We start from the raw sequence: 71,920 nt of genomic DNA on the forward strand, positions 1-71,920 counted from the left end.
GGGCTGCAGTGTAACTGTATTAGTTCTTTATCTTTCTGTTTCAAATGTAATTGACCAAATGTATGATCTGTAGAAATCTGCACTCAGGGCTCTCTCCCATGCTGAGAAGGAACCCAGTGATCATTCTAAGCGCATTCCAATCAAGTATGCTTTGTTGCATCTCTCTCCAAAGCCTTTGTTTTCTCATTTAAGAAAGCAGTTTACTCACAACAACAGAAACACAGGAAAGCACCCGCTGTTGGATGTATTTCAAAGTAAAGGGTATCCCACTGAAAAGGCATGCTTCTGAGCCCTATTCGCCCATATCTCATGAAAGTGGCAGGACAAGCACTGGTTCTGTCCAGATGTTTGTGTTGGGTGGGCTGAAATTGGGCCAAGAATGGGTTCCTGTCAGGAATCCACTGCCAAGCCATGTACGGATTTCAAGGTCAAAGCCAACACTTTGAATTGCATTCAGAAGCTAATAAGTAGCCAATACAGGGCCCCTTTGACCCACCAACAGATGGGCAATTGCGATCAAGTCCAACTAAAGCTGCTGAATGGTCTTCAAGGAAATGCCGATGTACAACACATTGAAGACTCCAGGCAAGTGTGATAAGGTCATATGTTACTGTGGCAGGTTCTTCTCACTCCATGTAAGGCTGTATCAAAAGTGCTAGCCAGACCTGGTCAAAGGTAGAAGGAAAGAGAAGAAGAGGATGACCAGCAGCAAGGTGGATGGACTCAATTAGAGTGGCAATGTGGGTGTCATTGAGATACATGAAGGGCCAGGTTGAGGACAGACCATCTGGGATAAGGTCTAGCTATCATGTCATTAAAAGTTGATAACCACATCACAGCCTAGATCAATCAATCCCTAGGACCTCTCTCGATACAGGCCAACAAAGTTCTGACTTAGGACCTGTAATGGTTGCCTATTCTAAAACACCATCAGACTCATGAGCAGGATCACAAAGATATCTGATTTATTAAAGAATAGTATGCAGGATCACAGAGAAAGCTGAGAATGATAAAAGCACGCCAAATGCAAACTAAAAACCCTCAGTGCAAATGAGATCCCTCCCCCCATAGAATCTTCCCAAGCTCACAATCCCAGGTGCTCCTAATGGTTTCTGATGGTCTGCGGGAAAAGTCCTTGAAGAGAGAACATAACCCAAACACATTCCATTGTAATGAACACAGATACAGAGCTTGGCACAAGGTTTCACAGCAGCTCCCTCCCAAACAGAAACGCGCGTCAGCACCATGGCATGTGAAACGTTACGATGTACAGTGCACATTGAAACAGTGAACATGACAGTACTCAACTACTATTATCTTATGCTACCCAACTAGGTAACTTATATAAGTGACAACAAATATTGTCACATTATAAACAAGTTATTAATAGGCCATTTTTCAGATTAATGCCCTATAGGAAATGCATTACAAATGAAGCAAAATACAAAATAAAATCCAAAGCATCACAGCACCATCCAGGGAATGTCTATCAGATGTTATCTCTAACCATGAAGACTGAGAGTCTTCTCCATTTAGAAAGACAGAAGAAGATTTTTAACTGGTGCCTCTGATGGGTTATTCCATAAATAATTATCTGGAGGTAACCATTCTGGAGTATCAGACCTTCATTGAGGATGATGGCTTCATCCACACCAGACAAAATAAGGAATTAGAATGTCCCCACTGGCTAGTGAAAAAGGGCTCAATTCTTTTAGCACATTACAAACTTTAGAACCTCAAGAAAAAAAATTGAGACTAAAAGGCAGTCAAATTTCCCTGAACTGTTCCCTCCCTGACCCTTGAACTCGAACTATGCCCCTGAGTCATGCAAACTGTTTTCTCCAACTACACACCTCTGTTGCAACAGTCATTCCCAATTCCCCTTCTCATTATGCCAATCATAGTTATTTACTCTTATTTGGACAAAAATTATAGGATTTCCACCACCACCACCCCATTAGTTTTCAACCAGTGTGGCAAAAAAATGGGATATTCAAGAACTGGAGATCTGACATCTGAGATCCTGCTCCTTCGCTGCGGTTCTGCTCTTCTGTGAGTTCTCAGATCCAACTCTGTGCCAGAGAGAGAACTGTAGGAAGGAACCACATCAACAGATGAAAAATGCTGCTGCTGCAAATGCAGCTCTTTCTCCTCCTGTCCCAAATTCCCTGTGCCACCATGCTGATGAAATGTCCAGCGAAGGTGATAATAGAATTAAAAAAGGAGTTTAATTTCTACAAGCCTGGAGACTACCTGATTAGTGGAATAACATCCGTATTATTGTCTGCATTTTACCCATATGCTTTCTCCAAGCCTCCAACCCAAAGTTTGACAAGGTATTTGCTGGCAAGTAAAGGATTCTGGGGATTGATTTTAGCCATTCCAATGTCTTTCTATAAGGAATGACTTCCTTTTTCCAATTCCTAATCTTGGGAAAGGGAAATCATTATTGCTTCCCCCAATTTGCTTTAGGAAAAAGGCTCCTGGGGCACATGATGATTTTTAACAGCTGATCAGGCAAAGGTCAAGTTCATCCGCAAGGGTCAGCATCAACACTGGGCAGCCTTGTCAGGACTCTCCCAAGATGACTCTTGTGTGGGTAGGGTTCTGCCTGTCCTCACAATGATTCCTTTGGTCCTGTGGAGAGTCACCAAATACCCTCTCAGCAGAAGGTGACCTCTTGAGCCTCCTCCCCACCCTCTCCTCCTCTTCCCTACATTGCACTCTAACTTTCCTTCCTCCCTATCCCATTTTCTTTCCAAACAATCCCTTTTTACCTATTTTGTAGCCTTTTGTGGCTTCCATTTTACCTTTGTTTTAAATAAAAGGATACCTTTTGAAAACCAAATTCAAGGAGGATAGAGACCTTAAGACACAGGCTAATGGTTTCGCTTCAGAGGATCACATTATAGATTTCTGAATATAGGGCAATAACTACAAAGCTGCAGCAAAACAATATCTGGGTGTAAATATGGCTTGTTGAGGAGAGGACCATCTCCAGGCAGGAAATACATCCATGTACACTTGGTAAAACTCCCTTTTAGCCTTCCAGAGGTCTGTTAAGACCCAGCTCTTCCCCCAAGCATTGGGCTACAATGCGGGGGGGGGCGTTGTTGAGCTGTGAGAATGTTTGGTCTGGCGACTCAGGGAAAGGGTATGTTTTTAACACGGTTTTATGGATGGTTCTGAGCTGCCTAGAGTCATTGTATGGGATAGGTGGCCATAGAAGTCCTGTAAATAAAGAAGTAAATAAAATAATTCAATGTATGGTTTTGCAAATTGAAACAATTGAAACAGTTATAGTACTAAGAAACCTCTCCACTTTCTTTTACTAGTTTTGCTAATTGTCTTAGTGATGCTATAGGAGTTATTTTCCTAGTTTTCCCCCCAAGTCAAAATGTGGAGAACATAATAGTTAGCATCAGCTCTGGTGTTTTTGGTAGGATACCTTTGATCCTGACATAACAAGCTTACAATATCTCTTTGTTGTTTCTTTTGGGAAGAAGCTCCCATTGGGGTCAATTGGACTGTCCTTCTAATAGAACTGTCCAAAGAAGTCTGTCACCTGGAAAGGCCCTAGAAATAAATGATTCAGGAATTTCCTATTTTTTAATTGAACAATGAGTGTCTGCCAATACTTTCTGCATTGCCATATATAAATATAACACTACAGTAAATATGACATGCTTTTATGACCTGAAGAAGAAAATCCAAATTAAAGATGAGGACCTTTTGATATCCATTATCTTGCAGTGTGCCAATGAGCTTCTACCACATCCTGCCCTTTTTGTTTGCTGTTCATTAAATCAACCACAATCCGAAGCTCTTACCCAACCTCACCCTGGGCTACAACATCTATGAGAACTTTTTCAATCCAAGGATGACCTATGAGGCCATGATGGACTTGCTGTCTACAGAGGATGAGAATGTCCCAAACTACAGATGTGGAAGAGAAAAGAACCTGCTGGCAGTTCTTGAAGAGACCGATCCTGAACTCTTTCAACATATTTCTACCATGCTGGGCATTTACAAAATCCCACAGGTATGAAGCTAACAGGAACTTAATTCCAGGTTGTAAATTCTTCAGATTACTCTGAAGAGGGCACTCATATACATATTTACTTATTTATTTTTCAAATTTCTATCACCGCCCATCTCTCCCGAAAAGGGGACTCTCCAAATATATCTCCAAATAAACCTGGAGGCAAAGACCTAAAAGAATTTTATTTCCATAAAGTACATATATCTTTCTCTTGTCGCCCTGCCACAACATGGCTTTGAAACAATGCCTCGGCTTTTTGTCTTCTCCATTTCTGCAACTGAAGAGCCTTTCTTCAAAGAAGCAAAGAAGCATGTAGACGAACTTGGATCTCATAGGAGAATGTTTATTAAAGTTGGGGAAAGTGGGGAGAAATGGCAAAGCACACAAATGCTTGGAGAAAGGGAGCAGGTCGAATGTGGCCTGTTGTAAGAACGAGTGTTTGTTGGAAAACCCACAATAACTGCATATAACCATGTTTTCTGCCCACTGTGGTAAATGAAAGTGTGAACTGACTTTGTCACAAGTAATCTTAAAGAGAGTTGGAAAAAAAGGTTAAAAGGTAAAGGTTTCCCCTGCACAGTCCTGTCCAACTCTAGGGAGCGTTGCTCATCTGTTTCTTAGCTGAAGAGCAAGCACTGTCCGAAGACGCTTCCTCCGTCAAGTGGCTGGCATGACAGGTGCGGAACGCTGTTACCATCCCACCAAAGCGGAACCTATTTATCTACTTGTGTTTTGCTTTGCTTTGCTTTTTTGTATTTTTTTAATGGCAAAACAAGACGAAAGAGAGCCAAAAATGTACTGGGCTGCATCTTTATCCCCAAATGCTACATCATTATCCTGAGACCGGACGTGAACACCAAGGAGCATCTAACGATGAAAAACAGTGAAGGGTTCTGATTTCGGTGTCTATTTTGTCTATAGTTTACTCAGTTAAAAATATACTTTGGAAGCACATATGTCTTCTTACAAATCTTTTTTACAGCCATGTGAGCTTGAATTATGGCTGAACATTGAAACAAATGTATCAACAGATATTCTTTTATATAATTATCCCAATATGAATTTAAGTAGACTGTGAATGATAGGTGGTGGTTGGCAGCGATGAAGATGGGGGCAAGGAAGCCAGGACAACTGGTTAGTGGCTTTGAGGCTAGGGGTCAGATTTCTAGAGTAATAGGCAGAGGAAGACGACTCAATCTTTTCTCTTCAGCTGCCTTCTCTAAGGAAAAAAATATCCCCTATTTCTAACTGGTACAAGGAGTGAAATTGGACATCTGACTGTCTTTCCCACCATTGTGAAAAGTATTGACATTGGGCATGCAGATTGTGCTAAATCATCATTTGTTTAATGACACTTTGAATAAACCACAATTGGTTACATTCACACATTATATTAAGACTTAACTACATGCTAAAAATAAAAAAAAACCACACAATAGGCTTAAATTATCTGTCCTCAGTCTGACACTCCAGATGTCTCCCCAGCATGGCTGAGGATTATGGGAACTGAATATACCTGGAGGGTGTAGCTTGATAGTATGCTACCTACTGTGACCTTGTTATGCAAGGGGCAGCAGTCTTGATAATCCCTCAAGCAATTCTTCCATTTCATCACAAGTTTTGGAATATTTGGCCACAGCAGGAATGGAAGTCTAAACACACCTATTCTGAGTGTTTGTGTTGTGAGGGGAAAAGAAGGGGCGGGGGGAACCTCAATGTTGAAAGTCAGCATTTTATTGCCACATTTTGGCACGAAGTAATGCAGGACGGGGAGTACCATTCCCAAAATGTGTTCATGTGGTGGAAAAAGAACAACACATTTTTCAAATAAAAACAATAAAATGGCTATCTCCACATGCCTCATTAGCAAGCTTGGTTGTCATCTTTCAATTGCGGAGTAGCTTAAAAAGTAAAAAAAATAGCCTCAGTCATCCACCTGTGAACAGGCAAGTTCTTTTACTCTTATTTTGAAGGTGGACACACTAAGTTCTGGAGAAGATACTGATGAAAACACCTCCCCTTACTACAGATGTTACATGTTGTCTGGGGTCAATGCCAATCAGGAAGAAAGGAAAGCCCTCCTGCCAAAAAAAGCTTTGAATTGTTTTCCTTCTTCAAATTCTACTCCCCGGCTTCTTAAAATCATCCAATCTTGGAGTGAGATGGGATCTTAGAGTGCATCTAGTCCAGCCCCTGCTCAGTGCAGAATTCACTAGAACATCTATGACAGATGACCCTCTACCCCACTGTTCCTCCACCTCCCAGAATTCTGGGAGTTGAAGTCCACACATGTTAAAGTTCCCAAGGTCAAGAAACGCTGCTCTAGCCTCTCTCTGAAGATCTCCAGAGAAGGAAAACTCCACTTCACTGGTAGTCAGTTCCACTGGCTGATGGTTCACACACCCAGGAAGTTCCTCCTGATGTTTAGCCTGAGCCTCCTCCCTTAACAGGGAGATACATCAGGCAGAAATAAATGAATGATACCAGCAGCTTAAGGCAGACACGGCAAGGGGGTAGCAGTTTAATTGATTAAAGACCAGACTGTCTGTTGGGTCTGTAAGTAGGCCGGGTGCTAAGCAAAAATGCAAGAGTTACGTCCTCTTTCCTCCTTAAGGGCCTTTCCCCTTTTCTTCTCACAGGACGCAGTACGACAATCAGCTAACCTTCAACATGCTCTTTTCTTTCGTAGGTCGGTTGCCAGGAAGTGGGAGACACCTGAGTCTTTCCCATGTCACCCGTACAGCGGAGCATGGAGGCATCACACTGAGCCCAAGAGCCACAACACAATAGAAGGAAGAACCAAGAAAACCATCTACTAAATCGATGTCCTCTCTTTCTTCCAAAATGTTGCTACTTCTTGGCATGGAATAACAAGGAGGGAGGGAGAGACTGAGAAAGTCAAAAGCAGAATTGAACAGGAATTAAACTCAAGAAAGATGCCTCGAGAAAAACAAAGAAGTCCCAAATGCACTGAGACCAAGCTCATAGGCAAAGCAGCTTGAAGGCCAAATGTCTTTCCAAATCAGAACGTATTTCTCTGCTGGTGGAAACCACACACCAAGAAGGCTACTCCGTGTGTTTGCACCAAATGTGGCTCTGATGGGGCTGAGAATGAGAGGGGCCTCCTCTGCAAAGCTCTGGAGAAGCTGGAGAAGGTGTCTTTCAAAACTGGAGAGGCCTTTCTACGCCAGCCCTTTATTTATGACAATAAAACAGTGTTGTCCAGCAGCCAGAAAGATGGACTTAAGTTCTTGGCAAGTACATGTAGTTCCTTCATAGAGAATATTTCGTTTTACTAACTCTAAATATAACTGCATTTTTCACCTTATGGAGCAATCTAAGGTCCAAGCATAGTTTCCAGCTAAATGTACAAACGTAGGAGGTTTCCTCTACATCTATTTTTTCTCCCGCTCATGAATTTTAAGATGCCTAGAAAAGGCAGAACGGTCAGCAAAGCGCCTCTTACATTTGGCGCATTTATAAGGTTTCTCTCCAGTGTGGATTCTCTGGTGGGTAGTAAATCCTGAAGAGTAAGCGAAACATTTATTGCACTCCAAGCATTTATAGGGTTTCTCTCCCGTGTGGACTCTGAGGTGGTTGACGTAACCCGAGGTGTTGGTAAAACATTTTCCACATTCCAGGCATTTGTAGGGTTTCTCTCCGGTGTGGACCCTTTTGTGTCGCACAAGGTCAGAACTGTACGGAAAGGTCTTCTCACACTCCAAGCATTTATAAGGTTTGTCTCCTGTGTGGACCCGCAAGTGTTGTGCGTAAGCCGAGTGTCCAGCAAAACGCTTCTCACACTGAGAGCACCTGTAGGGCTTCTCCCCAGAGTGGACCCGTTTATGTTTCACAAAAGTGGAGCTGTCAGAGAAAGATTTCCCACACTCCAAGCACGGGAAGGGCTTCTCTCCCGTGTGCATCCTGCGGTGACTGACAAAACTGGACCGAGCAGCAAAGCATTTTTCACACTCCACACATTTGAAGGGTTTCTCTCCCGTGTGGACTCTCCGGTGGCTTCTAAGTCCAGAAAGCCCAACGAAACCTCTCCCGCATTCTGAGCACGTGTACGGTTTCACGCCCGTATGAACCTTCTGGTGCCTCCGAAGATAAGGCTGTTGAGAGAAACATTTTCCGCATTCCAGGCACTTGTAAGGCTTTTCCCCTAGGTGAGTTCTCTGATGGTTCACAAAGGTAGACTGCTGCGCGAAACACTTCCCACACTCACAACACTTGTATGGTTTTTCTCCAGTGTGGACTCTCCGGTGGTTTGCGAGTTGGGAGTGCTGAACAAAGCACTTCTCGCACTCCGAGCATTTGTAGGGCTTCTCGCCCGTGTGCTGCCTTCGGTGGTTCACAAAGGGGGACTGGTGAGCAAAATTTTTCCCACAGTCCAAGCACTGATAGGGTTTCTCCCCCGTGTGGTTCCTCTGGTGGCTTTTGAGTTGGGAATGCTGAGCAAAGCACTTTTCACACACCGTACATTTATAGGGCTTCTCGCCCGTGTGAATCCTCTGGTGGATCACCACTTCCGCTTTCGTAGAAAAACATTTCCCACATTCTGGGCATTTATAGGGTTTCTCCCCCATGTGAATTCTCATGTGCTTCATACAGGTCGAACGATCAGCAAAAGACTTTTCACACTCGGAGCAACGGTAAGGTTTCTCTCCTGTGTGGATCCTCTGGTGGATGATAAGACCTGACTTCTGAGTAAAATACTTTCCACATATAGGGCATGGATGCTTTTTCTTAGAGTCCTCTGTTGGGATCAAAAACAAATAGTAGTATTATAAACTCTGAGAAGCAATGCAAGAATGCAGAGTGAGAATACAAGCTATTAAGAAGTGTGTGGTGGCTTGTAGTCAATAGCTGAGTGCTGCAACTTTAATTGAGCCTGGCTTAGGGATTGTCACAAAGTGTTGGGATGGTTAACTTTTCTACATGATTAAACCTAAAAGGTTCTTCCAACTTCATAACCATCTTGAAAAAAGAAATGTTTAAGAGCCTTTTTAAACACCAGGAGATCCTACTGCAAATTCAAGGGATGGTCTATTCCAAGAATATGAGCTAGATGGGAGAAAACTCTAAAACATGAGATGATCATTTTGATATGAGGGAAAACGCGGTGGCGCTGCGGGTTAAACCGCTGAGCTGCCGATCGGAAGGTCGGCGGTTCGAAACCGCGCGGCGGGGTGAGCTCCCGTTGCTCGTCCCAGCTCCTGCTCACCTAGCAGTTTGAAAACATGCAAATGTGAGTAGATCAATAGGTACCGCTTTGGCGGGAAGGTAACGGCGTTCCGTGTCGTCATGCTGGCCACATGACCCGGAAGTGTCTGTGGACAACGCCGGCTCCAAGGCTTAGAAACGGAGATGAGCACCGCCCCCTAGAGTCGGACACGACTGGACTTTACGTCAAGGGAAACCTTTACCTTTACCTTTAACCTGATTGTATAACCAAGCCAAGCACACAGGAACATTAATTGAAATCAAGTTACTGAAATAATTCGGGTGTTCCTAAATACATAGTCGAGCCAGTCAGCACCAGCTGTCTGAATTGATAATGCTCCCAAAGGAGCATAAAATGGATCACTTAATTAGTTTTTTTTAATCATTTGGAGGCCAAACAGGCATATCCTGAAGAGAAAAAATTATAATAAAGTGGTCAAATTAGATTGCTGGGAATAAATCAGGAAATGAGAGCAGCAAATCCTTAGCCCAAATTAAATCAAGGTTGTTATAAGGGTGGTGGTGGGGTGTCTCTCCAAATTTAAGTTAAAAGGAGTTAAGCATGATGAACATCCTTACCAAATTTAAAGAATAACAGGGACCTTGAAATTGTCAGCCCTCCAAGGTAGACCACATCAATGCCATGTAGATTAGTACTACTTTTATGGTAACAGCTGAATTAACAGAATCTTCCAAGTCTGAATATGCTTCCTCCCCCCGCCCTGCACTTTATCTTCATGTGAACTTGGGAGGGGCTTGTCTGAGACGTTTACATACATTACAGTTCTGCCCTGGACTCAGGTTTCTTTTATCTTACTGTTGTCTTGGTTGTGGCTCTTCCTCCTGTCCTTCAAGGCCATCCCCTCTTCCCCTGTAATCCCCAAGCAGCAATTAAGAGAACATCAAACTCTAACAGAGACAAGAGCCACCAGGAAAGTTCCTTGAGAAATTGACTATTATAATCAGAGGAGTGGTATGTAATTACTATTAAGCAAAGTAGTGGGAATTTTATCTCAGCAATTAAGAATTCACATGAACTATTAACATTGAAGATGATGAAATACCCTTTGGCATTTTGTTGCCAAAGTTTAAGAAATGAAGTTCTAGTAGTTGTTGTTTTTTTAAGGACATTGTAGGACACTTGCAGGCCACCAAATGCCCATTCTTGCACTAAACAAACAAGTTATCCTGTACCTTGTTTTTCTGATTACCTGTTCCTTCTGGAACTCAAGTCTATCACCTTCTCATCTTGCTTCTGAGCTTCCTAAATTCATCTATTTGCCAACATGTAACACTGTAGACCTTTGGCCTGTCTCAGCAGGACTTTTATTATGTCTATCAGAAGAAAAGGGTGATGGTAAAAACAGTTTAGGAATAGAACCAATGACCAAGTCAGTAATTGAAAGCAGATGTTGGACAGTCATTTGTTTAGAGCTCTGGTGTTTTTATATCAAACTGAAAGTTGAATTAGATGGCCTACAAGATTTTCCTCACAATTCCATGGAAATTATACCTGTGGTGTTCCAAAACGTATCCATTTGAAGGAAGGACTGGCTTAAGTTTCAGAAGGTCTACACTGGGGAGATTATCATCTGGCTCCCTCAAGATCCTCACCTGCACTGGTGCTTGGAATCAACATCTTTTCTGAGTGGTGACTATTTGTGTTCCTCAGCATCTCACTTTTTTCCTCCATAGAGATGGGGTTAGACCTGGCCATGGAAGAACCTTAGCAGGAAAGAATCACAAGAGTCTTGATGGAGTTGATTATAGAACACAACATTCTTTAACATCATCTGCATTATTTCCAAAGTGTTTACATTAGCTTTACCCTGAAGTCTCCAGATTACAACCCCATCATTCCTCAGAAAGCATGATGGGAACTGTAGCCAGGAGCATCATGAGAGCACTGGTCTGTGCAATAAATAGCACTTTCTGAAGGACACCATCTGCTCCCTGGCAAGGCATAAAATCATGACAAAAAGCACGATAGTCCAGGAAAAAGAGGAAGACTTAGAAAGGAGTAAACAGGGGAACAGTGTGTGATCACTGCAATTATATATATTCAGGTTAATTATAGGAGGTCATGAGAAGGTTCTTCAGGCAAGAACTGCTAACATTAAGAATGAAAATGAGAGAGGCACTTCTCAAGTGGGTTACAAAAAACAAGATGCTTGGCAGAGTAAAGAACTGGACCACAGGAAGACCTAGCTACACTAATTCATGTCCTCATCCCCATCCAGCTAGACTACTACAATGTGATTTGCTTGGGGCTACTCTTAAAAACTACTCAGAACCTACAATTGGTCCAACATGCTATAGCTGGCAAACTTCTTAGCTCCCATTGCTGGAAGCATATAACAGTAGCAGCACCTGGTCAGGAATCAGAAGGAAAACAAGGTCCAACATGGTTAAGATTTGCACAAGATATCACTATCAAGTCCTAGGAGGACAATGGCAAACTTCTCCTGTATTGCTGCCAGAGAAAGTTACACAAATATCTGCACTAAATCATTGGGAGCCGAGTTCAGCTTTAACTTAAAAAAAAGTTTAAAAAATTGTTTCTGTAAGGAAAAATTGCACTTAAAAACCCTTCTTGGGATAATTTTATGCAGAGCTGATTTTGCCAGTTGTGATCTAACCTGAATGGTGCCAATGGAACAGTTTCAAAAAAGCATTTGAAAATCCATGAGATTATATTTTTAAATAATAGAAGTTTTGACAACTCGGGAAGAATAATGGGGGAAAAGAAATTTAAAAAACATTTTAGGATTTCAGCTATAAAGGCATCTGGGACTGGAAATACCTTCCCCTTTTAATTTCTAGTGAGAAAAAAAAATAGGGTACATATCTGAAAAATGGAGAGTTGAAATTGAAATCATTCTCAAACAGGACTGCTTCCTTCAGAAACTTAGGCCAGAATTCCCACTCTGGTTTAACTTCTGAAAGGCAACTGGAAACCTTGGAAGAAAAATGGCTACAAGAGAAATTCATAAAATAATCCTGTGCAAGGCTCACCTGATGCTTCAGCTGGTTTTTGTGAGCAAGGAGGTGCCATATATTCTTATGTTGATTGTTGCTTTTATACTTGTTCAGTTGTACAAAGCAAACAAATACACTTTATCAGGGGAAAAAAACATAGAAGGGAAGATTATGTTGATATACGAATCCAGTCCCTTTTCCTACCAATCATGTGTCTGTCCTTAACTCCAATTATCGGGTGCATTAGAAATAATTAATCCACCCTCCCTGTGTATAATGTGTCATGACACATTGACTCTCTGAAGCTCCTATTTCTTCTGTACCATTCAGACCAAGCCAAGCTGATCAATTCTGATATTTGGCTCTACCATTCCCCCTGCCCATCTATGGATCTGTTCTTCTAGCATCACTTTGGGTTCAATCTGATCCTCCACAGCAGCCCCAGCTGAAATATTCTGCACTCAGCTTCCAATATTTTTGCAATTCACACAAAAATTGTCCAAATTAGGGCAAGCCCACGATAAATGGTTGGGTTTGGGGTCTTTATATATGTGTTGGGAGTGGAGGATCAGGTACCATCATTTAGTGAGTTATTTCTGAGATGATGGTTGGATTGGCGGGGAGTTTTATGTGGAACAAGGCATCCACCAAGGACACAGGACACAGTAGGAAGGGTGCAGGGGCATGCTATCAATTTTTGTTAACCAGAGGCTCTCCAGCATAGAGAATGGGTATGGGATGGGGGCGAGAAATATGAAAGCCTCTTTGATGATGTCAGAACCCAAAACTCTCCTGTTTCTCTGGGTTTCTGTCTCTTGTTTGTCATCTGGACCCAGAGATGAGAGAGAGATTGAGTTTAATGAGACAGATTAATACCAGCAGGTAACGGTGCCTGGGCCCCTGACCCTCACCCTCTCCTTGGTCTTCCTCAAGTGGCAAGCGTTCTCCACCCTGTACTATCCCCTTACATGGGATAGTTGCTGCCTTTGTTCCTTCACCTCTGCAGACATAACCTGGTCATGGAGAGTGGATCCTTCTCCTCAGGCATTGTCGTGCCACCCTCTGTGGTAAGATATTAAATCTGATTATTTTAACAAGAGGCTCTGAGGGTGATCTATAAACCCATCTTTAGGGAGGGTTGCTAGTCAGCCTATAGACAGCTGCCCTTAAGTGTAATTTGTTAGATACAGTCAGTCTCCCTTTCTAGGATGGTACTCACAGTTGCTTTGCGTGTGTGCACTTGGTTGTTTTACAGTCAACAAAAGGACTTGTTTAGCACTACAGGTGACTTGACTGGGGAGCCCAGAGCTGAGAGTTGGCATTGGGCCAACAAATGTTACACTGCAAATCCCAAAACTGGAAAAATCCTAGCTGAGGGTCCATGGTGGCCACTTGAGGTTGCAGGGGATACTTGAGGCAGTTATTTCTCTCCAGGATGCGAGGGAGAACAGGCTGTGACAGCTGTCACCCCATTGATCGCCAGGGTTGATTCGGCTGATCTGGCTGGCTAGGCGGGTGTCCCCGTCCTCCCTCACCGCTCCAAATGCATCCCTCCCAAAGGCCCGAAGCTGTGCATGCTCGGTGGAAGAGGACGACCACCCCAGATAGAAGGAGTGTACCAATCAAGGGTATGTGATAGCTGTGCTCCCCTGCTGGAACCTCCAGACAAGTTCAGTGTCATTTCTGTCCAAGGAGACTTTGAGGTCTCATTTCTTCTGGAGCAGTGTTCCTCAACCTCAGCAACTTTAAGATGTGTGGACTTCAACTCCCAGAGTTCCCCAGCCAGTTGGCTGGGGAACTCTGGGAGTTGAAGTCCACACATCTTAAAGTTGCTGAGGTTGAGGAACACTGTTCTGAGGGATCCCTCCCCTCTGCAGCAAGGCCCACCTGTCCTCTGCAGTCCGGAGCGGTTCTCTCTGTGGGATGCCCCTCCCCACCTTTTCCAAGTCGACTATGCTGAAGCGGCTCTACCGGCTTCCAAACAGCTTTCCCCACTGGGCGCTCCTCTAGAAACTGGCTGGGCAGGATGGGAGCTGGAGTCCCTCCCCTCGCTTGGCAACCCAGGGAAGCCACGGGCTTTTCGTCCTGCCCTTTCCCCCGCCACGAACCCGTCCTTCTTTTCCGGAGCTTCATTCAGCACTTTCTCCTCCGATGCCCCACGTTCCTCTCCTTCTTCTGTGGTCCATCCTCCTGAAGGAGCGCGGAGGTCCAGCCGCCCCTCCCGCCTCCACACTAGCCGAGGCTCACAAAGGAGGACGCCCATCCCGACCCGGACCCCCCCCCCACGACTCCAGCTCGACCCTCCCTGCCCATTTTCCCCTCCTCCTCCTCCTCCGACCCACCACCGACCGCGATCTTCCAACCTGCCTTGGACCTCCTCGCCAGGGGTCTTCTTCCACCCAAAGTTCTTTTCAATGGGAAGCTCTTCAACCTCCTTCTCCTGCACCAGCCGGTGCCCCCAGGAGTCCCAAGACAGGCTGCGAATTGTAGTCCCCTCCCCCTCCCCCTTCCGCTCTCACACTTTAGAGGATTCTGGGAACGGTAGTTTGTACCCTCCGCCAGAAAGACTGACCCGCTCGCCTCCTTCCATTCCTCTGCTGCGACCTGCTGGATGGGTGATTGATCAGATCGGCTTTGTAGTCTAGGGAACTTTGGGGTTTTCCACATGCAGACTTGAATGCTAGCTGTGGAAAGCTCATAGGGGTTCATAGCTTTGAAAGGCATCGTTCGCTAACGCTTCTGGAGTCACTGCATTTTTAAAATCCATAGTTTGCCAGATCCCAGTTTGCCCATCTAGTGATGGCTGCGACATATGGAGGATGAGAGGAGCTAAGGGTAAAGAGGATGGGTTAATAAATAAATAAAATGAATGAATGAAAATATATATATATATGTATGTATGTATGTATGTATACCTTCAGCAAAGGATCGTTACCTTCTCCATTTAGAAAGAGAGATTTTTAACTGGTGCCTCTAATGGGTTATTCCATAAATAATTATCTGGAGGTAACCATTCTGGTTTCAGCAAAGGATCGTTACCTTGTTGTGGAGCTGGAGCTTGAGCACCTCAATGATGCCATGAGCTAAACCGTGAAGGGCCACCCAAGACGGGAAGGTCATCCGTGAAAATTAATGGATCAGTACAAGCAGAGGTATATCGGTATACCATCGGAAGATGAGACCCCCAGGTCGGAAGATGGTCAAAATGCTACTGGGGAGGAACAGAGGATGAGTTCAACTAGCCCCAGATGTGATGACGCAGCTAGCTCAAAGCCGAAAGGACGGCTAGCGGCCGACGGTGCTGGTGGTGAACGGCGAATCCGATGTTCTAAGGATCAACACACCATTGGAACCTGAAATGTAAGATCTATGAGCCAGGGCAAATTGGATGTCGTTATTGGTGAGCTGTCAAGATTAAAGATAGACATTTTGGGCGTCAGTGAACTGAAATGGACTGGAATGGGCCACTTCACATCAAATGACCACCAGATCTACTACTGTGGACAAGAGGACCACAGAAGAAATGGAGTAGCCTTCATAATTAAGAGTAAAGTGGCTAAAGCAGTGCTTGGATACAATCCAAAAAACGATAGAATGATCTCAATTCGAATTCAGGGCAAGCCATCTAACATCACAGTGATCCAAATATACGCCCCAACCACAGATGCTGAAGAAGATGAAGTAGAGCAGTTCTATGAGGATCTGCAGCACCTACTGGACAACACGCCTAAAAGAGATGTTATTTTCATCACAGGAGACTGGAATGCTAAGGTGGGCAGCCAAATGACACCTGGAATTACAGGTAAGCATGGCCTGGGAGAACAAAACAAAGCAGGACACAGGCTGATAGAAATTTGCCAAGACAACTCACTCTGCATAACAAACACTCTCTTCCAACAACCTAAGAGACGGCTTTATACATAGACTTCACCAGATGGACAACACCGAAATCAGATTGACTACATCCTTTGCAGCCAAAGGTGGCAGACATCTATACAGTCGGTAAAAACAAGACCTGGAGCTGACTGTAGTTCAGATCACGAACTTCTTATTGCACAATTGAGGATCAGACTAAAGAGATTAGGGAAGACCCACAGATCAGCTAGATATGAGCTCACTAATATTCCTAAGGAATATGCAGTGGAGGTGAAGAATAGATTTAAGGGACTGGACTTAGTAGATAGGGTCCCGGAAGAACTATGGACAGAAGTTTGCAACATTGTTCAGGAGGCGGCAACAAAATACATCCCAAAGAAAGAGAAAACCAAGAAGGCAAAATGGCTGTCTGCTGAGACACTAGAAGTGGCCCAAGAAAGAAGGAAAGCAAAAGGCAACAGTGATAGGGGGAGATATGCCCAATTAAATGCAAAATTCCAGAGGTTAGCCAGAAGAGATAAGGAATTATTTTTAAACAAGGAATGTGCAGAAGTGGAAGAAGACAATAGAATAGGAAAGACAAGAGACCTCTTCCAGAAAATTACAAACATCGGAGGTAAATTCCAGGCAAAATGGGTATGATCAAAAACAAAGATGGCAAGGACCTAACAGAAGAAGAAGAGATCAAGAAAAGGTGGCAAGAATATACGGAAGACCTGTATAGGAAGGATAACAATATCAGGCATAGCTTTGACAGCGTGGTCAGGGAACTAGAGCCAGACATCCTGAAGAGTGAGGTTGAGTGGGCCTTAAGAAGCATTGCTAATAACAAGGCAGCAGGAGATGATGGCATCCCAGCTGAACTGTTCAAGATCTTGCAAGATGATGCTGTCAAGGTAATGCATGCTATATGCCAGCAAATTTGGAAAACACAAGAATGGCCATCAGATTGGAAAAAATCAACTTATTTCCCCATACCAAAAAAGGGGAACACTAAAGAATGTTCAAACTATCGAACAGTGGCACTCATTTCACATGCCAGTAAGGTAATGTTCAAGATCTTACAAGGTAAGACTTCAGCAATTCATGGAGCAAGAATTGCCAGATGTACAAGCTGTGTTTAGAAAAGGCAGAGGAACTAGAGACCAAATTGTCAATATCCGCTGGATAATGGAAAAAGCCAGGGAGTTTCAGAAAAACATCTATTTCTGTTTTATTGACTATTCTAAAGCCTTTGACTGTGTGCACCATAACAAATTGTGGCAAGTTCTTAGTGGTATGGGGATACCAAGTCATCTTGTCTGCCTCCTGAAGAATCTGTATAACGACCAAGTAGCAACAGTAAGAACAGACCACGGAACAACGGACTGGTTTAAGATTGGGAAAGGAGTATGGCAGGGCTGTATACTCTCACCCAACCTATTCAACTTGTATGCAGAACACATCATGCGACATGCTGGGCTTGAGGAATCCAAGGCTGGAGTTAAAATCTCTGGAAGAAACATTAACAATCTCAGATATGCAGATGATACCACTTTGATGGCTGAAAGTGAAGAGGAACTGAGGAGCCTTATGATCAAGGTGAAAGAAGAACGTGCAAAAGCTGGCTTGCAGCTAAACCTCAAAAAAACCAGCAACCAGCTTGATTGATAACTGGCAAATAGAGGGAGAAAATGTAGAAGCAGTGAAAGACTTTGTATTTCTAGGTGCGAGGATTACTGCAGATGCTGACTGCAGTCAGGAAATCAGAAGACGTTTAATCCTTGGGAGAAGAGCAATGACAAACCTTGATAAAATAGTTAAGAGCAGAGACATCACACTGACAACAAAGGTCCGGAGTTAATGCAATGGTGTTCCCCGTAGTAACATATGGCTGCGAGAGCTGGACCATAAGGAAGGCTGAGAGAAGGAAGATCAATGCTTTGGAACTGTGGTGTTGGAGGAAAATCCTGAGAGTGCCTTGGACTGCAAGATCAAACCAGTCCATCCCCCAGGAAATAAAGTCAGACTGCTCACTTGAGGGAGTGATATTAAAGGCAAAACTGAAATACTTTGGCCACATAATGAGAAGACAGGACACCCTGGAGAAGATGCTGATGCTAGGGAGAGTGGAGGGCAAAAGGAAGAGGGGCCGACCAAGGGCAAGATGGATGGATGATATTCTAGAGGTGATGGACTCATCCCTGGGGGAGCTGGGGGTGGTGAAGACCGACAGGAAGCTCTGGCATAGGCTGGTCCATGAAGTCACAAAGAGTTGGAAGCGACTAAACGAATAAACAACAACAATGTATGTATACATACAGTATATATGTTGGGTGTTGAAAACTAGAAGGGGAAATATGTAATATATAGTTATCAAGCTGGTATGATCTTCTGGAGTTGATGGGTACCTGGAAAAAGACAATGTAAGTTTGATTATGAATGGAAGTCCTAAAAATATGTATGTCGGAGAGTGTGAATTAGTGACATCTAGGCTGCTGCGATTAAGGCTCATCTGAGATTAGAAAAAAAAATTTTTAATTAATCTTAAGGCAGCCTGACCTCCACCAGATGCATCACCTCTCAACTTCCAAAACCTCTGGCCAACATTACCTCCAGCACCAACTGAGCAAAGCTATTTGAGGATTGAGTGTATGTAATGTTTTGATTGTTTGCTGAAATACTATATATTTCTAAAGATGGGGATTTTTTAAAAAGTAAATTGTGTACATATTAAGTAAACGTAAACCAAATAATGTATTTATTGAAGACAGGAAGGAACAAAGAAAGAACAAAGAAAATGCTCAGTTACACACTGAAACAAGAGTTAGAGGATTCCAGCCGATACTTGTATTTCCCAATTAAAAATGTACACACCACCTAGCAGCTCGCCCAACTCTTCAGGGATGGATCTTGCTTTTCCATAAAGACACCAAGGATTTATTCTTAGCTAACAACAGTCAACACCATGTCCCTAATCATGTCGATTGGTTTCTTTTTGTTAGAGTTATGTCCAACCTATTTAATCTGAGTACTCAAGTCACTTCTTCTGTCAAGCTGTCTTCCTAACTAACCTAATGTAGCTCCCCTTGTATAAAACTAGCAGAATCCAAAAATGGAAAAACCTGTGATCTCTAGATCTTGCTGAAGAGCAAGTCCCAGCATCTCTGACCATTCACAATGATGGCTGGAGGTAGAAGTTCAACAATATTTGGAAAGGTAAAGGTGCGTCTCTCTCCTTATCTTGATTTAGATTGTACTTTTGCTCCATGAGGTTGAAGATCTCTCCACTCGTTTTCATTTGCAGGTTAATCTTGTGAAATAAATCTAAGCTGAGAATGTGTTTCTGGACCACATTCATCTGATGAGCGTCAAGGACAGTGCCCTTCCAAGTACCTATGTGTCATCCAGAAAAGATCAAGACTTATTCTCTATTGGCCTACAGTGCTGGTTATGGAATAATGGATTTAAGTTACAGGAGCAGATTCCAGAGGAACGTTGATGCAGTGGAATTCTCCAAACCTGGAAAGAGAATGGGCTTTTGCAGAACAATGCATAGAGAACAGCAGGAGATTCCATTCATATGAACAGTTTATCAACTCCTTCCTAAATCAGGAGAAAATCAAAAAGAGCGTAAGAGGTATCAAAGGGGGCCAACTTAAAATACATGCCAATAAAAGCTGGGCTAAAATACACACCTCTCTAGATTCCAAGGCTGAGACTTGGCAGTTGGGAAAAACTTTTTCAAGATTAGAGCAATGGAGCCAATTATCTCGACAGGTGGTGGGGTCCCCTTCAATCGATGTTACCAGCTGAAAAGCCATCTCTTGGGGATGCCTTTGGTGGAGGGGAAGAATGGATTCAAGGCCTCAGCATTCCTTTTAGCACAGAGAACAGAGGCTTTGGTAGACAGATGGTCCAGCTCAGTACAAGGCACTTCAGATGTTCGGATAGCTTGCACGGATAGTTTCTCATTCTAAATTCTCATGGTCAGGATTCTTCTAGCTGCTGCTCTGCTGCTCACAAACATCCAAACAGAATCATAGAACTGTGGAGTTGGAAGGTCCACACAAACCATCTACCCCAACCCTCAGCAACATGCTGGAAAATCAATACATCTTTGAGAGGCGCCTGTCTTCCAGATATTGAGAACCATAAGTAGACTGTTCCAATGTTGTACAGATCTTACGAACAGGGAGTTTTCCTGATACTTAAGTGTAATATAGATAGCTGCAACTTGTACCTTTTATTTCTGGTCCTAGTTTCTATGGCAGTGGAAAATAGTTCCTGGCCATCTTCCCTACAGCATCTTTTGCTGTATCTGAACACCAATATCGCATCTTCCCTCTGTCTTTTCTAGACCCAACATCCTGTTCCTTCAGCCTGTTCTCATAAGACAGGTCCTCAAGTCTGTTTCATCTTCGTTGCCTTAATTTGAACCTCTTCTCACCAACCAACCTCTTCTCACCAACCAACATCCTATTGATGTTGTATCCTCAGTAACATCTTGCAGGCTCAAAATCAAGAGTCCCATTATTTAGAATCCTACTTTCTGCCATTGCTAGCTGGATACCTTCAGAAAGTTTACAAGCAGGGTGGGAAAACAGTACCAATATCTAATATAGGCTATACACAGCCATCATTACTGCCACGTTCACCAGGCTCCCCCCATCCTGATGCCCGTCAGTGTTGCACTTCAATGTCATTTTGAGGACATACTAACAGCACTAGTATGACAGAACCCCAAACAGCACTACCCATCAGGCCAATAATGTATCAGCAATCATGGGGAACTCTAAGATGAGCAGAATTACAAACATTTTAGAGGGAAGGAAATCCTAAATGCTAAACCCCCAAACAATCCATTAAAGACTGTGCTCATTGACCATGCAGTGATAAGACTAATGAGGGAAGGCAGAGAACTGGACAGTGAGGAATGAAATGGTGTGGCCAGCACTGTAAATTCTTTCTTGTGACTGAAATCCATAGGCACCTCTACGGTTTCATTGAATCTTGCTTAAAGCCACCCAGCTTGGTGACCATCATCATTATCTTGTGGAGTCCCACAGTTGACCTGTGCAACCTGTACAAAAGCTCTTTTTATCCAGGTTGAATCTCCCCCATTCAATTTCTTTGGATGATTTCAGCTTCTAACAAATCCACTTTTTCCACATCATACTAAATTGCATGAGGGGGTTGCCCCAAATGAAAAATATTTAGTGTGTAAAAGGTAAAGGTAAAGGATTCCCCTGCACTGCCGTGTCCGATTCTAGGGGGCAGTGCTTATCTCAGTTTCTTAGCCGAAGAGCCATCGCTGTCCGAAGACACTTCCGGGGTCACGTACTGACACTCAAATTCAAAATAGGCCTCTTGTTGGCAAGGTCTACTCCTCCCATCTACTTTTGTGGCCTTTGGACAAAATGCAAGGCAGCAAGGGCTCATTTGAAGTTCTCATTCTTCTCTAGGGCAGAAAAAGTTGAATGAATTGGCCAATTTTGTTCAAAACTTGGGATAAAGTTTTGGAATTTGTCTTGTCCGAAATGTGAAATTCTCAAATCAGTCGTTCTAAATCCAGAACACTTCAAGCTTAATATATTTTGTGGACTTCTGAATTGTATGTATTATATTCTCCACTCTCAAATGTCTAAGCCAACACATAACCCTCCCTAAATTGTTACCTCATCTTGCAGGGAGGTTTTTTAAAATTTACTTTCTATCCCTCCTCTATTATTTTTACAAATAACTGAAGACAGCGAACATACCTAATACTCCTTCCTCCTCCTATTTTCCCTACAACAACCACCCTGTGAGGTGGGTTGGTCTGAGAGAAAGGGACTGGCCCAAGGTCACCCAGCCGGCTTTCGTGCCTAAGGCGGGACTAGAACTCTCCTACCACACCTGACTGGCTCTTGGGCTGAGAGGGAGGGACTGGCCCAAGCTCACCCAGCCGGCTTTCATGCCTACGGCGGGACTAGAACTCTCAGTCTCCTGGTTTCTAGCCTGTTGCCTTAACCACTAGACCTTAACCACTTCAGCCTCCAAGCATTCTCTTTGTCCTTTGCTGAAACTTTCCAGCTTTCCATTTTGGGAAGGAATAGGGCGTACAAAGTAGCATTTTATAGTCTCCTAAATCTTGAGTGTGCACCTGTTGGGTGAGGAGAGGAAAAATCTCAACAATGGACATCAGAAATGGGCAACCTAAAGACTCAGCCTGACATCTGGGCCCTGCATCTGTTTCTTGCAGCCCTCAGAACTCTCTTGGACCACCATGTTGAAATTCAGCAACAGAGTTACTGAAACCCAGTGGCATGTTTTCTTGTCATTTAAAGATGGGAAAACACAGGCAACTTAAACATCTAAAATAGGTGAAACCTTTTAAAGAAAACCCTCCAGCCCTGCCTGCCAGCTTTATTCATTAACACGAAGCATTGCTTTTGCATCAAGTGTCCTCCCTCCCAGAATTGTGAGAAAGTTGCCCATCTCTGCTGTACAGTGTAAAAATATATCATAGTATACCATTTAGAGATGAAGCCTATTTGTCCTTACAAATAAAATTATTTGGAAGGTGTATGGCCATATATTAAATAGGAAATGTCAGTTTCTGAAGCCCAGTGTTATCTCAGGGTTGTTACTCAGTGTTGTAACAACCACAATTGGGACCGGAATTTCGGTTGCTAAGCAAAGTGGTCATTAAGCGAATCTGACCCAATCTTATGACTTTTTTGCGGTGGTTGTTAAGCAAATCACCGCAGGCATTAAGCGAACCACATGGTCATTAAGTGAATCACATGGTTCCCCACTGATTTTGCATGCCAGAAGTCAGCCGGGAAGGTCGAAAATGGTGATCACGTGACCACGGGACACTGTAACAGTCATAAATGCAAACCGGTTGCCAAGCACTCAAATTGCGATCACATGACCGCAGGAACATTGCATCGGTTTTAAGTGTGAGAACCGGTCATAATTGGGTTTTTTCAGCACCGTCATAAGTCTGAACTGTCACTGAACAAATGGTTGTTAAGAGAGGACTACTTGTAATATTACTATTTGGTCATACTTGCTGGCTAACATGCAAAGGGTTTGCCATGCAATGGTACTGAAATTACATGCAAAAAGAGTAGTATGTAATAATTGGCATGCAACAGAGTTTATCATTTGATCACTGGAATGGAATGGAATGCAGTATTTGAGCACAGCCATGCAACGGTACTATCTAGCAATATTTCATAGCTGACATGCAGTCACATCTGACTTTTAGGCAGCATCTGATTATTCTAAAGTTGCTTGCTTAGGGCATTTTATAGCTGACTCCTGACACAAGTCAACAATTCAGAGACCTTCTATAAAGTTTAAAGCACTCATATCTTGAGGTCAAATTTCACATTCAGCATCCAAAAAGTGGTATTTGGAAAGACAACGCACTTCCGCATTTCCCAAAAGTCAATTTCAGCTTCAGTGCCGTTTATTCTGACCGCTTTCGGACCTCAATACTGCTACAACCTGCCGTTGCGGCTAATTCCTGTAGCCAACGTTTTTCTTTGTCTGTTTTCAAGCGAATGGCCGCTTTCAAGGCATCTTCACGCTCTTTCAGTATGGACCCCTTCATTCTGCACCAAGGGTCCTTGCAGCGTGAGCCACTTTCCAGATGCAAGCCATTCATAGAGTCTCTTTTCCTGCACAGCTTCTCCTTCTTTGCACAAGGCTTGATTTGTCAACAAAATATTTTCCACGCACTGGGCCAGAGGATATGCTGCGATAAGAAACAAATTCAGAAACAATGATTGAGATCTTGGTCAGAGGGGAGGGGAGAATATTAGTAATCCACAGGGAAAAGTTTAAAAGTTTTAAAAAATGATTTGATAAATAAACCAGATCAATAAATAAGTAAAAAGAAAAAGAAACGAAGCAAAAAGAAAACTGAGTTCGCAGAAGTCGGCCCCACGTATAAATATTCTTGTAATGTATCCCTCACTGTTTCGTCTAATCATTAACTCAAATAATCGACAGCGCACTGCTGATCTATCCAGAAATGCAAACTGGCCAACCAAAAACAAAAATACAGAAGAATATAAGGCCTTTCGTCTTTCTTTTTTTTAGTGAACTGAAAAATACGTGTTATTGCCTTCTCCCCAAAAGGCCAAAATTCTCCAACTGTGTGGCTTCTACAAGGGTGGGACTTTAATTCCCAGAATTTATGCCCAGTGAATCATCAAACAGTGTTTCTCAACCTCAGCAACTTCAAGATATGTGCCCTTCAATATTTATTTTAATAAATTTAAATAAATAAACTAACTCCCAGAATTCCCCAGCCAGCATGCTTCCACCTGCTCTTCAAATAGGAGTCGTGGGTCCAGCAACACCCCCAGCTCAGAAACCAACTTTTTCCAGGGGAGTGCAAACCCATCCAGAATAGCTACTACAGCTGCTCTTGCGGGATAGTCCAGATGTTCATGGAGAACAGCAGCTTCATCTTAGTGGGATTTAATCTATGTTTCCTTCTCCCCATTTGGACCCTAACAACCTCCAGGCCCCAATTCTGGCGTCAGACAGCATTTCTGGCTCAACTTAGCAAGAAGATGTACAATTGCATGTCACCAGCAAAATGATGACACCTCACCCAAACCAGATCTCTCTAAGCCGTTGTATACAGATGTTAAATAACACAGAAGAGAAGAACAATCCTTGAGGGATCCACAACCAAAAGGGACCGCTCACCCCCTACAACTCCCAACTAGAAGTACTCCTCAGGGAGGAGTGGAACCACCATAGCACAATGCCCCTACTCTCAACCCTTGCAGATGGTCTAGAAAGACACCATGACTGAATGGCACCAAGTTCAAACAGAACGAAGAGGGGCATACATCTGTTACCCAACAGAGGGACCAATACCTGTTCTGTCCCATGCCCATATCTGAATCCTGATTAAAAGGGACCCAGGTAATCCTTTACTTCCAAGATCTGCTGCGGCTGATCCCCCAGCATCTTCTCAATAACCTTTCACAAAAAGGGAAGATTGGAGACAAGGAGAAAGTTGTCAAAAACAGCTGCATCAAGAGCTGGCTTCTTTAAGAGAGGGTGCACACTGTCCCTTTCAGGGGTGGCAACATAAGACACATACATACCCCCTTAGAAAAGCATTATTCAGCTCTTGAATCCAGCCATATAAACCCTCCTGGTCAACTGAAGGTGCCAGGAAGGGCTTACATCTAGCTCACCAACGGCATAGCTCATGATGTAAAGAACCGGATCCACTTTCTCTGGGTCCACAAGCTCAAAAGAATCCCAGATCATAACAGAATATGTCATTGTGTTTATCCCACTGGGCTTTGCCCACCTGGAAGCAAAAGACTAAAGAAAATAAAAGCTATTTTATCTACAAAGACACACACACACCCATCTGGAGGGCCTGCAGCTATCTTCTCCTGCCTATTTTTCTCTAAAAGAGTCTGGGACACACTGAATAGGACAAGATTTCCTTCATACACTTTTACTACCTACCCATTTTAAGCTCACAACAAGCCTGAAGAATGATAAGGCTTAGAGATGGGTCCAGTCACCCAACAAACCTGGGGACCAGCTGTGACCCAGTTCTCCTCACTTGATCTGACAACCACACCAGCCACTTTCTTCCTATCCCACTATTCCCTGACAAGGAAAACCAAGTCTCATTTGAGGTCTGTGTGGAAATCAATTTCCAGAATTCTCAGCCACAGATGCTCTGTTACAGAAGTTAGGAAGTGAAACTATTAATGTACTGAAGTATCTTGGCAGCTCACTTAGGGGCCAAAGTGATGAATTCGATGTTCATCAAAGAATGAATGGAGGGAGGAACTCCATGGACAGCGCAGAAACACAGAACACTGGAGAAAAATTTAGCTACAACTTAAACTCATTCTACTTTGAATTGTTTCCAATAGAGTTGCTGAGGAAGGAAAAATAAGGATGGCCCCAGACATGGCCCTGAGCTCCCAGGCAAAAGTGCAGTGTAATATAATCCAATCTAACAACAACAGCAACACAAATAGAATTCCAGTCATCTCTTTCAGCCTGACCAACACAAGAGTGTGGTAACCATAATCCAAAATATCTGGAGGGCATCAGGGTGCCACACCCGCTTTTAATATCAGCAATGTTGTTTTGCTGCAACAGAGGGATTTTCTTCCCAAAATGCAAGGAAGGCAGAATATAAGAGGAATAAATATATAAAATAATTAGGAATGTCTAATCTAGAGGGAGACTCTTTAATTCTGAATAAGCACGTATGTCAATGAGAACGAACAAACAAGCACAGCTCACCTACATGTTGCCTTTGGTGGTGAATAAGGCTCCTATTTGCACTAAATTTTTTGCCACACTCCAAGCAGGCATACGGTTTCTCCCCTGTGTGGACACGCTGGTGGGTTACAAGGTGTGTCCGGTTGGCAAAGCATCTCCCACACTCTGCACATTTATAGGGTTTCTCCCCCGTGTGGACACGCTGGTGTTTCACAAAGGCCGAGCGGTCGGCAAAGGCTTTCCCACACTCCAGGCATCGGTGGGGCTTCTCCCCCGTGTGGCGCCGATGGTGCCTCGTGAGATGCGAAGGGGAACCAAAGCACTTCCCGCAATCCAAGCATCGGTAAGGCTTCTCTCCCGTATGAGTCCTCTGGTGCCTTACGAAAGTGGAGCGCTCCGAAAAACACTTCCCACACTCCAAGCACTTGCAAGGTTTCTCCCCTGTGTGGACTCTCTGGTGACTCACCACATGGGACTGTCGGGCAAAACATTTCCCACACACCAAGCATTTATACGGCTTCTCCCCCGTGTGAACTCTCCAGTGGCTCCCGAGATGCTCCTGCCGTGCAAATGTTTTCCCACACTCCACACATTTATAAGGTCTTTCTCCCGTGTGGACTCTTTGGTGTTTTGCGAAGACAGAGCGATCAGCAAAGCATTTCTCACATTCTGGACACTGATATGGTTTTTCTCCTGTATGGACCCTCTGATGCTTCAGAAGATGTGACTGCTGGACAAAGCTCTTTCCACACTCCAAGCACTTGTGAGATCTCTCAGCTGCATGGATCCTCTTATGGCTGACCAGGGCTGAGGGGTCAGCAAAACATTTCTCACACTCCAAGCATTTGTAAGGCTTCTCTCCCGTGTGGTACCTCCGGTGGATCACCAGTTGTGACTGGCAGGCAAAATGCTTCCCACATTCCAAACATTTGTACGGCGTTTCCCCAGCATAGATTCCTTGGTGTCTGGCGAGGTGTGCTTTGCGGCCGAAGTATTTATCACACACCAAGCATTTGTAGGGTTTCTCTCCCGTGTGCACGATCCGGTGGCTCACAAGGTGCGAATGGCAACCGAAGCATTTGCCACATTCCAAGCATTTATACGGTTTCTCTCCCGTGTGGATTCTCAGATGCCTGGTCAGGTTTGGTTTCTGAGTAAAACGCTTCCCGCAGACGGTGCACAAGTGCTTTTTCCAAGGGTTGTCTTCAGGAACCAGGGAAGGATAAACAACAACAGAAGAAATCATTTGAGAAGGGACCTCCCAAAATATTCCAACACAGCAATGGAAGCTGAGGTGAACATTAACATTCTGAAACGCTGAAATACTTTCTCAATCACCCACTTCTTTTTAATGCACGCAGGATTTTATCATGTGATCTCACCCTCCCTGTTTTTGGAAGAGGGAAAGTCTTCAGAGGTCTCTGCCATAATCTTCTAACTCATAGGTAAAGGTAAAGGTTTCCCTTGACGTAAAGTCCAGTCGAGTCCGACTCTAGGGGGCAGTGCTCATCTCCATTTCTAAGCCTTGGAGCCGGCGTTGTCATAGACACTTCCGGGTCATGTGGCCAGCATGACGACTCGGAACGCCGTTACCTTCCCGCCGAAGCGGTACCTATTGATCTACTCACATTTGCATGTTTTCGAACTGCTAGGTGAGCAGGAGCTGGGACTAGCAACGGGAGCTCACCCCGCTGCGCGGTTTCGAACTGCCGACCTTCCGATCGACAGCTCAGCGGTTTAACCCGCAGCGCCACCGCGTCCCCCTTCTAACTCATACTCTCTTCCTAATGGAATATAAAGAGGTCATCAAAGTCGCCCCTCCCATCAATCAGTCTCAAAGTGAGTGACAGGAGAATGCATGATGGGGAAACCATCCAAGTATTCTTTCTAGTCACATTTTGCTATAACGTTCAAGCCTCCCTCCCCTCCCTCGTCAGTCCCCTTCCAATCCAGCCCTTTTGGGCTCTTTTACAGGTTTGCCCCCCAATGTTATGGATGCAGCCATAACAATAGGTAAAATGTATGTGAAGTATGACCAACCATTCAAATGTAATGGCAGCAGGAATTGGAGACCCTTTATGGATCTTTTGCTGAAAACAGAAAACATTGAACTTGTGGTTTATGGGTTTGATGACTAGAAAAGGTAGAATATGGAAAGAAGGGAGCCATACTGTAACCCTAGAAGAGAGGATAAAATATAAATGTATGTATAATTGCTGTAAAGAAGACTGGAAGCCACTTCTTTATATCTTTTTTCTTTTTCTTTTTCTTTGTCTTTTTTCTTTCATTTCTTTTCTATTGACTTATCACTTTTCCTTTCCTTTCCTTTCTTCTTTAAATTTGTATTGTTTTGACTTCATAAGAAAACTTCTTTAATAAACATTAAGTTTTAAAATTTTTAAAACACACACACACACACACACACACAAATGCAGTGACAGTAAATGTGGTCACTACCACAGGACAACTTTCATCCAGGGACTGGAAGCTGGCTTTGCTAAGGTCAGTTAAGAACAGGGTTGAGTTGTTTGTGATTCAAGGAGCTGTAGAAACTCCAGCCATTGTCTTAAGGCCACCATCTTAACCCACTGATGTGTTTATTTATTTATTTTTATACACTTCTGATCCTTCTAGACCACCTACTTGTCAAGCTCTAGGAGGGTTTTTTTTTTATTTTTTTATTTATTTATCAAATTTCACCATTGTCCATCTCCCCCCGACAGAGGGACTCTCTTTTTAATTAACAATATGAAATAAAACCCACTTGAGGTATCTGACACCATAGATGAAAAGTCATTTTTGCATCTGAGGCAACCAGCTCCCATTAAGCAGTCCCAGTCCTTGATCATAAAGTTACATTACTTAAAAAGTCACAATCAATTCCCAGAATCCCCACACTATATATGTAGTTAAAGGCTATGGTTTATAGGAATAACGTAAGTCAAGTCCAAAATATCTGGAAGACATCAACTTGGCAAAGCCAAATTGTTTTAATGATATACAGTACCACTGTCTGATTAATCCTTGGTAGATCATTGGAAGACAAGTCCATTTAGAAGCAGCTAAAAATGCCAAATAGTAATGGATTTGCAAGACCCAATGTCTCACCTGAGCTGGCATCAAAAATCTTTTCTCCATCAAAGACCTGAGAATCAGGAACACAGGGGTCCTCTCCTTGTTCCAAAAGGGAGACAAGAACAGGCTTTGGAACCGCAGACCCTTCATTGAAAAGGAGGAGAAGACAACATCATTAGGAGGGATCCTGCTTTTTTGGAAGAGGTTGGTGAATCAAACAAGACAACCAGTCCCATTCCTTCTGCTTCCCACAATGCCTAGCCAAATGCTCATGGAAGACCACAGATGCCTCCCCACTGAACTGCTTGTTCAAACATATAAAGTTCTCCAAACATCTTGTCTTAAAACAAAGACGCTCTATGGCTCTTGGTCATTTTTGTTTTCTATGAATTTAGAGAAGCTCTTTTAAAGAATATGTCAGAACTGGCCACATGTAGACCTTGGCCTAGTTTAAAAATCCAGCTACTTTGGCTCAGTCCCATCTACATTTCCCTTAGTTTCTGTTTATTCTTTACTCTTGTGTTGTTCTTGTTTTTAACCCTATTATTATGCTAGTTGTCTAGAGTTACTTTTGTGACTGAGAGAACACACAAACTGATCAATCAATAAAGGATTCCCTTGAAGGTCAAAAACTGAGATCAACCTTGGATTCACTGTTGTATGCAAGAGGCACGCACATGTATATGTATGCTGGATGCCTTCTTGCATGCCCAAAAGTTGCAGCACTTTTCTGGACTAACAGGATTTGCTCTGAAAAATTAGGCCTTTATATGCTTGAAGATGATCTAAGCCACCGTCTTTCACAGTAGCTAGAAAAGATGCCTAAAAGTTGCCAGCAAATCAGAATTCGTACTACAACAGAAGAACAAAATTATTGACTACATGGTGAGTTAACATATTAATGGTATTTAATTGATTTCGGTTAGATGCACTGAAATTATATAGGGTTTTTTTTTCCCTGATCCCCACTCATTTTTTTAAATCCCTCTCCTTCTGAAACACAGTTCAAAGATCCTTTCATTCCAAAAAGGCCTGAAGACAGGCAGACAGACAATCTACCTATTGGATTTAGATGGCTACCCATCTTGAATGCATGACTCCAGGAGGCTAACGATATTAAAAGTAATAAAACTATAAAAACATTAAAACACCTTTACCATCCAGGGCAGTGTCTCTCAACCTTAGCAACTTTTAAGATATGTGGACTTCAACTCCCAGAATTCCCCAGCCAGCCATGCTGGCTGGGGAATTCTGGGAGTTGAAGTCCACATATCTTAAAGTTGCCACGGTTGAGAAACACTGGTCTAGGGGAAGACTTCAACCCTTCCAGTGATTGTGAGCAAATGCTAGGTTAGCTTCTGATTATGTTCAAACTGGGGTTAGAACATCGTGTTCTCCAGTTTCTGGGTCTTCTTTGCTGTGCACCACCCAGAGGCTTGTAACTGGGGCAGTACAGGTAGTCCTCACTTACCAACCACAATGGGACCGGCAACTCTGTCACTAGGCAACGTGGTCATAAAGTGAAACATCACGTGACCATGCCCACTTACAACATCAGTCTGTCAGTTCCAGCTGCAGTCGTGAAGCAAATCACCTGCAGTCGTGAAGGGTGACATCATGTGACTGCGACTTGTGACTTCCTGCCGGCTTCTCCACTGACTTTGCTTGTTGGAAGCTGGCTGTGAAGGTCACAAATGGCGATCACATGACTGCTTGATGCTGTGATCGCTGTAAATTCACACCAGTTGCCAAGCGCCTGACTTGCGATTGTGTGGGGATGCTGCGACAGCTGCAACTTCGAGGACCAGTCATAAATCTCCTTTTTCAGCGCCGTCATAACCTCGAACGGTCACTGAACGAGCAGTCGGTATGCAAGGACTACCTGTACATAAAAATAGTGAAATAAATGAAATACCTTTATATGTATGCATGTGTGCATGTATGTGTGTGTGTGTGTGTGTGTGTGTGAATATGCATGTATATTTATTCAATTCAATATAAATCGAATAAATACAAATAAATTATATATATATATATATATATATATATATATATATATACACTTTTACATATAAATATATGAATATAGAGAGACAACTACATACACATACATACATATATGCACACACCTACTTTATATATGTGTGTGTATGTGTGTACATCTATATATACACACAATATTATACAATAATTAGAATCCAGAATAAACATTCATAAATAGCAGCTGAAATCCTAATCAACTAGCTGAGAAAATGTGGCTAAAGAAGTCTCAGCAACTTTCCTGAAGGCAAAGTATAGGAAGCTAAGCATACTTCCAGGTCTTAAGAACTTTTAATCACTTTGAACCCTTTGCTTCAAACAGTGGGACTGGATTAGGGAAACACGCCCATTTTCCAAGTGATTAAAAGGGTGGTTGAAGGAGCGGAAGAAAGGAGAGCTACTGATAAAAGTGGAGATTTTAATGCTGATGTATTCATTACAAGGATTTATAAGCCATCGTTCAGAGTAAAGCCCTCATGGCTCAGCCAGCGATGCAGCTCAATGTCTTCCAAAAGAAGAGGGGCTGTTCTTACCCAACAAGGCCAGGCTCCCATAATTTTCAACCATGACCTCCTTGTACAAAGCTCGTTGACTGGGATCCAGCAGAGCCCACTGCTCTTTCGTGAAATACACAGCCACATCGTCGAAGGTCACCAGGCTCTGCAAAGAACACAAAGGGCTTCTTCAGTAGCTCCAAAATCACTGCAACTGGAAAACCAGCTTCTGGGGGGTGGGGGGGAGTCTTGCATTGGCTTGGGGCAATGCTGTAGTCACATGCATCGCTGAAAATACAAGATGCATGAGGGGGATCCTGTGGACAGGCTCCGTGTCAGCAAACGGGACGGGCTCCTGATAACTGATTTATATCTCACCTTTGCTAAAGGAGCTCAGGGGAATAGACACAGTGCTGTCTTCTCCTATGTTCTTCCTGCAACCCTGAGAAGTAGATTGGGTTGAGAGAGAGGGATTGGCTCAAAGCCACCCCATGAGCTTCTGTGGCTGAGGGGGATTAGAACCTGGGTCTCCCCACTCCTTGTCTAGCACCTTCACTATTACACCACCCTGGCTGTTGGACTGAGAAGGGAATGACCAGAGTCCCCAGAGAGCTTCCATGGCTGAGGGAGGACTAGGACCTGGGTCTCTCCACTCCCAGTCTAGCACCTTAATCCCTACCCTATCCTGGGTCTTGGACCAAGAGCCAGTCTGAGGAGACTTCCACAGCTCAGGAGGGACTAGAACTTGGGTCTCCCCTCTCCTACTCCAGCACCTTAACCACTAGACCATAATGGCTCTCAGGCTGAGAGATAGGCAATAGCCCAAGTCCCCCAGTCTGAGAGTTTCTATGACTGAAGGGGGACTAGAACATCATTTTCCTCAATGAATCAATGAACAAGTATAATGCTTTTGTCTCATCTGTTTAACTGGGTTCTCTTTACCTAGTTTTAGGACTTGTGTGGAGAACAGATCATGTTTTAGGTCATTTTTCGGCAAAAATACTGAAAACTCAAAGGATTCACAAACTTTTAAGCACCACTGTAAATAACCATAACTGCCCAATATAAAAGAGCAAGTTGTTTTGTGGTTATTTTTTAAGAAAAAGGCATTTACTTTGCAGCTTCCCCAACTTGGCATGATCCAGATTTTAGGATCTCTGAGTCACCATTATCCCTTGAATAGGTTTTGTCCAGCTGATCAGTCCAGCTGTAAAGAAAGGCATGGCAAGTAATGCATTCCCCAACCTTTACAACAAGGTGACAAGCACTCAGTTTCAGTGAAGCCCAAGGACTAGATGTTGGCTGATGTGACTGCAAGATGGACTCACAGGCTGCATTTGCACAACACACTAAGTTTGATTTGTTTTAACCTTGATAAGGTTTTGGGTAAGTTTAGTTCACTGTGCTGTCCAACTCCAACCCATGTCATAAGTTTATGTTTCAGTTCATCACTCAAACCCAGAAAACTGGGTTGAATAAACCATGGGTTGAGTAAGTCATGGTTATGATAAGAATGCGTGTTGTGTGAACGTTGGCATACAAAGCATAAAGGTGGAGAACATGGAGATCACCTGTTCCAATGTTTTCCAACCTTGACATCTTCCAGATGTGTGAACTTCAATTTCCAGAATTCTCCTGCTAGCATGACCACTGCTGAGAATTCTGGGACTTGAAGTTATACTTCTGATAGTTACCAAGGTTGGAACGCAGTGATCTAGTCAACCCCCTTCTCAATGCAGAACTGATAAAGCAAGGGGGAAAAATAGCTTTCACAGAATATCTATCCAGCTTTTGCTGAAATACCTCTGAGGACACTAGATTTCCATGTACCAAGGAGTAACCACCATCTCTCAAAGCTACCAGTTGCCCTCCCATGTACAATCTTAGTATCAGGGAGGTTCTCCCAATATATCATCCACTTTATCTTCTCAGCAAGGTTCGTCTTTCAGTTCCACCCTGTGGTGATCCACAGCAAAAGTCTGCTCTGCCTTCTCTCCCATCATATATCCTGTTCCTGGTGTTTCACAACAGGACATTTTCAATTTGTCATTTTTCAGTTTCGCTGGCTAGGCAAAGGTGGGAACCATGCTTAGGAGTGTGTATTTCTACATCCAGCCATAGACGTCCACTTCTAACCTTGACAACTCCAAAATGACAAAACCTGGGTTGTGATGTCCCAATGCGTACTGTTACTTGCCCCCTCCTTCCTTGGGGTTGCTACTGCATACAGCACAAGAAGGTGGGACAATGAAGCACCTGAGGATGCAATGGGAGATACCTCTTTGAAATTCCCCCAACATTAAAAGCTGCTCCCTGCAAACAGAATGGTGGAAGTTCAGGAGCCAAACGGATGGGACTACCTTTCCCCATCAAGTACTAGTTCTCAGGCTAAGAAACTGTTTGGAAGTGGCAATTCCCATCTACAGCATGAAGTGGAGCAGCCTATTTCTATCCACTCCTAAAGTGCCAGCCTAAAATATTTGGCAGATAAATCATGCATAAATGATGTGCTTTGGCTATTACAATGGCCCTGATTCAAGGCTGCAAATTTATTAGGGTGAAAACTAAAGGATTTTTTTTTTTTATCTGTTCAGTTGTGTCCAATTTTCGGAGGCTGCCTGGACAAGTCCCTGCAGTTTTCTTGGCAAGGTTTTTCTGAAGTGCTGACTGGGGAATTCTGGGAGTTGAATTCCACACATCTTAAAGTTGCCAAGGTTGAGAAACACTGCATTAACCACTACAGGTAGTCCTTGCTTAACGACCACAATTGGAGCTGGAATTTTGGTTGGTAAGTGAAGCGGTCATTAAGCAAATCCAATGCAATTTTATGACCTTTTTGTGGCGGTCATTAAGAAAACTACGATTGTTAAGTGAATCGCATAGCCCCCCCGCCACTGATTTTGCTTGCCAGAAGCCGGCCAGGAAGGTCAGAAACGGCAATCATGTGACCAATGCTGCAATGGTCATAAATGTGAACCTGTTGCCAAGCACCCGAATCTTGATCACATGACCATTGGGGTGATTCAATGGTTGTAAGTGTGAGGACCGGTCATAAGTCAGTTTTTTCAGCACCATAAGTCCAAACCATCACAAAACAAATGGTTGTTAAGCGAGGACTAGCTGTACACCAAACTGGTTCTAAAGGAATGTTACTTCTAAGTAAATCTGATTAGGCATACATATGTGTTCGAAGTACAAATAGAAAATATTACGTACAGTAGACTCTCAGTTAACCGGAACTCAAGCAACCGGCACTCTCAAGCAACCAGCACAAAAATCGAACAGGAAAAAAAACAGTACTCTCAAGCAACTGGCAAAAAAAAAATCTGTATCTCTCTGCTGCTGTCTAGTGGATATTAGGGTTTAATAGTAACTCTCAAGCAACTCTCAAGGGACGCGGTGGCGCTGCGGGTTAAACCGCTGAGCTGCCGATCGGAAGGTCGGCGGTTCGAAACCGCGCGGCGGGGTGAGCTCCCGTTGCTCTTCCCAGCTCCTGCTCACCAAGCAGTTCGAAAACATGCAAATGTGAGTAGATTAATTGGTACCGCTTCGGCGGGAAGGTAACGGCGTTCCGAGTCGTCATGCTGGCCACATGACCCGGAAGTGTCTATGACAACGCCGGCTCCAAGGCTTAGAAACGGAGATGAGCACCGCCCCCTAGAGTCGGATTCGACTGGACTTTACGTCAAGGGAAACCTTTACCTTTACCTTTACTCAAGCAACCAGAAACTACATTTATCCGGTATCTACCAATCCCCATGGGTGCCGGTTAATTGAGAGTCTACTGTAGTTCAGTAGGAACAAAGAAGGCAGGCTATTGTCTCAAGAATGTACAGTCAAAATACTAACAGAAAATGAGAGACAAGAGAGGCATAGGTAACAAGGAAGCATGTGAATGAGTCAATGAGACATGGTGCGTAATTTTTATGATCTTGTCAGGAGGGACAGAAGCTGGGTTTGTGCATTTAGCTGGATGCACCCAAAAGCCTTCAATATTTTTGTGCACCGCTGCAGCAGTACTTTTTACAATGTTGCAGATCTTTTATATATGTATATATAATGCTGCCACCAGCCGGCAAAAATACCAGAGAAGCGACTAAAGAAGCTGGCTTTTGTGCACATAAACTCATGATTAAGCCTTATTCTTTCCAGCCCCACAAGTTACAAGGAAAGGGCAGCCTTGGGAAACTTGCACGTATGTAAACATTAAAGGAAGATCCATGCCTCGGAGCTGCACTTTTATAGCACTGCAGCGCCAACAAGAACTGTAGCAGTCTTTTTTTCCTTAACCATGAAGCCAGCAGCCAAGATGCCTCAGAGGATGCATCTGGGGCATCGGCATGTAAAATCAGGTAGCTCTGAGCCTTAGATCCAGATTCAGCACCAGCGAAGAGTGGGTGTCCCAGTCTGTTTTAAAAGGTAAGTAAATTAAACCAGGAGAGTAGACACTGGCAGGGCATCTTCGCCAGCAGTTTTTCCTTGGCCATAATTAAAAAATGCACACAAAAAATAAAGACACCTTCGCGAACTATGAAAATCTAACTTTTTTTTTCAACCCGTCTCCGCCATTTTAGAAAACATAATTCTTTTTTTGCTTTTCTGCTCTTTTGCTCCGCCACTCCACCCGATGTCCCCCGTCCACAGGGCGATCTAGATCCTTCTCTAGATCTATTTTGCAAAAAGAGGAGGGGCAGCTCGAGCAGAAAAGAGAAAGGCGCCCTCTTTTTTGCAACGGCTGGGAATCCCTTCCCCAAACCCTTTCTCGCTGCCTCCGCTTGACGCGCTGCCCTCCGTTACCTGCATTTGCAAACGGGGGAATCGAGAGCCGCCTCCGAACAATTCTCCCTCTTGGAACTCCCTGGCTCAGCCCCGCCTCCGTCCTAGGACCGGGGCGCCCGTGCGCTCCCACGCCCATTATCCCCGCTCAGCCAATCACTCACCTTCTCGGCTCCCCGTCGCTCTCGCTTCAGCCAATCACGTGCTGGGATATTGAAGCGGACAAGTTCAGTCGTTGCTGGGAATTGTAGTTCTCTCTCTGTCTTTCTCGCTGTTTTTTCTCCCCTCGTTCAGAGCAGTCCCTGCTTCTCTTTTTTAGCTTTTTTTTATTTTAACCCGAGGCCGCTTTAAGGGGATTAAAAGCGAGAAAACATAAAGCAAAGGCATGCAAGGAAGCTAACGGTAAAAAGCAAGCCCAGCAGCGAAACAGGCTGCAAAATTGTGCAGAACTGGAGGGCGCGTGGATGCAGGGAACGGGAGGCGCAGAATCAGACTACTGAAGGTATGTTTTGCACGGGCATCTGTGCCTGGGGATGATGGAAATAGTACTCCCGCATGCCTGGAGGACTCCTGCTTGGGAAAGGCGGTGATTCTGCTGCACGTTCGCTGTGACCAGGCAGCGTTGCAGCTGCATTTTCCAACTAAGTGATGTTTGCTCGACAGGCCGGACTACAGACCAGCCTACATCACCCCAATCTTTGGTGTAAGAGGAGGGCTCCATATTCTGTGCAAACCCCAGAAAATTGGGTTGAGTGAACCTTGGGGAGACATCCTTTGAATGCAGCCCCTGTGTCGTTACAGCCCGCGCCTGGAACATGTAATAGGCGTGCAGCCTTTCTGGAGCCGAGGGGGGCCTTTGCTTTTCAAGTGGCCTGCCCAGAGGCACATTTCATAAGACAAGTCGTCCCTAAATAAAGCGAATATTATAAAACGGAAAGACTCTAATGCTGGGAAAGGTGGAAGGGAAGAGGACAACCAGCAGCAAGGTGGATGGACTCAGTTACAGTGGCGATGGGGGCACCAGGTTGAAAGAACAAGGTTCTTAGTCTACCAGGTCAAGCCTAAATAAATAAATAAGTTGGACTTTAAAGAAGCAGGATAGGAAAAGTATTGACACCGTTAAACTTCCGTGTTGGAGAAGACTCCTGAGATACAGTGGACAGCCAAGAAAACAAACTGATGGATCATCAAACAAATCAACCAGAGTTCTCACTTGAAGTACAAAGGACCAGGCTCAGATTATCCTACTTCAGACACATTCTGCGAAGACCCAGCTCTCTGGAAAAAGTTCTAAAGTTGGGATAGCTGGAAGGAAAGAGGACAACCAGCAGCAAGGTGGATGGACTCAGTTACAGCGGCGATGGGGGCACCACTGAGAGACTTGAAAGAACGGGTTAGGCATAGAACATAATGGAGAAAATCTGTGTGGTCACTAGGAGTCAAAAACAACTTGATGGCACATCATCAGTCACACTGAGAATTAGTTTGGGAGAAGTTCAGTGCCCTGGGCTGTTGACTGCACCTGTGCACAAAATAAAAAGACAGATGAACCAGGAAACCTTCCTGGTCACCTTCATTCATTCTTGCTATCCTGGTCTTTGAGGCTTGTTTTCCAACTTCCCAACTTTACAGTATGTGTAGCCTACTGCCCTGGAATTCCCTGGTGGCCTCCCATCCAGGTTCAAGGTAGGGATATTCGTGTTGGCCAAAATAGTCAAGACAGTGGCTGCAACAGGGAATGAGCCCCAGACAGCTTTTTAAAGCTGTCACTGTTCTCCAGAGATGTGCTCAGTCAGGAGCATTTTATGGTATAGTAAAAGAAATTCAAATGCTGGGCAACTTTAAAGAAAGGACCAGACAGGGCCCAAGCATATCAGTTGCTGTTGCAGACCCTGGAATCCTATAATATTAACCACTGCTTTTATCTCTGCATTAGACAAGCCCAAAAGTAGCATACAAGAATTTTGCAGTGTAGCTCTAATCTACTCCAGGTTGGAAGGCAGTGCTGAGAAAGTAGCATTAATACTAAAGGTCAAAGTTGGGGCCAAGACTGGCTGGATTCCAGGGCAAAAATTCCTTTATTCTTTAATGAGCTGCAATTCTTATTCCACCTAAATTGCCACCATCTCTGCCACCTGTTCTTCCCTTAGGCCAAACTTGTGCACCATTGTTTTGCATGCTGATTGGATGCATTTGTTAATGTTCAACCATTTTAAAAAAATGCATTACATTTGCACATAAAGATAGCAATCAAAGTACAGGTAGTCTTTGCTTAAGAACAACAGGGACCAGAATTTTGGTAGCTACGCAATGTGGTTGTTAAGTGAGGTACCACATGACCAGACCCAATTGTATGACCATTTTTGTGGTCGTAAAGCAAGTCACTGTGGTCATAAAGCGAATCACCATGGTCATAAAACGAATCAGTTGTTTCCAATTGATTTTGGGGGGTCAGAAGCCAGCTGGGAAGGTCACAAATTGTGATCATGTGACCGCGGGACACTGCAAACAGTTGTAAACGTGAGCCTGTTGCCAAACGCCCAAATTGCAGTCACGTGACCGTGGGTGGTGCGACAGTCGAAACTGTTGGCTGGCTGGGGAATTCTGGGAGTTGAAGTCCACTTGTCTTAAAGTTGCCAACTCTGAGAAACACTGCTCTAAACTGAGCAAAGCATTCATGTTACAAACTTTCAGAAGACTTCATACCCTGATTTTTTGCAGGCATGTTTGGGGGTGGGGGTGCGGGTGCACAGACCTTGAATACATTGAAAGAATGAGCTCCATAAGACACATACCATATTTACAATCCCTCTAGAATATCTCCACCGGTATCTTTCAGTGTAGGCGCCTCGACCTCTTATACAACCGTGGGAGACAGAGATAACCAGGTGAGACGTGGCCTACTGGATGTTTATACGTGTGAAAGGAGTGTCCTTTCCCTCATTATGTGTGATAAGAAATGCTTATGTTCAGCATAAATTATCTCCATCGATACCATGTACATTAAAGATAATAACGAAGCACAGAGGATCCCAGTGACATCTAACAGCAACTTTTATCTAGCTGCAAAAATATTTTTTGCTAGGTGTTGGTTGCTTGAACAAATGCCCCTACCAATTGGATTACATAAAAGAGCAAGACTAAACTTTTTAGTACTGTAAATGACAATGAAAGCTAAATCCTTAAAATCAATAACTGCAGAGCTAAAGCTATGCACCGTACGCTATAAACCGTCAGATGCAAAATGAACCTACTTTGTTTTCATTGCCTACCTAAATATAATCAAGAATAGATTTGGCTTATTTTTTGTTTCCTTTGGGAGGGAATTTAGTAGCTGCGGTGTTCTTACCAAAAAGATTCTGTCTCCTGTTCCCACTAATTGAACCTCTTCTATGATCAGTACAGGTAGTCCTCACTTAATGATGACAATTGAGACCGGAATTTTTGTTGCTAAGCAAAGTGGTCATTAAGCGAATCTGACCCGATTTTACAATCTTTTTTTGCAGTGGTCATTAAGCAAATCACCAGTCATTAAGTGAACCACGTGGTCGTTAAGCAAATCACACGGTTCCCCATTGATTTTGCTTGCCAGAAGCTGACTGGGAAGGTCAAAAATGATGATCACATGACCACGTGTAAGTTGTTTTTTCCAGCACCGTCCTAAGTCTGAACTGTCATTAAACCGTCTTAATGCTGTGCAAGGATAAAGGGGGCCAAGTGGCTGGAAGAGGCATTTTCCCCACAACAATCCCAGGATGTAATTTATTTTTAAAACTGTGCATTAAGCTGGGCTGAGATTAAGAGTGTACTGTGCATTGATCTCTCAGTACAGATTAAACTAAGAAAGGACCATGAAGCAGCCCTCCAGCATTATCCATCAGCAATAATACTAGAATGGAGCCCAGCAGCTAGCTGACCACAACTATTCTTGAAAAAGCTAAACAACATCAGGACAGGTTAATACTTAGATGGGAGACCATCACATTATCTTATCAATAACTTAATCGGACCCCCAGGGGACAGGCTCAAGTGGAAGCTAAGAAATGCTTGATATTATCAGATACTCTGTGTATGGCTACATGTGTAAGTAATTCTGGTATTAGGTGAGATTTTGAATGTTCAGCATCAAGGCTTCCGAAACTAATTAAGAGAGTTTGAAAAGTTAAGACGAGTTTGCTTAACCAAGGATTACTTTATTGAAAATAATTTAAGCATACACTTTTTGGTCATCTTGGGCAAGATATTATAGAAGAGAATAGCTTAACTTGACAGCATAGGGGAAGGTGGGGATGGTGGACAGTCCTGGCAGCAGAGAAAAATAGTAGATGAAGATGGATTGATTGATTCATTGATTCATTTATTGATTGAATTTGTCACCACCCATCTCCTCCCAGCAGAGGGATTCTGGGCGGTTTACAACAAAAGTAATCAATTAAAACAATAAATATAAAATACAATGCAATGTATAAAAATATAAACACCATTAATAAATAACTATAAGAATAGGAGTTTATATAAATATCATGTTTAGTCTAATTTATTGTTATGGACTGGTTGTAGACATTGGAAATAGACTCCTAAATTCTTTTTAAATACCTTATATTACAATGCAATTTTAAAGTTATCATGACTATGATTAGTATTGGTCAGTTTTCTTGATTTTTAGCCTTAACCCTGCCAATAACTGTTCTGTGCTCAAGTTGCTACATAATTTATTCCATAGTTGTGCTGTGGTTATGTTTTCCAGAAATCTTTGGATGCCTCTTTCTAACTTTGAATTGTTGAATTAAAAACACTGCATTCTCCTTCATGTTATTCCTTTCGAAAAGGTCTTATTTTAAATGAAGGTTAAATATAAAAGCTGCATTGCACATCAGCGAACATTCATTGGTTAAAACACAATGAGTGACTGATCAGTATGGAAAATATCACAATGGAAAATTTTATTACAAAGCAGTCTTAAATAATGAAGAAACAAACTAAAAAACAGAGAAGAAAGTTCAACAATCTAATAATTTTAAGACTGAATGCTCTATTTCATTTCACAGTAGGAAATTGACAGATTTGCTGGGAGAAGCAAGCAAAGGGAAATACAATACCCCTCCTGGTTTGTCTGCATCATCATGAAGATGGGGAGGTGAGGAAACGAGAGAAGAAATCAGTGGGGAGGATTTTTCTTTGGGGTGGACTAAGAGACAAAGGGTCTAGCTACTGAGGGCATTAACTGCTGCTTAAAGATCCAAAACATTAAGTCAATTACTGAAGCCCATATAATAGTAATAATCCTATTTCTGGAGGCTCCTTGGAACTGAGATAAAATAGTTGCTAATTTGAAAATGAACTTTCTCTTCTAAGCAGGAAAGCAAATATTGACATGCCCAGTTGGCATCTAAACTGCCATTTCAATTCTGTAACCGAGATCCAAGAGGACAAGGACCTCCCTCTGAAAATAGGATATAAAAAGATGATGTATTTGGTTCACACAAACTGTACAGTTCTGCCTTTTAAGGCCTTGCCTCATATGGCCTTAAAAATATCTCTTTGCTAAGAGAGAAGGAAGCCTCTGTCTCCAGACCACTATGCCAACAAGAGCAGAACACCGTGTATATCAGGGGCACGGTCTATACTTTGAGAAAGAAGCTTTATGCAGACATATAGCTGCTCTTTGGGGTGGGAGGGGAGAATAAGAGAGGAGACAGAAAAAAAGAATTATTAATAGTATGGTAGAGATTTGAGGGACGCGGTGGTGCTGCGGGTTAAACCGCTGAGCTGCCGATCGGAAGGTTGGCGGTTCGAAACCGCGCGGCGAGGTGAGCTCCCGTTGCTCGTCCCAGCTCCTGCCCACCTAGCAGTTCGAAAACATGCAAATGTGAGTAGATCAATAGGTACCGCTTCGGCGGGAAGGTAACGGCGTTCCGTGTCATGCTGGCCACATGACCCGGAAGTGTCTCCGGACAACGCCGGCTCCAAGGCTTAGAAACGGAGATGAGCACCGCCCCCTAGAGTCGGACACGACTGGACTGGACGTCGAGGGAAACCTTTACTTAGAGATTTGTGAGCTGCTTAAAAGATCATGAGAAATGACCTTCAAGGTCTCTTCCAACTCTATGACTCTCAATGAATATGAAGGTGTGTATGAGGATCAGGGGCAGCCTGGAATCCACCCCCTCCTCATCTCTCTAGGTTTCCAACCATCAGGCCCAATAAACATACTAGCCTGGAACTGCCATAATCCCCCCACTGCTCAGTTCACCATAGAGAAGTCCTCCCTCATCCTATCTATCAAGTATAAGCTGCCAGGGCTCTGGCAATGCAAGACTGTCTTCCACATCACTCACTCTCTCCACCCGTTTGAGGAATGACCTTCCCATCCCTGTAGGTTGGTGGTTGAAGTCTACTCTGAAATAAAGTCCACTGAATTCCACATTACTCCCATAGTCTAGGGCAGGTTTCTCAACCAGCATTCCGTGGCACCCTAGGGTTCCACAAGAGGTCACTAGGGGTTCCCTGCAAGATCATGATTTATTTAAAAAAATATTTCAAATTTGGGCAACTTCACATTAAAGAGGTAAGTTTCATTATTTTCAGTTTTAAGAACACTGTTAATGCATATGCAGGCCTATGCATGAAATGAATGTAATAATTTTGTAACTTCTGGCCTGTATCTGAGCCTGAACATGCAGGGGTTCCCCAAGGCCTGAAAAATATTTCAAGGGCTCCTCCAGGGTCAAAGGGCTGGTTTAGGGAACCTCCATCAATGGGAATTACTTCCAAAAATCCCCCTCCCAACTACCCATCCATCCATCTTTCCCCTTGATAGAAGAAACATTTTTATAATCAGAAAAAATTATGAGGGTTAGGGTTATCTAGATGGGCAGAAGAAAAAACACTTTAAAACATCTCTCAATTTACAATGCCTTTAGTGATTAGGAGGGACGTGGTGGCGCTGCGGGTTAAACCACTGAGCTGCTGAGGTTGCCGATCAGAAGGTCGGCGGTTCGAATCCGCGTGACGGGGTGAGCTCCCGTTGCTAGTCCCAGCTCCTGCCAACCTAGCAGTTCGAAAACATGCCAATGTGAGCAGATTAATAGGTACCACTTCGGCAGGCAGGTAACGGCGTTCTGTTTAGTCATGCCGGCCACATGACCATGGAAGTGTCTACGGACAAATGCCAGCTCTTCGGCTTTGAAACAGAGATGAGTACTGCCCCCTAGAGTCGGACACGACTGGACTTAATGTCAAGGGAAACCTTTACCTTTACCTTAGTGATTAGGAGCCATAAATTAGTACTTCTTTGTGTTGGCCAAAGCAGTTTTTTTTAAAATAAAAAGTATATGTCACTTGTATATACTTTGACAACAAAGTATGCTTCATTTCCAGTTTTATGGGAACACACATGGAAACTTGAAAGGTGTCTCATTCATATGAACAGTCTGGAGAACAGCTGAGTTCTGAACAAGATGTTTCCCATTCTCTAGACATTTAAATGGGCCTTTTTCTATATGGGCTCTCTGGTGTTTCACAAGCTGTGATTTCAGAGCAAAACACTTTTCACACTCTAAGCATTTGTAAGGTCTCTCTCCTTTGTGGATTCTTTGATGTGTCACAAAGTATAATTTGCAAGCAAAACACTTCCCACACTCCAGGCATTTATACAGTTTCTCATTTACATGGACTCTGTGGTGCCTGATGAGTTCTGACTTATGAGTAAAAGGTTTTGCAAACTCCAAGAATTTATATGATTTCTTTCCTATGTGAACTCTCTGATGACTCACAAGATGGTGTTTCCGAGCAAAAAACTTCTCACATTCCAAGCACTGATACGGTTTCTCTCCTGTGTGGACTCTCTGATGGATCATTAGTTGTGATTTCTGAGCAAAACATTTCTCACACTCCATGCATTTATAGGGTTTCTCTCCAGTATGGACTCTCTGGTGGGTCATAAGTTGTGATTTCTGAGCAAAACTCTTTCCACACTCCAAGCATTTATAAGGCTTCTCCCCTGTGTGAACCCTCATGTGCTTAGATAATGTTGATGGATCAGCAAAACACTTCCCACATTCCAAACACTTAAAAGGTTTCTCTCCCGTATGGACTCTTCGGTGAGTCACAAGCCGTGATATTCGAGAAAAACCCTTCCCACATTCCAGACAGGTATAGATTTTCTCTCCTTTGTGAATTCTCATGTGTTTAACAAAGTGTGATTTGCGAGCAAAACATTCTCCACACTCGAAACATTTATAGGTTTTCTCTCCAATATGGAGAGTCTGGTGACTCACAAGATGTGATTTCTGAGTAAAACACTTCCCACACTCCAAACATTTATAGGGTCTCTCTCCAGTATGGACGACTTGGTGTATCACGAGCTGTGATTTCCGAGTGAAAAACTTCCCACACATCAGACATTTATAGGGTTTCTCTCCAGTGTGAAGTCGATGGTGGATCCTAAGTTGTGATTTCTGAGTAAAAAGCTTCCCACACAGCAGGCATTTATAGGGTTTCTCTCCAGTGTGAACCAAATGATGCCTCTTGAGTTGTGATTTATGTGCAAAGCATTTCCCACACTCTAAGCATTTATAGGGTTTCTCTCCTGTGTGGACTCGCTGGTGTCTAATCAGCTCCGATTTCCAAGAAAAACACTTTCCACACTCAAAGCATTTGGATGGCTTCTCTCTCGGGCAGATGGCCTGGTGTTTGGAAAAAGCGGAGGGGTTAGTGAAACACTTTGCACACTCCAAGCATTTGGACAGTTTGTTGCCTGTGTGAATTCGCTCATGTCTTTGAACGTGGGATTTCCGACCGAAACCTTTTCCACACTTCAAGCATTTATACAGCTTGTCACATGTCTGATGCTTCTCTTGACTTGATTTCTGAATGGACTGCGTCTCGCAAACAGTGTCTATATGCTGTTTTCTACCTTCACCTATTGGGAAAAAATTCAAACAGAAACAATGCGGCAACCAAGTGATTGCCTTCTATAGACTATGATGTTAGCATGATTCTGTATTCTACCTACTACCGTTTTAGAATATAAGAAAATATCTTTCACTGAATGGCTTTGTCTGGGTGGAACTGGTCAGGCTGAAGCATCTGCTCATTTTTTCCTAAATTGTCCCTTGTATCTGGATATTTGTGCACATTATCGAATATCATTATTAGTAAATCCCCCTGGCCGCTCAAATTCATTTTACCTCTGGTATCCTTTATACTGGAGAAAGGATACTGCTACTTTGTTGCTAAATACTGCTTTATTGCCTTTATATTTCAAATCTGCCTGACTGACTGAGAGTAAAAAATCTGGGGTTTGTATTTACGTTTATTAGATATTGAGTAGATTTTACAAATCGTACACCGTATTTATTATATGATAGTATAAACGTGAGTCCCAATATATTACAAGAATTCAGCATTTCTGCTGTTACAGACGTAGGCTTTGTCTTGTAATTAGGTTTTAATTGGGGGTTCTGTTCATTTTTATAGGTTAATAAGCTTCCATAGGACTATAGGCCTAGTCATTTGGCTTAGTCTTACAGACTTTAGTAACATTTTATTTATATTTGCTTTTTTATTGTACTGTAGCATATGCTGGTCATCGATGGAATAACATTTCTTCTCTCTAAGAAACAGGTTGCAGCAGGAAGTTGAGCCATTAAGACTGACATCAAGGGTCATTGATGTGTCATTTCTCTCTTCTTATACCACTGGCTGTTAATGAGAAAGCCTCCATGTTGCATATTGATGAAGATGCCCAATTTGGCAATGGCAGGGTTCCTTCCCTTCCCCAAACACCTCTCTATTCATATGCAATCTGTCCCACACTTTTAAAATGGAGGACTGAAAGGTACACATGATGAATCTATGGAAAGGTTGCATCTCATTTCCCACTGTGATTTTATTTCTTAACTAAACTTGTTCTACTGCTATTTTAATTGCTATTCCCAGTTCAAGGTCCTGATGTACCTTCTCAGGAGCACTGGATCTGAAATTTAAAAAGCCAATAAACCTTGCAGCTCAATGTTAACATTTCATCCCTCCTATCTCATTGGTGTGGGCCAACCAAATTTGTTCACAACCTTTACAATCTTTGAAAGATGGAGCAGAAATGTTCTAATGGGTACAGTAATTAAATTCCACAGGGGAGACCAATAACTGGAATAATAATCAGCCCCAAAATTCTTTATGTTCCATGACAAACCAGAAGCCATTTCTCAGCAGAGCTGAACAGTTTCCTCATTGCAGAAACCCTGAAAACCACTGTGTTAGGAAAGGCCATTCTGAATGTTTCCTGCCGCCTCCAGAAGAAGTGGCTAATGCTTAAGAGAGCATCACATTTTAAAAGTCCCTCTTCGGGAGGGAGATGAGCAGTGATAAAGTTTGATAAATAAAAGAGAGGGAGCAGAATTGCAAGGAGTTAGGAAATAACTCAATTTTTGCTGTAAACTGCCCAGAGTCCCCCCTTTGGGGGGAGATGGGCAGTGGCTAAATTTAATAAATAAACAAACTTTATTAAGTTGTCATATCCAGACATCTCTTACCTGTGATGGTACTGAAGTTCTTCTTTTCCTCCAAGCCTTGAAAATCTGATGCCCATGACCCTTCCCCTCGTTCCAGCCAGGAGATAAGCTCAGGTTTGGCAACTACAAATCCTTTCCGGAAAATAAAACAACAGAAACTATCAACTCATGTAACTGAAGTTCCAAATATCTTCCATGGCCTTTGAACACATGCAAAGAGAAAACAGAACAACTGTTTGCAATTAGGTACCCCCACATTAGTGGCAAAACAGGCCTGATATGCAACAGAAGTACCCAGTTAATCTCATGAGGAAGGTGAAGACAGGTCATCCTTCTAAAGTTAATCAGGTTACATTTTTAAATGAATGGTTCAATTCTAGACAAACAAGATTTTTGCTAGGTGCTCCTAGCAAGAAGTGTGATTCTTAAGGATATACCAAGCAATCTGAATCTAAACTCTGTATCTCAAACAGATAGACAAATCTGCAGGAAAGAGACATGGATAGAAGTAACGGATCACGTTCTACATTCCAAACTATTGTTCTGGATGTTTTTCTTCCTTCCTTGCTTTCTTCAATTATTAGAACCAGAAAGAAAGGGTTCCTACAGCAGCTGCTTGGGGTTTTTATTTTTCTCTGTTTCTCACAGAAACTGTGATACAGAACCTTATATGAAAATAAGATGGAAATGATCAGAGAAACATTCAACCTCTTAAGAAATGAGGAACTAGATTCCTTACCCAGGGAAGCCATGTTCCCATAATTTTCCATCATAACATCCCGGTACAAGGCCCTTTGATCTGGACCCAGCAGCGCCCCTTGGCTCTCTGTGAAATACACAGCCACATCTTCAAAAGTCACCAGACCCTACAAGAACAGAAACAGAAGACACCTTGATTCCAAGAACAGTAGAAACACAGTTGGGTTCTTGGTGTTCTCTGAGCTCCATTGTTTTCCTGCAGACATGTCATGACCAGGCTAGGTAACATCATCATGCATCTTGATTACAATCAGGATTAATCAAGAGAGTTGCAGAAGATGAAGGATTAAACATTCATTCTACAAGTGCACCTATATTATTTTGACATTCAGCTGCCTGAAAACTACAGCAGGTTCTCCACTAATATCCAGCAAGCCCAGTGTCTTATGATTTCAACATGGTTCAATAGTCCAAATCCAAAATAATCTCACAGATATCCCAGAATTAGTATTAGCATCATATTACCTAAACCAGTGTTTCTCAACCTTGGCAATTTAAAGACATGTGGACTTCAATTCCCAGAATTCCCCAGCCAGCCATGCTGGCTAGGGAATTCTGGGAGTTGAAGTCCACATATCTTCAAGTTGCCAAAGTTGAGAAACACAGCTCTAAACAGACTTCTGGCTAAAGAGGACAACCAGGCTTTAAGAAATTATTTGGTCCTATTTATGGCCAGACATTTGAATACGCACGCTGCCATTTTATTAATTTCAGAAACCAAAATGGGAGGGGGGGATGCTATCTAAAGATATTTACATTTTGCCATTCTGCTCTTTAGAACCCTTTCTTGGTTTTCCCTTTTCTATCCCTCACTGGGATGCAACTTCCCCACCTCTGCCATAAAAATTTACTCTTCCTTTTTCTCCTGGTATCTTGTCGGACAGAATCAGCCTGAGAAGGATAGCTATTGCACCTTTTCAATGCTGCCATCACCATTCAGTAGTTTTCACTCCTTCCTGGTTAGAGAAAGGTGATAGGTGAAGTAAGGAAAGGCATCAGCAAGAGGAGAAGCACCAGGGGTGTCAGCAGGCCATGTTCAATAAAGGTCAAGATGGTGCCCATGATGGTGTGCTCAAAGCTCTGCCTCGCTTTTATGTGCATTGCAAATGTAACACACACAAAATCCAGGCAGGGCTTTGATTGCACCGTTACAGCCACTATGACTTTGCTTACCATGCCCTGCAGACACCCCTGACAGCAGCATGACCAGACATGTCTATTGGGGTGATAAGCCTTGGCAAATGCCTGAACACACTGGCTTTTACCCGGCAGCTTTTACCTGGAGAAATAAGGAGACAGAAGACCACTCCAAAGGGTTTTATTTAAAGGTGAAGCTTTGTTCCTTCCAATATGTCATACTTTTTTAGCCCTCTAATGAAAAGAGCTGCTCGTGCATCATTTTCTGAACGAGATGAAATGAATTAGAGAGGGTGCTGTCTCTGTGTAGATTGTGGGTCACTGCCTACGTAGCAAAGACAGGATTTTTGTCTAATCCAGCATTATATGAGGAACTTGTTCAGGGAATATATACATCATACTCAAAACACGGAAAACAATCTATCAAATCATATTCTTATCCCAAATTTCCTTACAGCTTGGTAAAATTTGATTAGATTATTAACCATCTTATAAAGCAACAGCCCATCTACCTTTATCTTTTAACGTTTTCCTTTTTCCTGTAAGCTTTGTTCCTTGATGTACAAAATATTGGCCTATGACCACCTTTATGGCTGTAAGAAAACCTGGAGATATAAATAAGAAGACAGACTATTTTTCATCTGATAAAGCAATCAGCCATACTCTTTACCTTTAATAATTTATCATATGCTTTGTCATTTGGTGCAGAACTGCAAATCAATAAATCATGCACCAGACTTATCTGCTTACTCTTCCCCACCCCAAAATTCATGAGTTCACAAATGCTTGTTTTCTATCTCTCCTCCCACCTCTCCCGACATACAAAGGGACCCCAATGCACCCCCTATCTTTAAGCCTCCAGTTCTTTCTTCTCGGGAGTGAGGCTCAAAGGAAGGAAAAAAAGCACTCCCCAGAATTATTAACCCCCCCCCCTTCCCTCTTACGCACTTTCCCGGGTTTACCTGCATTTGTGAATGGTGCAATTCAAAGGCGCTTCTTTTGCTTACGCTACTCGAGCCCAGCCCTGATTTCGAATTACCATGGCTGCTGCAACTCCCTCCCACCAATTTCCACTGTGGCCAATCATGCCGTTCCTCGGCGCTCCAGCGCCACCACCTCATCCAATAATACAGCGGGATGTTCAAAACATCAACAACTTGAAAGCCCAGGCACTGCTGGGAATTGAAGTTTTCTTGTCCCCTTCGAAGCATACCTGGCTCTGTGCATGTCTACAGGTATCTCCTGCCCTAATTTTACGTTTCGACTTAGTTTCATTGTTTCTTCTGTGTTTCCCTACCCCGTGCAAAGTAGCTAAAAATAATACACTGAAATAAAACTAGTGAAAGATTGATAATTTATGACGGCACTCTTTTCTTGTTAATTGCTTGGGTAAAACCATTGACTTCAGCAAAGGATAGTTACCTTGTCGTGGTGCTGGAGCTTGAGCACCTCAATGATGCCATGAGCTAAACCGTGAAGGGCCACCCAAGATGGGAAGGTCATGAAAGAGAGGTCAGGCTAAATGCGATCCCTGGGGAAGGTAATGACAACCCACCCCAGTATTCTTGCTGTGAAAACTAAATGGATCAGTACAAGCAGAGGTATGTCGGTATACCATCGGAAGATGAGACCCCCAGGTCGGAAGATGGTCAAAATGCTACTGGGGGGGAACAGAGGATGAGTTCAACTAGCCCCAGACGTGATGACGCAGCTAGCTCAAAGCCGAAAGGACGGCTAGCGGCCAACGGTGCTGGTGGCGAATGGCAAATCCGATGTTCTAAGGATCAACACACCATTGGAACCTGGAATGTAAGATCTATGAGCCAGGGCAAATTGGATGTGGTTATTGGTGAGATGTCAAGATTAAAGATAGACATTTTGGGCATCAGCGAACTGAAATGGACTGGAATGGGCCACTTCACATCAGATGACCACCAGATCTACTACTGTGGACAAGAGGACCACAGAAGAAATGGAGTAGCCTTCATAATTAATAGTCAAGTGGCTAAAGCAGTGCTTGGATACAACCCAAAAAACGACAGAATGATCTCAATTCGAATTCAGGGCAAGCCATCTAACATCACAGTGATCCAAATATATGCCCCAACCACAGATGCTGAAGAAGCTGAAGTAGAGCAGTTCTATGAGGATCTGCAGCACCTACTGGACAACACGCCTAAAAGAGATGTTATTTTCATCACAGTTGACTGGAATGCTAAGGTGGGCAGTCAGATGACACCTGGAATTACAGGTAAGCATGGCCTGGGAGAATAAAACGAAGCAGAATATAGGCTGATAGAACTTTGCCAAGACAACTCACTCTGCATAACAAACACTCTTCCAACAAGCTAAGAGACGGCTTTATACATGGACTTCACCAGATTGACAACACCGAAATCAGATTGACTACATCCTTTGCAGCCAAAGGTGGCGGACATCTGTACAGTCGGTAAAAACAAGGCCTGGAGCTGACTGTAGTTCTGATCACGAACTTCTTCTTGCACAATTGAGGATCAGACTAAAGAGATTAGGGAAGACCCACAGATCAGCTAGATATGAGCTCACTAATATTCCTAAGGAATATGCAGTGGAGGTGAAGAATCAATTTAAGGGACTGGACTTAGTAGATAGGGTCCCGGAAGAACTATGGACAGAAGTTCGCCACATTGTTCAGGAGGCGGCAACAAAATACATCCCAAAGAAAGAGAAAACCAAGAAGGCAAAATGGCTGTCTGCTGAGACACTAGAAGTAGCCCAAGAAAGAAGGAAAGCAAAAGGCAACAGTGATAGGGGGAGATATGCCCAATTAAATGCAAAATTCCAGAGGTTAGCCAGAAGAGATAAAGAATTATTTTTAAACAAGCAATGTGCAGAAGTGGAAGAAGACAATAGAATAGGAAGGACCTCTTCCAGAAAACTAGAAACATCGGAGGTAAATTCCAGGCCAAAATGGGTATGATCAAAAACAAAGATGGCAAGGACCTAACAGAAGAAGAAGAGATCAAGAAAAGGTGGCAAGAATATATGGAAGACCTGTATAGGAAGGATAACAATATCGGGGATAGTTTTGACAGCGTGGTCAGGGAGCTAGAGCCAGACATCCTGAAGAGTGAGGTTGAATGGGCCTTAAGAAGCATTGCTAATAACAAGGCAACAGGAGACGACGGCATCCCAGCTGAACTGTTCAAGATCTTGCAAGATGATGCTGTCAAGGTAATGCATGCTATATGCCAGCAAATTTGGAAAACACAAGAATGGCCATCAGATTGGAAAAAATCAACTTATTTCCCCATACCAAAAAAGGGGAACACTAAAGAATGTTCAAACTATCGAACAGTGGCACTCATTTCACATGCCAGTAAGGTAATGCTCAAGATCTTGCAAGGTAGACTTCAGCAATTCATGGAGCAAGAATTGCCAGATGTACAAGCTGCGTTTAGAAAAGGCAGAGGAACTAGGGACCAAATTGTCAATATCCGCTGGATAATGGAAAAAGCCAGGGAGTTTCAGAAAAACATCTATTTCTGTTTTATTGACTATTCTAAAGCCTTTGACTGTGTGGACCATAACAAATTGTGGCAAGTTCTTAGTGGTATGGGGATACCAAGTCATCTTGTCTGCCTCCTGAAGAATCTGTATAACGACCAAGTAGCAACAGTAAGAACAGACCACGGAACAACGGACTGGTTTAAGATTGGGAAAGGAGTATGGCAGGGCTGTATACTCTCACCCTACCTATTCAACTTGTATGCAGAACACATCATGCGACATGCTGGGCTTGAGGAATCCAAGGCTGGAGTTAAAATCACTGGAAGAAACATTAACAATCTCAGATATGCAGATGATACCACTTTGATGGCTGAAAGTGAAGAGGAACTGAGGAGCCTTATGATCAAGGTGAAAGAAGAAAGTGCAAAAGCTGGCTTGCAGCTAAACCTCAAAAAAACCAAGATTATGGCAACCAGCTTGATTGATAACTGGCAAATAGAGAGAGAAAACATAGAGGCAGTGAAAGACTTTGTATTTCTAGGTGCGAAGATTACTGCAGATGCTGACTGCAGTCAGGAAATCAGAAGACGCCTAATCCTTGGGAGAAGAGCAATGACAAATCTCGATAAAATAGTTAAGAGCAGAGACATCACACTGACAACAAAGGTCCGCATAGTTAAAGCAATGGTGTTCCCTGTTGTAACATATGGCTGCGAGAGCTGGACCATAAGGAAGGCTGAGAGAAGGAAGATCGATGCTTTTGAACTGTGGTGTTGGAGGAAAATCCTGAGAGTGCCTTGGACTGCCAGAAGATCAAACCAGTCCATCCTCCAGGAAACAAAGCCAGACTGCTCACTTGAGGGAATGATATTAAAGGCAAAACTGAAATACTTTGGCCACATAATGAAAAGACAGGACACCCTGGAGAAGATGCTGATGCTAGGGAGAGTGGAAGGCAAAAGGAAGAGGGGCCGACCAAGGGCAAGGTGGATGGATGATATTCTAGAGGTGACGGACCCGTCCCTGGGGGAGCTGGGGGTGGTGACGACCGACAGGAAGCTCTGGCGTGGGCTGGTCCATGAAGTCACGAAGAGTCAGAAGCGACTAAATGAATAAACAACAACAAAACCATTGGACATTGCATTTATAAATGGCTTTTATGTGATGGATTTGGATTTTGGTTATCTTAAAGTAACTGTTCCCTACTTAGGTGTTCAAAGTGTGTAGTACTTTAATTCCAATCATTCCCAGCATGCTGGCTAGAAATTATGGGTGTGAAATGTCCACCACACCGGGAAGGCAGCAGGTAGATGGAACAGTGTCCTAAATGGCCTTTCAAGAATCTTGTATATAGACCACTTTTAATATACAATATATGACAATAATGACTGCTGCACCATCAAGTCTTAGTGACCACATAGATAGATTTTGTCCATGATGATCTGTCCCTAACCTGCTCTTTCAAGTCTCCCAAGGGTGTCACTAACGGAGTCCATCCTTGCTGCTGGTCCTCCTCTTCTTCCCTTTCCTTCCACCTTTCCCAGCATCAGAGCCTTCTCCAGAGATCTGGGTCCCCGCATAATGTGTCCAAAGTAGGATAATTTGAGCTTGGTACTTTGTGCCTCCAGTAAGAACTCTGGGTTGATTTGTTTGATGATCCATCAGTTTCTGTTCCTGGCTGTCCACGGTATTCTCAGGAGTCTTCTCCAACACCAAAATTCAAATGCACCAATATTTTTCCTATCCTGATTTGTGACTGTAAGATTTCAGTTTTCTGTGAAAACCTGGATGGTGCCTCTTAGGTTGTGATTTCCAGAGTATGTAGTTTAAAGCAACCATAACCCTAAGTAATAAACCCAGCCCAAATAAAATAACCCAACCCAAACCTTATTTATTTATTTGTTTTCTATCCCAACTTTCTTATTTTTATAAACAACTCAAGGCAGCGAACATACCAAATACTCCTTCCTCCTCCTATTTTCCCCACAACAGCAACCCTGTGAGGTGGGTTGGGCTGAGAGAGGAGGACTGGCCCAAGGTCACCCAGACGGCTTTCATGCCTAAGGCGGGACTAGAACTCTCCTACCACGCCTGATTGGCTCTTGGGCTGAGAGAGAGGGACTGGCCCAAGGTCACCCAGACGGCTTTCATGCCTAAGGCGGGACTAGAACTCTCCTACCACGCCTGATTGGCTCTTGGGCTGAGAGAGAGGGACTGGCCCAAGGACACCCAGACGGCTTTCATGCCTAAGGCGGGACTAGAACTCTCCTACCACGCCTGATTGGCTCTTGGGCTGAGAGAGAGGGACTGGCCCAAGGACACCCAGACGGCTTTCATGCCTAAGGTGGGACTAGAACTCTCCGTCTCCTGGATTCTAGCCAGTTGCCTTAACCACTAGACCAAACTGGCCCTCAAAAAAAAGCTTTTGTTTGTATGGGTAATATTTATTGACACTAACTGTATTAAAAATTAAGATTTACACATTTGCTGCCGCATCTCACATATTCCAAGACGGCGACTGAGAGCAAACACTGGGCGCTGCTTTAGGTGGTGGACGCTTTCCTTTTCGCACTCTGATCCCCACCCCGCCATGCCCCAGCCTCCCTGCACCCACCTTGGACGGTCTGGGGGGTGTAGAGCCCCCGGAATGGAGTGGATGGGAGCGGCGGTGGTGGACCGGGCAGCAGGTGTGGTGAGCTCGGTTGGGCCCTGACAGGACGGCGGGACCCAGAGGACTGCGCCAGCAGCGCGGCAGTGGACCAGGCCAACACTGCGGCAGGAGACTGGGCCGGCACCATAGCGGGCAGTGCGGCAGCAGACCGAGCTGGCACTGCAGCAGAGAGTGCGGCGGCAGGCTGGGCAGGCGGCGCAGTCTGTGGTGCGGCAGCAAATGAGGCCAGCACGGCAGGCAGCACAGCAGCAGACCAGGCCGGTGGCGCAGCAGCAGACTAGGCCGGTGGCGCAGCAGCAGACCAGGCCGGTGGCGCAGCAGCAGACCAGGCCGGTGGCGCAGCAGCAGACTAGGCCGGTGGCGCAGCAGCAGACCAGGCCGGTGGCGCAGCAGCAGACCAGGTCAGCAATGCAGTAACAGACCGGGCCGGCAGCAAACTGGGCCAGTGGTGCGGCAGCAGATTGGGCTGGCAGTATGGCAGACCCTGGAGGACCTCAGCTATGCGAGGAGCCTTGGCAGAGCAACCTGGGGTACCATTCGTTTGTGGGCCTGGGGCTTTTTGGGACTATCTTTTGACCCCTTTTTGGCCAATGACGTGAACCCTGGTGGCACGGGCCTTGGCGAGCCGCGGCGAGACGGAGGGGCTTCGGGCTGCACCAGAGAAGAAAGTGGACCAGTTGTTGGCCTTGGTGTGGCAGACCTTGCTGGTGAGGAGTGGGGAGTTTAGGAATAAGAACTTGCCCACCCCCCCAACCACCCCTGAAATGGCTGGAAGCTGCAAGGGCCCCTCCAGAGTGAATGAGAGACTCTTCCCCAGGGTGAGAGACGAGAGGGGGTGTCTGGGAGTGTGTTTGTGTAAAAGAGCACTCAGCCCCTGAGTGAGAGACAGGGTGTGGGTGAAGAATGAATGAGTGCCCCCTGTTGAGCAGTGAGAGAGTTCAAGGGTGGGCATAGCAAATGGGGAGGTGATGGTTGGGCTCTGACGGCGCCGAGAGCGGAAGCTGGTGCGCCGGAGGGCCTACCGTTGCCCTGTGGGAGATTGACTGTAAGGATGTATGAATGGAAGGAGGGAGCCCTACTTAGAGCCAGAGACTCCCGAGGTCCAGGAGTGGGGGCTAATGGATCAGGAGTCATTGGGGGCTGTAGGACAGGGCACATTATTGAGGTGGTGATGGGTAGGGGATGTTATGGCGGGAGCCGGAGGGCGGGCCATCTTCAGGGAAGACGCCCCCGGTGTTTGCTACCAGTGGCGTTTTCTGGCCCTCTGTGCTCAGACCCAGGCCCTGGTCAGCAGATCCATAAGGTCCCTGGTACCCAGCTGCTGCTTTTTAATGCCAGGTCAGTTAATAACAAGGCCCCCCTCATATGTGACTTGATCACTGAGGAGGGGGCAGACCTGGCATGTATCACCGAGACCTGGCTGGGCCCAGAAGGGGGGGTGCCTCTTTTGGAAATGTGCCCAGCTGGGTTTACGGTTTGGCACCAGCCGAGATCCCAGGGCAGGGGAGGAGGGGTGGCTGTTGTCATCCGAGAGTCTCTTGTGGCCTTCAGGGGCCCTGCTCCGTGAGTGGCTGGTTGTGAGACCCTGTTTTTCAAGTTGGGTTCCCTAGAACAGTTGGGAGTGTTGCTACTGTACCAGCCTTCCTGCTGCATCGCAACCTCCCTGCCTGAGCTGCTCGAGGCCATCTCAGGGCTGGCAGTGGAGTTCCCCAGGCTCATGGTTTTGGGGGACTTAAACCTGCCATTCCTGGGGTGTGCCTCGGAGGCGGCTTGGGAGTTCATGGCTACCATGGCAGCCATGGGCCTGTCCCAGATAAATCAGGACCCGACTCAAGATGGTGGCCTCATCCCGGACTTGGTTTTCTTGTCAGAGCAATGGCAATGTGATCTGAGGGGAGAGTTACAGCTGTCCCCTTTATCATGGTCAGACCACGCCCTGGTGGCCCTGAGATTCTCTTCTGCCACCCCCCTCCGCAGGGAGGCAGGACCCATTCGATTGGTCCACCCCCAGTGACTGATGGACCCGGCAGGATTTCAGAGGGAACTGGGGGTTATACCTGGTGATCTGCTGCACGGTCCAGTGGAGGCCCTAGCTGCATCCTGGAATAGGGAGGCGGCTGGGGCTTTGGACAGGATCGCGCCTGTGTGGCCTCTCTTGTCCCATCGAACCCGGCACTCCCCGTGGTTTACAGAGGAGTTGAGGGTTCTGAAGAGGATTAAGAGACGCCTAGAGCGCCTCTGGAGGAAGACGAAGACTGAATTCGTCAAAAAACACAGGTAAAAGCCGCTGTTAAGGCCTACCTTGTGGCGATAAAAGCAGCGAAACGTCAATAATTCTCCGCTCTTATTGCGTCCGCAGAATGCCGCCCGACAGCCCTGTTTAAGATCACTCGATCCCTTTTGGGGAAGGTGGGCTCAGTGACCCACCTACAGGGCCATGCAGAGGAATTTGCTGAGCATCTGCAGGGCAAAATCACTCAGATCTGCTCCAAGTTAGACTCCAGGCATGAGGCTTCGTCTGGAGAGATACCAGGGGAATGGGCTTGCCCAGTTATCTGGGAGCAGTTTGATCCTGTTGGACCTGAGGAAGTGGACAGGATCCTATGGATAGTAAATGCTACCACATGCCATCTAGACCCGTGCCCCTCCTGGTTAGTAAAAGCAGCCCAGGAGGTGACATGTGGTTGGGTCCATGCGATGGTTAATACATCCTTGGGAGAGGGGTTGTTTCCGGCTACCTTTAAAGAGGTGTTGGTGCACCCCCTCCTCAAGAAACCATCACTGGACCCTACTGTTCTGGACAACCTTCATCCAGTCTCCCACCTTACCTTTTTGGGGAAGGTGGTTGAGAAAGTGGTGGCTTTGCAGCTCCAGAGGGTCCTGGAGGAAACGGATTATCTAGACCCCACTCAGTCAGGTTTCAGGCCCGGTTATGGGACGGAAATGGCATTGGTTGCACTTATGGATGATCTCTGGTGGGAGCGGGATGGTGGAAGTGCATCCATCCTCGCTTTCCTTGATCTCTCAGCGGCTTTTGATACCATCGACCATGGTATCCTTTTGGGGCGGCTCAGGGAGTTGGGGGTGGGTGGCGTAGTTTTACGCTGGTTCACCTTCCTCCAGGGCCGGTCCCAATCAGTGTTGATAGGGGAGGAGAGATCGGCCCCACGGCCCCTTCTTTGCAGGGTGCCACAGGGATCAGTACTCTCCCCTCTCCTTTTTAACATCTACATGAAACCACTGGGCGAGATCATCCGTCACCATGGGATGAGGTATCATCAGTACGCTGATGATACTCAATTGTATATCTCCATCCCCGGTGAAGTAAGTGATGCCGTGACTACCCTCTCCGAGTGTCTGGGGGCTGTGGGGGCCTGGATGGGGAACAACAGGCTTCAACTGAACCCTGGTAAGACTGAGTGGCTGTGGGTTAATGGTTCTTCCGTATCTGGGACATTAACATCTCTGGTTCTGGATGGGGTTGCACTGCCCCAGACAGACCCAGTGAGTAACTTGGGGGTCCTCCTGGACTCACGGCTCCTGCTCAAAGAGCAGGTGGCAGCCATGGCCAGGAGAGCCTTTGTGCAGCTACGTGCTGTGCACCAGTTACGCCCCTTCCTGGATCAGGAGGCCCTTCGAACAGTCACTCATACCCTTGTTATCTCTCATATAGACTATTGCAACACAGTCTACATGGGGCTACCCTTGAAAAGTATCCGGAAGCTTCAGCTGGTCCAGAATGCAGCCGCACAAGCTATTTTTGGTGCCCCTAGAAGGGCACATGTAACACTGCTGCTGCGTGAGCTGCATTGGGTACCAGTTTGCTTCCGGGTCCAATTCAAGGTGTTGGTTATTACCTTTAAAGCCGTACATGGCATGGGGACAGGTTACCTGAGGGACCGCCTCTTCCCCATTACATCAACCCGTCCCACCTGATCGTGCAGAGAGGACATGCTGCAGACCCCATCTTTAAGACAACTTCATTTGGCGGGGTCCAGGAAGCGGGCCTTCTCTGCAGTAGCTCCTGCCCTGTGGAACACGCTGCCCCCGGAGGTGAGACTGGCTCCATCACTTCTGGCCTTTCGGAGGAGTCTGAAGACCTGGTTCTGCTGCCTCGCCTGGGGCGGAGAGGGGAATAGACCTACATGGGGATGGCTGCTATAGACCACTCCTCCCACACTTGGGCTGTTTTAGATTCTTTCGCCACTTGGACTTTTTAATCTTTATTTTTATTTTTATTTATATTATTTATTATTGTATTTTATATTGTATATTTGTGATTGTTGTTTTAATTGATTGTTGTAAACCGCCCAGAGTCCCCCAATGGGAAGAGATGGGTGGGGACAAATTGGATAAATAAATAAATAAAATTGTTTGATGGGATTTAATACTGTATTTTTTTCACCAGAGACTGGCAAATCATGTTGCTTTCACGGACCCCTGAGAGGGTCTTGGGGGACCCCCAGGGGTCCTAGGACCACATTTGAAGAAGCAGCAGAAAACATAGAATAATACAGACTTCTCAAGCTTAGCTGTTCCTTTATGCATTTGTAAAATGATTTGCTTCTTTACACCCTGCTTATCAGAAACATCGGTGGCATATCATCCTGACTTTGATTTGATTTTTCAACCAAACTCTTGTTTCACACTCAGATGTTCCTTTCTCTTTTCTCCCTCCGTTGAAGCCATGGCTGATTAACAAATTGGAGTTTTAGCTATAAACAATCACTAACACTTTGGTAGAAAGTGAAGAACCACATCCACTTTTTCCTCTCTGGATTACTTCTCCAGACAACGGACGGACGTTGTCTGGGGCGAAGTCCATCATGGCTGAAATTCACTTTTTGCCTGTGACATCTGTCCAGGCAAAAGTCCACTGTAAAATTGAAGGCTTAATATAAAGGGATGCCAAAACATTCGCCTTCCTACTGACATCACGCCGAAATGCGCAAAGCTAAGGCAGATGCAGAAAATTTTCCTTCATTAGTTTCCTTTCTCCATATAAGAAAGTGCTTTTGAGTCTCCCACCCCCACCCCCACCCCACCCCCAGCTTTAAAAGGGGATGATCCCGATATCCTGGCTATATACATTTAAATAATAATAATAATAATATCATCTGCCCTTTTTTCAGTAGTGCCGTGATGCTGGAACCGGAGGAGATCCCAAATGATAAACTAGGGAGCAGCAGATGAGGGGGGGCAGTCAAAAAGGTACAGGGTACAACCAGCTGGGCACCTATATGATGATGATGACTGTATTAATACATTTCTGCAACGAAAGGCCACCGGTTCCCAAGTAAGTACATTTAAGATTGCAACTCCAAAGGCATGCACGAGGCTCCGGAGCAAGCGAGGTATTTAAATGCCCAATTGAACAGACTCCAAGTATTTCATGTTCCTTTTGGGGGGGGCGGGGGGGCATCCGTTCTTTTTCGTCAGCTTTTGCTCTGATGTCGCAACCTGGCCAACTCCAGTCGGGGGAAGTGTGAGTAAAGGCGAAGAGCAATCGGCTTCGTCCCCTACCAGCCTAATTGTTGTTTATTCGTTTAGTCGCTTCCGACTCTTCGTGACTTCATGGACCAGCCCACGCCAGAGCTTCCTGTCAGTCGTCAACACCCCAGCTCCCCCAGGGACGAGTCCGTCATCTCCAGAATATCATCCATCCACCTTGCCCTTGGTCGGCCCCTCTTCCTTTTGCCTTCCACTCTCCCTAGCATCAGCCTCTTCTCCAGGGTGTCCTGTCTTCTCATTATGCGGCCAAAGTATTTCAGTTTTGCCTTTAATATCGTTCCCTCAAGTGAGCAGTCTGGCTTGATTTCCTGGAGGATGGACTGGTTTGATCTTCTGGCAGTCCAAGGCACTCTCAGGATTTTCCTCCAACACCACAGTTCAAAAGCATCAATCTTCCTTCTCTCAGCCTTCCTTATGGTCCAGCTCTCACAGCCATATGTTACCACAGGGAACACAATTGCTTTAACTATGCGGACCTTTGTTGTCAGTGTGATGTCTCTGCTCTTAACTATTTTATCGAGATTTGTCATTGCTCTTCTCCCAAGGATTAAGCGTCTTCTGATTTCCTGACTGCAGTCAGCATCTGCAGTAATCTTTGCACCTAGGAATACAAAGTCTTTCACTGCTTCTACATTTTCTCCCTCTATTTGCCAGTTATCAATCAAGCTGGTTGCCATAATCTTGGGTTTTTTGAGGTTTAGCTGCAAACCAGCTTTTGCACTTTCTTCTTTCACCTTCATCATAAGGCTCCTCAGTTCCTCTTCACTTTCAGCCATCAAAGTGGTATCATCTGCATATCTGAGATTGTTAATGTTTCTTCCAGAGATTTTAACTCCAGCCTTGGATTCCTCAAGGCCAGCTTGTCGCATGATGTGTTCTGCATACAAGTTGAATAGGTAGGGTGAGAGTATACAGCCCTGCCGTACTCCTTTCCCAATCTTAAACCAGTCCGTTGTTCCGTGGTCTGTTCTTACTGTTGCTACTTGGTCGTTATACAGATTCTTCAGGAGGCAGACAAGATGACTTGGTATCCCCATACCACTAAGAACTTGCCACAATTTGTTATGGTGCACACAGTCAAAGGCTTTAGAATAGTCAATAAAACAGAAATAGATGTTTTTCTGAAAGTCCCTGGCTTTTTCCATTATCCAGCGGATATTGGCAATTTGGTCTCTAGTTCCTCTGCCTTTTCTAAACCCAGCTTGTACATCTGGCAATTCTCGCTCCATGAATTGCCAGGGTCTACCTTGCAGGATCTTGAGCATTACCTTACTGGCATGTGAAATGAGTGCCACTGTTCGATAGTTTGAACATTCTTTAGTGTTTCCCTTTTTTGGTATGGGGATATAAGTTGATGTTTTCCAATCTGATGGCCATTCTTGTGTTTTCCAAATTTGCTGGCATATAGCATGCATTACCTTGACAGCATCATCTTGCAAGATCTTGAACAGTTCAGCTGGGATGCCGTCATCTCCTGCTGCCTTGTTATTAGCAATGCTTCTTAAGGCCCACTCAACCTCACTCTTCAGGATGTCTGGCTCTAACTCACTGACCACACAGTAAAAGCTATCCCTGATATTGTTATCCTTCCTGTACAGGTCTTCTGTATATTCTTGCCACCTTTTCTTGATCTCTTCTTCTTGTTAGATCCTTGCCATCTTTGTTTTTGATCATACCCATTTTTGCCTGGAATTTACCTCCCATGTTTCTAATTTTCTGGAAGAGGTCTCTTGTCCTTCCTATTCTATTGTCTTCTTCCACCTCCGCGCATTGCTTGTTTAAAAATAATTCCTTATCTCTTCTGGCTAACCTCTGGAATTTTGCATTTAATTGGGCATATCTCCCCCTATCACTCTTGCCTTTTGCTTTCCTTCTTTCTTGGGCTACTTCTAGTGTCTCAGCAGACAGCCATTTTGCCTTCTTGGTTTTCTCTTTCTTTGGGATGTATTTTGTTGCCGCCTCCTGAACAATGTGGCGAACTTCTGTCCATAGTTCTTCCGGGACCTATCTACTAAATCCAGTCCCTTAAATCTATTCTTCACCTCCACTGCATATTCCTTAGGAATATTTGTTGTTTATTCATTCAGTCGCTTCCGACTCTTCGTGACTTCATGGACCAGCCCACGCCAGAGCTTCCTGTCGGTCATCAACACCCCCAGCTCCCCCAGGGACGGGTCCGTCACCTCTAGAATATCATCCATCCACCTTGCCCTTGGTCGGCCCCTCTTCCTTTTGCCCTCCACTCTTCCTAGCATCAGCATCTTCTCCAGGGTGTCCTGTCTTCTCATTGTGTGGCCAAAGTATTTCAGTTTTGCCTTTAATATCATTCCCTCAAGTGAGCAGTCTGGCTTTATTTCCTGGAGAATGGACTGGTTTGATCTTTTGGCAGTCCAAGGCACTCTCAGAATTTTCCTCCAACGCCACAGTTCAAAAGCATCGATCTTCCTTCTCTCAGCCTTTCTTATGGTCCAGCTTTCACAGCCATATGTTACTACGGGGAACACCATTGCTTTAACAATGCGGACCTTTGTTGTCAGTGTGATGTCTCTGCTCTTAACTATTTTATCGAGATTTGTCATTGCTCTTCTCCCAAGGATTAAGCGTCTTCTGATTTCCTGACTGCAATCAGCATCTGCAGTAATCTTCGCACCTAGAAATACAAAGTCTTTCACTGCTTCTACATTTTCTCCCCCTATTTGCCAGTTATCGATCAAGCTGGTTGCCATAATCTTGGTTTTTTTGAGGTTTAGTTGCAAGCCAGCTTTTGCACTTTCTTCTTTCACCTTCATCATAAGGCTCCTCAGTTCCTCTTTGCTTTCAGCCATCAAAGTGGTATCATCTGCATATCTGAGATTGTTAATGTTTCTTCCAGAGATTTTAACTCCAGCCTTAGATTCCTCCAGCCCAAGGAATATTAGTGAGCTCATATCTAGCTGATCTGTGGGTCTTCCCTAATCTCTTTAGTCTGATCCTAAATTGTGCAAGAAGAAGTTCATGATCTGAACTACAGTCAGCTCCAGGCCTTGTTTTTACCGACTGTACAGATGTCCGCCACCTTTGGCTGCAAAGGATGTAATCAATCTGATTTCGGTGTTGTCCATCTGGTGAAGTCCATGTATAAAGCCGTCTCTTAGGTTGTTGGAAGAGCGTGTTTGTTATGCACATTGAGTTGTCTTGGCAAAATTCTATCAGCCTATGTCCTGCTTCATTTTGTTCTCCCAGGCCATACTTACCTGTAATTCCAGGTGTCATTCGGCTGCCCACCTTAGCATTCCAGTCTCCTATGATGAAAATAACATCTCTTTTAGGCGTGTCGTCCAGTAGGTGCTGCAGATCCTCATAGAACTGCTCTACTTCAGCTTCTTCAGCATCTGTGGTTGGGGCGCATATTTGGATCACTGTGATGTTAGATGGCTTGCCCTGAATTCGAATTGAGATCATTCTGTCGTTTTTTGGATTGTATCCAAGCACTGCTTTAGCCACTTTACTATTAATTATGAAGGCTACTCCATTTCTTCTGTGGTCCTCTTGTCCACAGTAGTAGATCTGGTGGTCATTTGATGTGAAGTGGCCCATTCCAGTCCATTTCAGTTCACTGACGCCCAAAATGTCTATCTTTAATCTTGACAGCTCACCAATAACCACATCCAATTTGCCCTGGCTCATAGATCTTACATTCCAGGTTCCAATGGTGTGTTGATCCTTAGAACATCGGATTCGCCGTTCACCACCAGCACCATTGGCTGCTAGCCATCCTTTCGGCTTTGAGCTAGCTGCGTCATCACATCTGGGGCTAGTTGAGCTCATCCTCTGTTCCTCCCCAGTAGCATTTTGACCACCCGACCTGGGGGTCTCATCTTCCGATGGTATACCGACATATCTCTGGTTGTAATGATCCATTTAGTTTTCACGGCAAGAATACTGGGGTGGGTTTCCATTACCTTCCCCAGGCATCGCATTTAGTCTGACCTCTCTGTCATGACCTTCCCGTCTTGGGTGGCCCTTCACGGTTTAGCTCATGGCATCATTGAGGTGCTCAAGCTCCAGCACCACGACAAGGTAATGATCCTTTGCTGAAGACCAGCCTAATACGCTTGACTATTTAAAGGGGTCCCCAGAAAGGTAGGGCGGGGTCAGAGAGGAGCGGCACCTTTCCTCCCTCCCCCACCTTTTTCTCTCACCAGCATGCGCAAACGGCAGGATTCACACGACTCTACACCCCTGGGTTGGATGCTGTAAAGCATTCACGCATCGGCGTCCGCCAGGCGCCCGCCACCAGCAAGCCACCGGCGGAGAATGGTTCCGGGCAGGAGAGCTCGCCCGGGCTCGCTCCGGGAGGTGACAAATAGCCAAGTGCTGCGCTCCCGGCTCAACCAATCAGGAGCCCGCGCCCGTTCCGAAAGCCTTGCAGGGACCCCCTCCCGCCCCCCGTGTCCCCAGTTAAGTCTCGTCTCTACGAGCGTCCCCACGAGCAGAAGGAGCAGTGGCCTGTATAAAGCAAAGGGGAGCTCCATTTCTGAGACCCAGATGTCCTAAACCCTCAACCCAAGCCAACATGATCAGCAGACATGCTGGCGTGCAAAGAGATGGCGTGTACAAGGTCTAACGTCTAGAACAATGTTTTACACGTTTACACCAAGTTCTAGCTCATCTAATCCATGAGTGTCCATCTGTTCTGTTAGGTCTATGTTCTTATCCCTATATTCCTAGCTTGATATTTTCCTATCTTGACTTCATGCTAATTCTTTGAGTCTTTCACACTTGCCCAGGTCTGCAACTCTTGTAGCAGAACAAGTCCATTGATTTTGGAAAACCCTTTTTACTCCTTTGCAATAGCCTTGTGGGATGGACTTCTCTCTCCCCCCAGCCCTCAATGTCCCCAATTCCTGGAGCGGGTTTGTGAAACTCTGCACCTGGGCTGTTGTACACAGTGGGATTGCTTCAGGGGCTTCTTCACAGATGCTGGTGGGAATCTCTTCCCCCCTCCCCATCTTTTGGCTCAGTTTTAGCAGGTCATCCAGGGATTGCTGTTGAGTTGATTTCCTTTGGACTAAAGGCAGTTTCCCATTCTCTGCAGACTTGCAGACTCAGTTCCCCTTTCACCACAGACATGCTAGGTCTTGTCTGTTTTGTGGGATGTGTTTTCCGGTTAAGAGGAAGGTGGGGCTGATTTAAAATTCTTCATCATCTGGCAATGAAACTCTGGATCTTCAGAGGGAAGGAGAAACACCCACTCATTTGGGGCAGTTCTGCAGAAGGGGAACTGAAAACAAATATTTTGGTCTGAGCTTCAGGAATGATCTCACTTGTATCACTTGCTTTCTGCCAATTGTTTTGATTATGGAAGATGAAGAGGGCTACACAGTAATACAACGTTCAAAACAGAATATCTACGTGGACACTGCTCCCAGCAAGACAGAAGGTATTGATTGGAAGTTAGTTCCTGTTGGCTTTAGCTGGCTATTTAATGATAGTGTTGGTTGTTGATGTTAATGAAAGAGACCACTTGGGATACAGTGTTACAGTAGCCTTTTTTTTACTCTAGTACCCCTCTGGGTACGTTGTAATTACAACCCCCATCTATGCTGGAAGGTGGGCAGGGTAGATTAGAGTTTGAACAAAATTATGGGAGACCCAAATTCATCACCATCTCAGCCATGAAGCTCAGCTTACGCTACTTATTAAGAATGACTGAACAAACAAGCCATATATGAAGCAGGCTGGTGACTGGACTTTCATGATAGGCTGCTATATGGTGGATCAGTTTAACAAATGGTTTGAGGTTACTCTAAGAGATAGATAGAATGGTTTTTATTCAAACTTTTAAAAAAGATAAAAATTACTACAAACTAATGTAAAATAAGGGAAAAGGAACAAAAGGAAAGAAAGCAAAAAAGGTACTTAAGACACCAGGATAGAGACCAGGAGACTGTGACTTCTATTCCCGCCTTAGGCAAGAAAGCCGGCTGGGTGACTTTGAGCCAGTCGCTCTTTCTTAGCCCAACCCACCTCACAGGGTTGCTGTTGTGGGAAAAATAGGAGGAGGAAGGAGCATTAGGTAGGTTCGCCGCCTTGAGTTATTTATAAAAATAATAAAGGCGGGATAAAAAATCTAAAAAATAATGTACAAGAAAAGAAGGTTGAAGAAAAATGGGAAAGAAAAAAGAAGGAAGTGGCTTCTGATATTCTTCACAGCAGTTCTAAATAAGTACTATTATATTTTAACTTCTCTCACTAAAGTTATATCATGATTCTCTTCTTTCTATAATCTATCCTGTCTAATCATCGAAGCCATAAATCAGAAGTACATTTTTTTCATTTCTACCAAAAAGTCCATAAGAGTCAGTTACCAATAAATTCATAAATTTCCAGTCACCAATAAATGTAGATAGTGTCTTTTCAGAATTTACACTAGGTTAAAATGGTGTGATGCCTTAATCATGGCTTGTTAGAGGTTATCTTAACTTAGCTATAGCCTGGTACATCATCCAAACACAGGTTAATGGCTAGGGAACAATTAAGCTTCTGTTAGTCTTCCAGAAAAACATGTTGTATACAGAAGTATAAAAACATGGTTAACGGCTGAGTGTTTTGTATGCACATGTGCTTAGCATGATGTATGAGCTCAGTTTAAGTAGGATAGAACATCACTCGCCTTTGCAGGGCGACCTAAAACTATGGCGCTTCAAGTCCTTCCAGAATTGGTTTGTACAGAATTGCCAAAAATCATTCCAACCAAAGCTATTCTTGGCCAAAGGAGAGGCAGTCATTTTTCAAAGTCAGTTACCTCTTTCTATGCTAGGTTTAGTCTAGGTTTTCCCACATGTTACCTTGTGACAAAAAAATATACTTCCCTTAACCCTGGTGTAACAAATTAACACCATGAAGCCCTCTTCATATTACACACTAAACCACAAGCCACAGTTTACAAATTACATTGGATAGCAATTCCCTACCAAAGTAAGAAGCACCATCCTATTTATTGGGTTCATAGACTGTGTGTTAAAGCATCATGTGGCTTGTTTGGATTTAACTCAGAATATTCGGGGAAGCTAGCCATTATGGCTTGTAAACTATGGTTTTCAGTTTACTACAAGGGTATAGCATGTTTATCAGTTTCTCCATTTGGGTTGTGCTCCAAAAATCGGCAGCGGCCACTTTTTATACATTTTTGGTTAGATTATGTTATGATATGTTATATTCATTTTATGCACTTTATTATTTTTGAACTTTTTGTAATAAGACACACACCTCATTACAGGGTGTAATGCAAATTAGACTCTTTTACTGATATTATAGGCTCCCTACTCATGAGAAAACAGTATAGCGGTTTATTGGGGAGTGAGGGATGGCAGAAAAAAGGGTAACTTGTTTAAAACGTGGAACTTTCAAGCTGGTGAATAAGAATCCCAAAGGTAGCAGAGGCAGACCAGACTGGGTATAATATGAATCAGGTGGGCAAGGAAGAACTGGATGGGGGCTGAAGGTCCATGATGAAATGGTATTTCCACAGGCCTTTCAAAATGCTGGAAAATCACACTCAGGATCATAGTGGGAGGAAGCGTTGCTTTGAACCTGGTCCTAATCATTCTTCTGATAGGTAAGTATCTGCTGACAGGGGTGGGGTGTGGGTTACCGAGTCAGATTTCAACTGGGGAGATAGAAGTTTGAGTGTCCACTAAGCCCTGGAACCCAGCCATTCTCTTTCAGCCAAATCTGCTTCACAGAGTTGCAGCGGTGGGAATAAAATCTGTGGAAACCCCACGTAGCCCACGTTTAGCTCCAAGACTATTCCTCATCCTGCCCCTTATTCCTTCGGTTCCTCAAAAGACAGCAGGCAGATTCATTTGACCATCAATGAATCCAGGTCAGGAAATGGCTGCATTTCTGGACATTAAGCTGATTCCAGCAGCAGCACCTCCTGCACAGGATCCTCCTGCTTTCCTCAAGACCACTAGAGCAGTGATGCATGGCTGTGCCACAAACTCCACCCCTTTTACACACGCTTGTGATGACACAATGTCTGTACAAAGGGGACAGGATTTGCAGTGTAATGTCACAAGGCTGCTTTTGCGAGACTTCCTCCCTCCCACCCCACCCCTGGCACCACTGGCTGATTCCCACAGGGTAGCCTCCAGCTCTCCTATTGACCCCTTTCTTTTCAAAGGTTGCTATAGCCAGGAGGATGGTATTTCCTTAAGGTTGGAGAAACCATTTGTCAGCCCTCTGAGGTCGACCAGACTAGGAAACCACAGTTTTCAATGCTAATACTACTTTTATTATAAGGTTACAGTAACAGAATTGTGAAAGTCTGAAAGTGCTTTCCCCCTTCCCTTCCCTCCATTTTCATGAGAGCTAGAGACGCTTTATCAGATTACATTTCTGCCTCAGACTGATTTCTTTTATCTGACCACTGTCTTTATCTGACCCTTTTCTTAGCACATACATATTCCCCACTACCAGGACTGGGCTGCAGAATTTTTTACTGCTTTCATTTTCTTTGTTGGCATCAACTTCAGATATACAGTATAACAACCACCCAGTGTCCCTCCTTTGGAGGGAGATGGGCGGTGATAAAAATTTGATAGATAGATAAATAAATAACATCCTTTTTCTAGGGCTGTTAAAATCCTTGGTGGGGCAGTTCCTGTAATCTTGCAAGCCAAACTTATATTTTGTGTTTGTATTTTATATGCAAATGATTTATGATCTGCTTCTGAACTGAAATAAAGATTGTATGCACGTTTCTCCCTATCTTATAACCTGAACTTTTTAAAAGTGTTACAGAAACAAGGCGTTTTCTACCCACTGACCTCACACAGTTCATGTGGATTGATCCCAGGTACTTTAACAGGTAATCTAAAATTATTTCTTTTGCTTTTTTGTTTAGCTTCCTGAAGTTGAATATAAAACTTATATAAAAATATAAAAAATATTTTAAAAAGTATAAAACCCTGACTTGCAATACTGATAGCCAAAAGAGCTTGTACAGATCAATCTGACTGATCCAGAATACAGAGAAAAAGACTGATGCAGTTCTCTATGAATGTCCTTGGAAAGGCAACCACAGCAACGTGCACTTTACAGTAGTAAAAAGAAGCTGTATTCACATGACACATTTAGACATGATTTACTCAACTGCCCTGATTTTTCAGGTTCATGCAACACAGAGATGCAAATCAAAACAAACACATTAGGACTTAATGCAGAGGTTCTCAGCTCTGACATATCATGACCCTGGAAATGATAAATGGATTTGTGCAGTGCCCTTGGCCCCGTGAATAAAATTGTTTCAAGGGGTTTCTTAGGGCTGGGCAAGCAATAAATATACCTCTTCTAATAGATCGTAATTTAAATTATTACATAAAGACAGTCTTAGAATCTTACCATTTTTCTTGTTCGCTTAACGTTCCCAGATGTAATTTTAGTTTGCTTGGCTCCAGAATCTCAACAGACATCATCTTCTGACAAATAACATGTTCAGGCTGTTTTCTCCTGTAATAAACACACTGGTGGAATCAAAATATACATCACTTTCATCATATACTTTCTTAACTTGGGTTTATTTTTATTAGCACTACTAGTTTCTGGCATAATGGAAGATTATAATGGATCCCTTTAATGATTTTATAGAAGAAAACGACATAGAAGTATGAAAAAGTTAAGTTCAAAATAGTCTTCTACAATGTATGTAATAATTTAAAGAGTACTGTATATTGCTGGTGGTTCATTAAACCCTTGTGCCTTTGTTAAAAATAGCAAGCAGATTGCAAGCAAGTTAAGAAGGCTAGTGAGTTCAAATACCAAGCCTCAGGCAACATTTAAACAATTTTTGTGACCTCTTTCTAAGTAGCTCACAACTCCAGGGGGGTCCCAACCAGATTTTGTGAACACCTGGCATAGGGTGATGGATGACCTGTTAAAGGCAGTTTTAGGTGCTTTTTAAAAGTAGAAATACATATAGAATACACACATTAAAATTCTTATTACCATGTGGATATTGAAAAAGGAATTGGAATGGTAGCCACAAATTGTCTATACATAGTAGAAGTAAGAACCAATTTGGTATCTTAAAACGTGGTTTGACTGAAAGACTGTAGTAAAATCTTGGTTTAATGGACCATTCCGGGGAAGGGCGTCTGTGAATGCCAAAGTCCATTAAATCTGAAATTGCATCATTTGCATGAATTGGCATCATTTGTGGCAATTCATATAATTTCATCAAGTACAAACGATGTACATTTTTGGCAAAGGATGAGTAGAGGTTGTTTTGTTACAAAAAATTAAAGTCCAACAGCTTTGGAAATAATAAACTTTTTCAGTGGTTGGGGAGTCCACAAAAATGTTGACTGTAGCATCCAGACTCTGCTGAATGAGACTGTACCAAGCACATTTTGAAACAAAGAGTACAAAAGTACTGTAGATGAATGCATCATTTCGTTTTTCTCCTGTAGACTCCGTGACCTTTGATCCAGACACTGCTCATCGCCGCCTCATCCTTTCTACGGATCGGAAAACTGTGAGATGGGGAGAAGAAGAACAGCCACGTCCTGACAATGCTAAAAGATTCAACCAGCGGGTGTGGGTTTTGGGCCAGAATGGGTTCCAGTCGGGAAAACACTGCTGGGAGGTGGAAGTAAAGCATGATGGAGAATGGGCGGTGGGGGTTGCCAGGGAGTCAGTGAAGCGAAAAGGAATGACCGATTTTAGCACCAAGGAAGGCATCTGGGCTATCGGAGAATACTGGGGGAAAGGAAATTACGTGGCTTTTACTGCCCCACAACACACCAAGCTTTCTTTTGAGAAGAAGCCCCGGCGGATTCGTGTCTTTGTGGATTACCTCTACCAACAGGTGGAATTTTTCAACGTAGAAACAAGGACTTCAGTATTCATGTTCTTGAATGCATCCTTCTCTGGAGAAAGGATCTACCCCTGGTTCCGGGTGTGGGAAGGAACCGAGCTTGTGCTTCATCCCTAACACCCAGCGCTTAACGAAAAAGGGAGCTCCTTCTCATGGAACCTTCTACAACTGGGCACCCTGCTGGCAAGGGTGGGAGCTGGTGGGAGCTGTGGTCTA

General features: G+C 44.1%; 3 protein-coding genes across 3 annotated transcripts in view; 1 reads left to right on the plus strand and 2 right to left on the minus strand.

The window, feature by feature from the left end:
* Window positions 1-7,357: 7,357 nt before the first annotated feature.
* Window positions 7,358-36,839, minus strand: LOC134488918 (zinc finger protein 850-like). Its single transcript, XM_063291273.1, has 5 exons — window positions 36,784-36,839; window positions 32,026-32,152; window positions 29,486-29,596; window positions 26,403-27,580; window positions 7,358-8,799 (listed from the first exon to the last, which is right to left on the minus strand). The coding sequence occupies exons 1-5, from the start codon at window positions 36,787-36,789 to the stop codon at window positions 7,438-7,440; spliced, it is 2,784 nt and encodes a 927-aa protein (XP_063147343.1). The 5' UTR covers window positions 36,790-36,839; the 3' UTR covers window positions 7,358-7,437.
* Window positions 36,840-44,144: 7,305 nt separating this feature from the next.
* On the minus strand, window positions 44,145-55,459 carry LOC134489910 (zinc finger protein 250-like). The gene is made up of 5 exons (XM_063292783.1): window positions 55,276-55,459; window positions 49,301-49,314; window positions 48,016-48,142; window positions 47,298-47,408; window positions 44,145-45,685 (listed from the first exon to the last, which is right to left on the minus strand). The coding sequence occupies exons 1-5, from the start codon at window positions 55,457-55,459 to the stop codon at window positions 44,145-44,147; spliced, it is 1,977 nt and encodes a 658-aa protein (XP_063148853.1).
* Window positions 55,460-66,129: 10,670 nt separating this feature from the next.
* The window catches only part of LOC134488924 (E3 ubiquitin-protein ligase TRIM7-like), a 22,458-nt gene continuing 16,667 nt past the window's right edge, over window positions 66,130-71,920 (plus strand). The window contains exon 1 of the mRNA XM_063291279.1: window positions 66,130-66,265. Within this exon, the coding sequence (XP_063147349.1) occupies window positions 66,184-66,265 (82 nt within the window). The 5' untranslated portion in view covers window positions 66,130-66,183. The remainder of the gene's footprint in view (window positions 66,266-71,920) is intronic.

The sequence above is a fragment of the Candoia aspera genome, chromosome 2 (genome assembly GCF_035149785.1).
Source record: "Candoia aspera isolate rCanAsp1 chromosome 2, rCanAsp1.hap2, whole genome shotgun sequence".
Lineage (NCBI taxonomy): Eukaryota > Metazoa > Chordata > Lepidosauria > Squamata > Boidae > Candoia > Candoia aspera.

Coding starts and splice junctions, on each gene's coding strand:
- LOC134488918 (XM_063291273.1), bottom strand. Junction 27,581..29,485: donor GATTTTTGATGCCAGCTCAG/GTGAGACATTGG, acceptor TGGTTCCTGAAG/ACAACCCTTGGAAAAAGCAC. Junction 8,800..26,402: donor TTCACCACCAAAGGCAACAT/GTAGGTGAGCTG, acceptor ATCCCAACAGAG/GACTCTAAGAAAAAGCATCC.
- LOC134489910 (XM_063292783.1), bottom strand. CDS start 55,459: ATGGTGCCGGCCCAGTCTCCTGCCGCAGTGTTGGCCTGGTCCACTGCC. Junction 47,409..48,015: donor TGGGAACATGGCTTCCCTGG/GTAAGGAATCTA, acceptor TTTTCCGGAAAG/GATTTGTAGTTGCCAAACCT. Junction 45,686..47,297: donor GAACTTCAGTACCATCACAG/GTAAGAGATGTC, acceptor TTTTCCCAATAG/GTGAAGGTAGAAAACAGCAT.